The 70265-nt window shown below is 45.8% G+C and overlaps 1 protein-coding gene across 1 annotated transcript; it reads right to left on the reverse strand.

The window, feature by feature from the left end:
- Positions 1-705: 705 nt before the first annotated feature.
- LOC115086767 (fatty acid-binding protein 1, liver-like) lies at positions 706-12931 on the reverse strand. Its single transcript, XM_029593073.1, has 4 exons — positions 12777-12931; positions 10266-10438; positions 8147-8239; positions 706-846 (listed from the first exon to the last, which is right to left on the reverse strand). The coding sequence occupies exons 1-4, from the start codon at positions 12841-12843 to the stop codon at positions 796-798; spliced, it is 384 nt and encodes a 127-aa protein (XP_029448933.1). The 5' UTR covers positions 12844-12931; the 3' UTR covers positions 706-795.
- Between the last annotated feature and the right edge of the window lie 57334 nt (positions 12932-70265).

The following is a 70265-nucleotide window of genomic DNA, read 5'->3' on the forward strand; positions in this document are numbered from 1 at the left end:
AAGAATCCCAAATTCGTCATTGGTTATTTGTAAGGGGTATACTAAGGAGGCATTTTGTAGATTGTAATAATGACATAAAACATGTTGCTAGAATAAAATGCAGAACTGAGACTGTGATTGGTCAAGCTAAAATATTTTGCTGAATCATGTCCTTATATAAACAATATATATGTCTTGTATGTAATGAATTTGGGAATGCCTGCTAAGAGTTTTCTGAAATGTGACCTTCTCCATATAATATTATATTTAAAATAAATTTGTTAGCATTGTATTGTAACATATTTGTCTATTTTTGTGCAGCAAATTTGAGGGAAAAGATAAAAATCTCCACAGGGCTATTTTGGTCTTTAACTGTCATCATTTACTATGTTACTATGTGTGTTTTTGCTCAACAGTATACCTGAACTGACTAATTTTGGAAAAAGATTATGTTATCTCATACCATTTTTTCTACTTGCTTCAGTAAAATGTTATTTATTAAAACAACATGTTAAAGTGTGAAGACCTTTATCTGAGTGATCGTGACACTGATCCTTTTGGGTCTAGAAGCAATTGTTTCCCCCCTTATCTATAAGAACTACTTGGAGTATAGGGGATTTGCTTGATCTCAACAGTACTCAAAAATGTGTCCCTTTATTGATAGGATCCCCAAAAAAGAGATTATACAATATTCAAACATCTATTTGAATATAATTCAAGAATAACCCAGAAGAAAAGGGAAGATTTATTTTTTTACAAATTGTATTTTATTGCACAGATTTTACACAGTAAAAGTATAAGAGTGCATAAACAGGTCTAAACTCTCTTGCTGATCCTCTTGAAGACGATGTCTCCGATTGTCATTGTCTGAAAACAGGACAGTACATATTTTATCTTTCTGTTACTGTACATCTGCATTATATAACAAAAATTTGCTGAAAGCTCTAAACACTCATTATTTGCAGCTAATAGTTAATCTTATTCTTCTGTTACTTTTTTTAAGCCAATGTTCTACACTCCCTATTGGTCCCAGGACAAATTCTCACATGAAAGTAAAAATACTGAGTAGGTTTCACTCAAGTCCAAAAAATGTTAGCTTTTCATTTTTTTATCTAATCTAGTAGAGAAGGAAGGGACTTTGCATCTTCATCCTTTGTCCTCCATTATTTCCCTGCACTTACAGCTGAGGGACTAATTCTGTAAAACCACACATAATTTAGCCAACAAATATGTGCATAACTTACACTTATTTTCAAAGAGGACTTATGCCTGTGTGTCCGCTTTGAAAATTATCCTGGCAAAACTGTGCGCACATAGCTAGACCTCCAATTTGATGAAAGCAGTTTTGCTGAGAGAATTTACGCACTTATATTTTAACATTGATGTAGTTCATACTCCACACAGACTGCACCTCCTGGGATGCCTCTGCCTTCTGCACATAAAACTATGCATATTCAGTTTGCCTGTACTGTACATGCATTGTGTGTCTGCACAGTATGTGGATTCAGTTTGCCTGCACTATACCTGGCTTCTTGGTGTGCCTGTACTATTCATGCATTCAGTGAGCCTGTACTGTACATGCATTCAGTGTGTCTACACTGTAGGTCAATTCAGTGAGCATATAATTTATGTGCATTTCAGTAGTACAGTTTTCTAAACAGCCATTTCTGTGGGTAAAGCACCACTTTACTCTGAGATGTCCCTTTGAAAATTACCCTCTAATTGTCTCTAGAGTTGCACTGGTATCATGGCATGCTTACATGGTTTGTAAGATTGAAGTTATCCCTGAATGGGATACTCAGAGGCAGGTTTAAAAGCTGATTGTTGCAGCAATACTAAAGAAAATAGGAAATGAATTGTGCTTATTTGCATACACATTTCCTAGACTGAATTGGTTCTGTGACTGAATCTATGTTCTAGAAACAGAATGCATGTAACTAGGGATGTGAATCGTTTTTCAACGATTAAAATTATCGTCCGATAATGTTTATATCGTCTTAAATCGTTATAGAACACGATACAATAGAAATTCTAACGATTTATCGTTAAAAATCGTTAAATCGTGTTAGTGCGCACTAACTCGAGTTAGTGCGCACTAACTCCCCGTTAGTGCGCACTAACTCGATTTAGTGCGCACTAACTGAAAATGATACAAATAAACACTTTCCAGGTCACTGAAGGTCAGTTAGGAATGAATATGTGTTCCTATTGGCTGGCTGCCCTCTTATCTATTGATGTTACCAAGGTTACCACTGAGGTGATGGTTGGGGGGATGGGAAATGGAACTGGAAACGAACGAACACCAACAGAAAATGAAACAAAGTGTTCACACTTCCCAGGTCAGTAAAGGTCACTTAGGAATGAATATGTATGTATGTATTCCTATTGGCTGGCTGTGCTCTTATCTATTGATGTTACCAATATGGTTGGGGGGATGTGAAATGGAAACAGTTGGAAGCTTGACAAAAAAAGTAATGTAATGATCAGCACTCACGTGACTAGAACTTGTTTGTTTATTATTTTTGTTAGCAGGCACCTGAAATGCTAGTGCATGTTGAATTTGCCAATCACTGTGCATTTTAGAAAGGTGGTCCTGGCTGGAACTGTACACAGTTCAAATATATGTAATTGATTGTTGGTAAGTGTATTTTTTAAGTAGCCACACTGGCACCAGTATGTTTACTTTTCCTCCTACTTAACTCACTAGCTCAGCTTTGTAAGAAGGGCTTCTCTGCTTGTGTGTTGTTTTTGTTTGGTGTGAGGAGAGCAGAAAACATCAGATCTTTATTCAATCTACTACAGTCATCTCTTACAGTGCCCTATCCCTATTAATACCAGGAGTGTTGTGATCTTCCTGCACACAGTGCCCTAACCCTGATACCAGTCTGAGACAGCTCCCTCCCTGCATTACTAGTGAGAGGCTGGCTTCACAGACAGGGGGGAGCTGCCTGACCCTCACTCCTGACTTCCCCCATGTCCCAGCTAGTGAATGGTGTGTGGGTGAGGGGGGGGGGGAGGATGGTGAAGTCTGAGACAGCTCCCTCCCTGCATTACTAGTGAGAGGCTGGCTTCACAGACAGGGGGGAGCTGCCTGACCCTCACTCCTGACTTCCCCCATGTCCCAGCTAGTGAATGGTGTGTGGGTGAGGGGGGGGGGGGGGAGGATGGTGAAGTCTGAGACAGCTCCCTCCCTGCATTGCTAGTGAGAGGCTGGCTTCACAGACAGGGGGGAGCTGCCTGACCCTCACTCCTGACTTCCCCCATGTCCCAGCTAGTGAATGGTGTGTGGGTGAGGGGGGGGGGGGGGAGAATGGTGAAGTCTGAGACAGCTCCCTCCCTGCATTACTAGTGAGAGGCTGGCTTCACAGACAGGGGGGAGCTGCCTGACCCTCACTCCTGACTTCCCCCATGTCCCAGCTAGTGAATGGTGTGTGGGTGAGGGGGGGGGGGAGGATGGTGAAGTCTGAGACAGCTCCCTCCCTGCATTACTAGTGAGAGGCTGGCTTCACAGACAGGGGGGAGCTGCCTGACCCTCACTCCTGACTTCCCCCATGTCCCAGCTAGTGAATGGTGTGTGGGTGAGGGGGGGGGGGGAGGATGGTGAAGTCTGAGACAGCTCCCTCCCTGCATTACTAGTGAGAGGCTGGCTTCACAGACAGGGGGGAGCTGCCTGACCCTCACTCCTGACTTCCCCCATGTCCCAGCTAGTGAATGGTGTGTGGGTGAGGGGGGGGGGGGAGGATGGTGAAGTCTGAGACAGCTCCACTCCCTGCATTACTAGTGAGAGGCTGGCTTCACAGACAGGGGGGAGCTGCCTGACCCTCACTCCTGACTTCCCCCATGTCCCAGCTAGTGAATGGTGTGTAGGGTGAGGGGGGGGGGGAGGATGGTGAAGTCTGAGACAGCTCCCTCCCTGCATTACTAGTGAGAGGCTGGCTTCACAGACAGGGGGGAGCTGCCTGACCCTCAATCCTGACTTCCCCCAGTTCCCAGCTAGTGAATGGTGTGTGGGTGGGGGGGGGGGGGGGGAGGATGGTGATAGTCTGAGACAGCTCCCTCCCTGCATTACTAGTGAGAGGCTGGCTTCACAGACAGGGGGGAGCTGCCTGACCCTCACTCCTGACTTCCCCCTGTCCCAGCTAGGGGATGGTGTGTGGGGGGGGGGGGGGGGGAGGACTGGTGGGTAGTCTGAGACAGCTCCCTCCCTGCATTACTAGTGAGAGCTGGCTTCACAGACAGGGGGGAGCTGCCTGACCCTCACTCCTGACTTCCCCCATGTCCCAGCTAGTGAATGGTGTGTGGGTGAGGGGGGGGGGGGAGGATGGTGAAGTCTGAGACAGCTCCCTCCCTGCATTACTAGTGAGAGGCTGGCTTCACAGACAGGGGGGAGCTGCCTGACCCTCACTCCTGACTTCCCCCATGTCCCAGCTAGTGAATGGTGTGTGGGTGAGGGGGGGGGGGGGATGGTGAAGTCTGAGACAGCTCCCTCCCTGCATTACTAGTGAGAGGCTGGCTTCACAGACAGGGGGGGAGCTGCCTGACCCTCACTCCTGACTTCCCCCATGTCCCAGATAGTGAATGGTGTGTGGGTGAGGGGGGGGGGGAGGATGGTGAAGTCTGAGACAGCTCCCTCCCTGCATTACTAGTGAGAGGCTGGCTTCACAGACAGGGGGGAGCTGCCTGTCCCTCACTCCTGACTTCCCCCATGTCCCAGCTAGTGAATGGTGTGTGGGGGGGGGGGGGGGGTGGATGGTGAAGTCTGAGACAGCTCCCTCCCTGCATTACTAGTGAGAGGCTGGCTTCACAGACAGGGGGGAGCTGCCTGACCCTCACTCCTGACTTCCCCCATGTCCCAGCTAGTGAATGGTGTGTGGGTAAGGGGGGGGGGGAGGATGGTGAAGTCTGAGGACAGCTCCCTCCCTGCATTACTAGTGAGAGGCTGGCTTCACAGACAGGGGGGAGCTGCCTGACCCTCACTCCTCCGGGGTATTGTGATCTTCCTGCACACAGTGCCCTATCCCTGATACCAGGGGTGTTGTGATCTTCCTGCATGCAGTGCCCTATCCCTATTAATACCAGGAGTGTTGTGATCTTCCTGCATGCAGTGCCCTATCCCTGATATCGGGATGTGTGCAAGAAGATCACAACACCCCCGGTATCAGGAATAGGGCACTGTGTGCAGGAAGATCACAACACCCCCAGTATCAGGAATAGGGCACTGTGTGCAGGAAGATCACAACACCCCTGGTATTAGGGATAGGGCACTGTGTGCAGGAAGATCACAACACCCCTGGTATTAGGGATAGGGCACTGTGTGCAGGAAGATCACAACACCCCTGGTATTAGGGATAGGGCACTGTGTGCAGGAAGATCACAATACCCCTGGTATCAGGGTTAGGGCACAAGTTCTAGTCACATTGACTGATCACATTACTTGTTTTGTCAAGCTACCAACTGTTTCCATTTCCCATCCCCCATATACTGTCAGTAGGAAACTTGGTAACATGAATAAATAAGAGGGCAGCCAATAGGAGTACATATTCATTCCTAAACTGACCTTAACTGACCTGAAAAGTGTCAAATTGTATCATTTTCAGTTAGTGCGCACTAACTCCCAGTTAGTGCGCACTAACTCCCATTAGTGCGCACTAACTCGAGTTAGTGCGCACTAATCGGAAAAAACGATTTTTAACGATTTTTTAACTAAAAAATCGTGCCTAAGACGATTTTCTTGCCCTGCCACACGATTTCTATCGTTAAGACGATATGGAAAACGATTCACATCCCTACATGTAACTAGTATATGTGAAATTATATATATGTGAAACAGCTAGGAGGTTTGCAGTCCAGTCAGCACATGTACTGCATAATGAAATTATTAGTGCTCTGTTTGCAAAGTTTAGATTTACCCACTTAGTTAAAACACTTCATCTGGTTTGAGTTGTATCAGTCCTGCTTCACTAAAAGCCTGGCCAAGTTGCTTCTAGCAAGAGGAAACCAACATCTATAGTTGCAAATCTGGTTTGGGTAATTCAATGTATTTAATTTCAAATGATAGTAACTGCCCCTCTGCTAGAAAGCCTGGTCCTAGTAGGACACTTGGTGTGACTGCAAAACGCTTGGAATAAACACATACACATACCTGATTAACAGATAGTAATATTTGCATGCTTTCTACAATAATAATTCCAAATCTTGATCTTTCTAATGATTTCAATGTACTTAATGGGGTAATTTTGTAACATTGTGTATGTTAGCCTCAAAAATGTACACAAACATGCACTTATTTGGATAAGTCCGCTTTGAAATTTATCCCACCAGGTCTACCTACATACACATCAACTAAATGTATGCAGACATTTTTTTGGGGAAAAAGTATGCACACAATTTTTAAAATCCAGAAGAATGCATGAAAGTGCAAATCCCTCTCCAGCTCTGCTCCCAGGAACACCTCCACTCAGGCCAGGTAAACTTATGCATGGACATGAAATACACGATTACGTTTACTCACATATTGAGTGGGCAATTTAATAAAAGACCATTTCTGCACGGTTTTACCCAGAGAAGTCCTTTTGAAAATAATCCTCAGAATGTCCAGTGACATTGCTTGTCCAATATAATTAAACATGCCTCTGATATCCCTACATTAAATTGACTTCTATGGATGCTGCTCACTGGGCTGCTAAAATGTGGGCCTTTAGGGAAAATTTTGCCTTTTTGCCGATGATTCCAAAATCTGCAACCAGGTAGACACTCTGGAAGGTATGGAAAACATGAGGCAGGATCTAGTGAAGCTTGAAAAATTGTCTAGAGTTTGGCAACCAGGGCTGGAAGAAGCACTAGGCGAGTTAGGCCTGGGCCTAGGGCATTGACCATTAAGGGCCGCAACCGGCAGCAGCAAAGAGGAGTGGGGATTCAAATCTCCACTCCTCTTTGCCGCCACCGCTTGCAAGAGGTAGGAGCCGGGGCTGTGAGAGGGGGTGAGGGGGTGTCAGTGCTACCGAGGTGGCACTTTTTGCCTTGCGCCTACCCCCACCTCGTTGTACTGCCACCCCCATTAGGGAGTGTGAGCCATTTGGGGCCGATAGTGGCGGCGCTGTGATGGCAAAGAGGAGTGGAGATTTCCGAATGTCCACTCCTCTTTGGTGTCCTAGGCCTAGGTCTAGCTCGCCTAGTGGCTCTGCCGGCCCTGGTCTGAGGGGCCCATGGAGGCCCTGGTTGGACTTGGTTCAGCCCAGCCAGGTAGGCCCAGCATGTTGGTGGGGTTGGAGGTGGGATGGAGAAGCACGGTGAGACCCTATTTTATTTATTTATTTGTTTGTTTATTTATTTATTTTTGTTTCTTTCAGTTTTGCTAATAAACTGTACCAAGATAAATATTAAAACAAATTAAAAAAATCCCCAAAGCACCCCGCCTCCCCCAAAAAGAGAAAAAATGAATTGAAACAAAAAAAGAAATTGGTTTGCACATCCCTAATAGTGACATTTCAATAACTCCACGGAAAAAAATGCATAGGAAGCAGGCCTCTTTCAATTGAAAAGAGGCTCTGGAATGAGGAGACATGGGGTAAAGGTGAAAAAGGAGTAAACTCAGGACAAATCTAAGGAAACGTTTCTTTACAGAAAGAGTGGCAGACACATGGAATGGCCTCCCTATGGAGGTGGTGGAGCCCAGGAACATAGCAGAATTCAAGAAAACATGGGACAAACACAAAAGATCTCTGAGGAATAGGAAGGAACTATAAAAATGAGCAGGAAATGGGGATGGGCAGACTGAATGGGTTGCTGTATGGTCTTTAGGTGCAGTCATGCTTTGTGTTTCTATTTATTTTTATTTAGTTATATTTAGCTTTCATCTTTTCACTGGTAGCTCAAACGAGTTAAATTCGGATACAGTAGATATTTCTTTGTCTTCAGAGATCTTACAATCTATTTACTCAAGTTTTTCTCCCATTCTGTGTCTATCGGAAAAATGCAGGGTAAATAGGCCCCAAGTTTGTTCTTGAAGCTTATGGAAGGTGACGTGACTTGCCCAAAGTCACAAGGAGCATCAGTGGGATTTGAATCCCAGCTTCCTCAGCACATAGCCTGCAGCTTTAATCAGTAGGCTACTCCGCCAATTAAAGCTCTGTTGTATAATTTTTCTTATATAATATTAGATACTTACACTGATGAGAGTGTCCCCAGATAATTCAGTGACTGACTTGACTGTTTTTAGATTCACAACCAGCTTGTTGTCACCCTCCAAATGGACAACCGTCTAAAGGCAAGATGAGGACAAAAAGGGTAAACACTAGCATAATTGAAACTTACAGTAATTCTGAAACTGTAAAGGAATGAAGTTCACTGAAGTCTGAGTCTTTTCATTCTTAATTTTCATAAGGTTCCTTCTGATGTCTGTCTGGCGTTTTTGAGCTTTTGGTTGGGGGACAGTGAGCTGACCAAAACGCAGATGTCCTTTCAGTTAGAGAGATTGGGTAAAATCTGATTTCCTGGGGACTGTGGCTAAATGCATAGGGAATTCCTGATCCCCTGGGACTGTGTTTGGGATTCAAAGGAAGCCTTTAAACTGCCTCACTTTCTAGTTAGCAGAGGATATTTGCTTTGGTTTAATGAAAGTCTGGAATGTGCTGCACTAACCTGGGCACAGTGTTTTTCACCACTTGGACTGTCCCGATATTTCACTCAGAGCTGAGAGTAGTAGGCCCCAATGACCTCTATTGGTCAACAGGTAGATAGGAAATGCAACTCTCCAGCATGAGAAAGAGAACATTTGCTGGATCTGTCCCCAGTCTCTGGAACTCCTTGCTACTGGTGATCTTCTGACTTTCATGAATAAACTGAAAATCTGGCTTTTTGTAGAAGCTTTTGCCCCATAGCTGAGGCCCTTGTGTCTTGCCTTCCACAACTCAGCCCACCTGACTCACTATGCTAGAGCCTCACAACCTTAGTCTACCTCATTTTGTCCTACAGACATTGTACATTGTTTATATATATTGCCTCCCCATCTGCAGTCACCTACCTGTTAACTACTGCCTCTGATATTCTACCATGCCTCGCCTCCACCCCATCCTAATAAGATTGATTTGATTTTAATTTACTGCTGTATTTTACCCTATTCTTGTATGATTTGAGCTTTTACTACTGCTATACGTTATGCCTATTCTTTTATCCCTGTTTATTATCTTACATGTGCACCCCTTGTGCAATGAAATCCCTCTCACTTGTTTTGTTCAGTGGTCTCTGATGCTTCCACTGCCATCTGTAGACCCCTCTATTATGTAAAATGCTCTGAACCGACTCACTGGAAGAGTGAGAGTTAAATTAAATTATCAATGATGATGATGATTTAATATGTGGGGACCTCTAGTGGTCAGACTGGGTGGATCAATTGGTCCTTTTCTGCAGTCATTTCTATGTTTCTATGTTTTTGTCATTGTTTTATTACTGTAAAAGTGAAACTGCTTTATTTAATTCTGTTTTAATGCTCATACGTTTTTATGCTCTGTCAATAAATATTCTAGTTTAATTTTACCTTGTATAATATATTTTCTGTACTCTGGTCATCTTTAGGTATCATATCTGTCTAAGCTTTCAGAGTCAGTGGTAATTCTCTAAAAAAAAAAAAGAAGAAAAGGATCTGGGTTGGGTCCACAGGGTGACCTCAACCTTCCCCTTTTCCCAAAGGGGAAAGCGATGCAAGTTCAAAAAAGTTCAGGTTGATGACCTGGCAGAAAATCACCACTGGGCAGGGTGTTTAGGGTGTTGTGCATTTTACCATTTTTTCCTACTCAAGCAGCAGCCCCAGCACTTTTGTTGGGAAGGAGTGAGAAGGGTGATGGCAAAGCGGTCAGATATAATCAGCTGCAGAGCAGAACCCAGGACCTGTGGCACTGCTGCGAGAACTAGACAGGAGGAGTGTGCTAGGAGAAAGCAGGTGTGCAACAGGGCTAGAATTATAAAGCAAAATAAATTTGCATATACATTTTTTTTTAATGTATCTTGATGTTACGCTTCTTCCAAGACAGTGTAGATGTTAAGCAAATATACCATGGAATTGCTAAAGAATTTTTTACTCTTTGCCTCAGAAATTTTAACTCTTGCCACAGAGTCTACCCTTGAGCTGCCACAGGAAACTGCAGGGCTCTTCTTAAATGATAGTAGTTGTAGCAGTAGTAGTAGTAATCAACTTTGTTTTAGAGGAATTTCTTGGTGAAAAAGGACCACCATAAATATGACAGCTTTATTACCTGTCATCTGCAGGCTATTGTGATTGGATTTCCTACCTTGACCTTCTCTCCTGTCAGAGTCTCTATCTCTGCTTCCTCTCCAACAGTAAACTCATTAGTCAGAACTTTGCTCCCAGTTGTCACAGTAACCTTGAACGTTTTATTATTCTGCTCAATCTCGGCGATGCTTTTGGCGTCTTTTCCCTTCTGAATCAGATCATCAGGCAGACCTGGTGATTGCAAAAAGGCAGGTTTATAGGCTAGTCATATACTGCCGTGCTTGTCTGGCTACAGTAATTCTTTATCATCATGATTTCAGATGGTAAAAATCAATGCAATTGAAAGGAAGTTATGCAAGAAGGACTGAACTGAAATCTCATGCAGACAGGAAGTTTGAGTAGCAGTAGTGTGTTATGAAGTCACTGTAGGTAGGGTGTGATACTTTTTAAACACCAATAAAAGAGATAGCAATGCATGAGCTTTTGGAACCACCTGGGCTCCTTGCAAATTTCAAATGGTTTTACATCCTCAGGTTGATCCCAGAATTGTTCATCTTTGCATAGTTTCTCAAAACCTTCTTTCTTTCCTTATAGATTATGGATTATTTATAAAGCATCATTGATTTGCATAGCAAAAGAGAAAGCATAACGATGTATGATACAAGTCACCTCCAGAGCACTTATTGAAATATTTCAAGCAACTTTTGTCTCAAACTAGACTACAGATCATGTAAATCCTACAAGATATGAAATATTAGCTTATTGCTTAAGCTGTTTCCTCTAGTGAAATGGGCTCAGTATCTTTTCTGTTTGCTTGAGTTTATTTTCCTTGCCTACATTTTTATCCTAGATTCCTATAGGTAAGCTGGCCTTATAAAACCACCAACCACTATGGGCCTGATTTACTAAGGCTTTTCTCCTATTTTGCGTCTGTAGGAACAAAACCTTTGTAAATCAGGCCCCAGCCCTGTGGGTCTGTCCCTTCCTCCCTTGGGTCTTTTTGTTCATTGAAATTAGTGACATTGATAGCAGAGCACCCAATATCCCCGACTCACAGTTTTAAGGTGCCCTCAACAATGCCTCCAACACATATAATCCCTTCTTTTTTCATTTCCGATAGGCAAACAGGAAGGTGCAGTTTCAATTGATATCTCAGTGAGGTCAGAGCTCATCGTGATGTCATCGAGCAGCTGTCCTGCTATTGATTGATACTGAGCAGTGTTTCAGCTGCCGTACTATTGGTTCGTGCATGTGGCTACCAGATTACTACTTCTTGCTCAGTATCTTATAGGGTAACTAATCTTCAAAATATGCACATAATTGAAAATTCTCTTGATACGCATAGGTTACAAATCTTTTAAATAAATACAAATAAAAATGAGTAGCTCTTTGGAAATAGCCTCAGAGGACTTGTGTGTAAAAGTACGTGCAATTGACCCAATTCCACGCGTACTTTTATGCGCCCTCTCAAGCAGGGGGCAGAGCTGGAGCGGGAATAGGATTTATGCTCCTAAGCTGACAAGCAGAAGTTAGGCAATGCTACGTGCAGGTGCGATTTCTTGCTTGTAACTTGTGCGCATACTGGGGGACTATACAACCAACATTTCCAAAGCAATTTTAGGAGCATAAACTCGCTGTGAAAACTAGCGGTAACGTGTCTGCAAAATAGGTACCTGCAGACTTTACCATTTGCAGCGCTGTACAGGTACACCTAAGAGAGACAGTCCCTGCTCTGTGGAGCTTACAATCTAATCAAGACACATGGTGAAGATAAATAAGAGGAGTCAGGAAATGTGTTTTTTAGAGAAAACATGGTTAAAATCAACAGGACTAAGATCAGAGAAAGTCAGGGTTTAAGATTTGAAAGGAGCCTAAGGAGAGGGGGGGTTTAAGATGGAATGTGGACATCATTTACACTTACGGGGGAGAATTTTCAAATCTCATCTGCCCACGCAGATGCAAAGTCTGCAAGCTCTGCACAGATATTTGATGGAAAAGCGCACTTTCTCTTTAAAAATTATCCTGGCAAAAAGTATCTGCAGAGATTTGCATGCATCTGCTTTTTCTGCAGGTATTTTTTTTCACCATACAAAGTAATATACCTACACGTGAAAATCTAATCAAGAATAAATTCCTCTCCCCAGCAGACCGAATCATGCCCTGGGAGCGCCTGCTCTCTTTCAGTTCCAAAGTACAAGTGATGTTGATCTCCCCCCTCCTGTGTTCTTTTACCTGGGTAAGAAGAGGAAAATTTTAAAACAGCTAATTTACCCAGGCGACTAGGTATTTACTGGCTAAATGGCTTCTGAACATTTCCCTCATATTTATTTCCCAGAAATTCCCATAACAAACATTATGCAAATTTCTGTTCCAAAGAAGGAAACTGCGAATCACGAAATGTTCACACATCTTGTTTTTACCACTGTTAAAACTATAGGTAATGAGAGAACAAATGCATGTTGTGCTAATATTGATGCTAAGATTATGCCAGCGGCCCCGCCAGACCTGCCAGATGTTTGCCGCACAGTTTGTACTCTGCAGAATTCTGCTACAATGAGCTCAGGCTTACCTATGGCTTTCATGAAAGGCTCAAAGTTTGTCTGGGACTCGAGTTCATACTTTCCAGTGAAACCCATCTTGGAGACGCTCTCTGTGCAGCTAGCGGTGAGAGAAGGTGCCTGCGCTTCTCCTTGCGCTGGCTTTATGAGACCGCTTTACCTTGAAAGCTCAGCAGAGGGGTGTGTGATGCAATTCTTTTATGGACCTTTTCAAACATTAACGGAGCTCTTGAGCAATAGTCAGTCACAAATCACTGGTTCAGGTGTGTTTGGATCTTCCTGGCTTGCAACATAAGAAAGGCCGGTGAGCGAAGGAGATGCTTGTAAAATGAAGACCTTTACCTTATATGTGTGCGGCTGCTGTTTGCCATTCAAGTCAGATTTGCTTAACTAACTGGTCACACCATTTTTCTTGTCACCAGCACCCCAAATCCCCAGAACAGAACCTTTCTTTTCTCTAACAGCCTAGTTCCACTTTCCCTGTTATAATGTAACTTTTTGCTTTCTCTGTTAACTGGTTTCCCTCTAGTTTATTGTAAACCGGTACAATAAGACCTGGTCTTGAGCATCGGTATATTAAAAGAATTTAAATAAATAAAATAAAATAAATAAAGCGTTAAAATTATTTTTCATGTTCATAATATCATCATCCAGTGAACAGAGAGCAAGGATACTGTCATGAGTGGAACAATCTTTTCTCAAGAAAACATTGGTGAGAGGGTAAGAAAGTGATTTTTAAATAGAATAGACCTGGAACTCACCCAGAGAGTTAATATATAGATTCTGAAAATCCCATTGCAAAGTGATTTGTGGCTTGTAGGGGGACATTTAGGTCATCACACTGATATAAATGTGTACTGAACTTTGAGATAGAGGTCTTCAAAGCAATGTCTAGCTCAGTGGCGTAGCTACGGGTGGGCCTGGGTGGGCAGTGGCCCATCCACTTTCCATTCAGGCCCACCCAAATTTTTTTGCCAGATTTTTTTGCCACTGCAGCTTGCAGGCAGCATCGGCATGCAGCGGCGGCAGCACGCAAAGCTAAAAGAAAAAAAAGTCCGGCAATCGGCGGCGAGTTTACTTTTTTGAGCAGCCGTGACTCACGTGACCGCTCACTGCACCACCCGCCCAAGAGGAGTTTGTGCATGCGCACCGTGCCGGACGCACGTTTACGATGCAGACTGGTCACGGGTCAGGTGACCAAGGCACGTGTGGTGCGGGTGCGCGGCACGCTGGCTCCCTTCATTGTGCGGTGCACACTGCACAGCCACAGTTACCTCACACTTCCAAGAGAAAGGCTGGTAATCTTTATTAAATTGGTTGGACCGGGGGAAAAGAGTGAGGGGAGGGTTGGGGTCACCCGGGGGAGGAGGGGGAAAAGAGTGAGTGGAGGGAGGGAGGGAGGGGGAAAAGAGGCAGGAGAAGTGCTGGGGTCTGTGGGGAGGGGAATGAGTGTGAAGGGGCAAGCTCTTTCTTCCCTGCTGCTGTTGCCGCCGGGCTATCAGCACGTTGAAGCCCAGTGGGAATGGCAGCAGTGCTAAAAGAAGCTGGGGCACCCGTGGCTGGCCTTTTCTTCTTCCCGCGCCTGCAACTCCCCCCCCCCCGGAACCGGAAGTGATACGCCGTGCGCGGGAAGAAGAAAGAGCCGTGCCGCGTGATAAAGTAGCAGCGGCCACTGCAGCATCGGCTCCCGAGCAATTAAGCAGCCGGGGATCGAGAAAGGAGACAGCAGCATGAGCCTCCCGCGGCCGATGGAATTCTTCCTTCTTGGCCTGCGGGGGCTGGAGCCGGAGGAGGCTGCTGCAGCTACCATTTGTGCTGGGGGGGAGAGAGAGGAAGTGAGTGAGAGAAAGAGAGAGAAGCAGCCAGCCAGCCAGTGTGTAAGTGAGAGAATGTGTGTGTGATTGAGAGCCTGTGTTTGAGAGAATGTATTTGAGCGAGAGCATGTGTTGATTGAGAGAAACTGGTCAGAGAGCTGATGTATGTGTATATGTGAGATACAATGAAAGTGACTGCTCAAGGAGATGACTGATGTGTATGTGAGAGTGTGAGACAGTCAGGGATGTGATGTGACTGATGTGTGTGTGTGTGTGTGAGAGAGAAAAAGCATGGAAGTGAGAAATCTGGGTATGTGAGAAAGCATGGGAGTAAGAAGCCTGGTGTTGTGGGGGTGTATGTGAAAGAAAGCATGGGAGTGAGAAGCCTGATTATGTGAGAGAGAGCATGGGAGTGGGAAGCCTGTGTGTGTGTGCATGCATGAGAGAGAGACTGGTTGGTAAGGTGACGGTGTGACTGGTGTGTATGTGAATGTGAGAGAGAGAGAATGTGATTCAGGGAATGAGAAGCCTGTGCACATGGAGAGCGAGCATGGAAATGAGAGAGAGACTGGTGTGTGTGTGTGTGTAACAGAGAGAAAGTGATTATGGGAATGAGAAGCCTGTTCATGTGGAGAGAACAAGCATGCAGTGAGAGACTGGTGAGTGTGTGTGAGAAAGTGATTATGAGAGTGAGAAGCCCATATATGTAAGTGGAACACGGGAGTGGGAAGCCTGTGTGTGTGTATGGCATGAGAGAAACTGTTCAGGAAGGTGACTGGTGTGTGTGTGTCAAAGACTGGGAGATGATTGGTGTGTGAGAGATTGAAACTGGTCATGGGGGGCATGACTGGTATGGTGTGTGTGTGAGAGACATGGGCCCTAAGGAAGAAGACTATGAGTATAGAGCTTAGCCACTACTGCTGCTTCTGGTGTGTGCTACAGCCTGCATGGAAGAGGAGTAGGAGAGCTGCTGGAGGGGGTAAGTAAAGATGGCTTTTAAAGTTTATTTTTCTTGATTGACTGCCATTTTAATTATTTAATATTATGTGATATGTCTGCTTTTTAAAAAATATTTTATTGGTATTTGGAGAATTTTTAATAGTTTTTTATGAGTTTTTAATTGTTGGATGTTATTCTGTTCATAGTTGTTGTGAAACATTTATTCTGCTTATTAGTATAGTTTTACAATTATTTCTGTGTGGGGATCTATAGCTGCTTGCTAGTTCTGTTTTCCTAATAAGAGGTGTATTGGTTTTTAGGGCCTGATTTAATATTTGTAGTGTTGCCTTTTCATCGACAGGGTTGCTCCTGTTTGAGTGTATTCCATAATACAGGTGTAACTGTATAACAGCTGTAGCAGATTATTTAGAAATCTATTGTCAGGTGTGTGTGTGTGTGTGTGTGTGTGTGAGAGAGAGAGAGAAAGTATTTATCAATATGAATATGAATTCCATGGCTCAGACTTTTAATGCCCACCCATATTAACCTTGGGCCCAGCCAAAAATTCATTTCTGGCTACGCCACTGGTCTAGCTAGCTTAGCCTGTGCGATTCAGTAGCAGCAGAAGCACAGCCTACCACCTGCTAAACTTGGTAGGGAATCTCTGCACCTCTGATAGTCCAAGGGGTTGTCTGAGGGCTCCAGCATGAACACTGCATCTCTGCTGATCCACCTGTGCGTGTAGAGAGGGGCGGGAAAACCGGCACACTAAAACAACCCTAAAACCCACCCCGACCCTTTAAAATAAATCCCCCACCCTCCCGAACCCCCCCAAAATGCCTTAAATTACCTGGGGTCCAGAGGAAGGGTCCCCGTGTGATCTTTTACTCTCGGACCTCCGTGCATTGTAGAAATGGCGCCGGCGCTACCTTTGACCTGTCATATGACAGGTCAAAGGTAGCGCCGGTGCCATTTTGTTTTTTTGTCCCCCGACGTCAGGAGCATAGGAGATCGCTCCCGGGTAGGAGTAATGGACGGCCGGCACCATCTTTAAAAATGGCGCGGGCCATCCAATGCTCCTACCATGTGACAGGGGCTGGCCAATGGCACAGATACCCTGTCACATGGTAAGGGCAAAGGGCCATCAGCGCCATTTTGATTAGTGGCAGCTGACGGCCCGAGAGCGGGAGATGTCTCCCGGGACCCCCACTGGACCACCGGGTACTTGTAAAAAGTTTTGGGGGGGTTTGGGAGGGTGGGGAAGCTAAGGGAACAGTTTTAAAGGGTAGGGGTGGATTTAGGGATTGTTTTGGTGTGCCATTTTTCCCGCCCTCCCCCAAAACGATAAGAGAACCCCAGGAACAAAATCGTGGGGTTCTCTTATCGGGAGCCCCCCGATTTCTGACGATTTTGAAAATATCATCCGATATTTTCAATCGTCCGAAGCCCGATTCACATCCCTAGTTTGTGCACCTTCTTAATCTCTGAGTGGATAGCCCTCCACCCGGTTATCACAGTAGTCAGTATCTGCTCTTGCCTGGCGTGGAGTTTCACTATTTCGCTCCTCCTCATGACCAGCACTGGCCTGTTTGGCGGCAGAAGGTTTGGCAGGTGACAAATATCGTAGCAGGAGAGAGAGGATCCGGAAGGAGCAGGCAGAGAGGAAGGATTGTGAGGAGCAGGCTGTTCCGGCCAGATTCGTGCTTAGCTAGGCACCTTTCTCAGCACCTGAGCATCCAGATTCAATCCCAGCTGAGCACCTATCTCAGTGCACGAGCGGACAGTTTTGTGCTTAGCTAGGTGCCTTTCCAGGCACCCAAGCGTGCTGATTTGCACTCAGCTGAGCGCCAGTCTCGATGCGCAAGTACCCATGAAAATATTTGCCATGTTTTCTGCAGCACACACTTATTTGAAATATTAAAGATAGATTTCAGGGTCATACTTTCACTGCACAGGGAGACCTGTTCGCTCACTCGCTTTTATGCGCAAATTATCAGCACAGTTTTTCTATGCAGATGTGGCCGCTTATTACATAGGGCCTTACTGTTCTTAGGCACATGCATATCTTCATTTGTGCGCAGATTTCTGAGCACAAATAATTTGCATAATTTTTTTTTTTCTACATCATGCAATGGTGCCAGCTTTAGCTGCGCTTGGTGATCAAAACCCGCCCTAGTAAAGAGCGCCTGTTTTGCTGCTGGTCTTATTACGTTGGCCCCAGTATGAGGTAGTAAGTAGACATGAAATCATACCTCCATCTTGAGGGTAAGTCCTCCAGGCTATTGGACTAAAACATTGCACAATGTCAGGTCTTACAAGTGTTCCTTGCATCATTAGAAACAGGGTTGCTGAAAACAGTTGGAATCATTAAGGACTAGCTTTTTCATTATAAGGGAAATTTCATTCATTTTATCATTTCTTAAGAAATTTCTAAAGAAGACTGTTTAAAATGTATTTTTTGGACAAAAACTTTGACTCTGGGATATGATTTTTTTTTTTTTGTATATATAGAATTTTATTGTCAATCAAGCAACAATACAGTGTTTAAAGACCATATTGATATGACTCTATATCTATATAATGCCAATCTATTATTCACTGATACTGATTACTTCTGTAACCCTTGGTGGGGTGTTTAGTCTCAAGGGCACACAAACTAATTTATTTCTCTTCAGGGGCTGCTCTGGCTAGCCCTCCACCCATACTCAGCTTTCTTTCTCCTAAGGGTGAATTCTTTTTATGGGGGGAAGCTCTCTCTTATGGCCGAGGCAGTGGTGTGAGTGTCTCTCTCTATCTGTTTGGTGTTAGCTGCTGCACCCCAGGGTGTGAAATACTGGGACAAATCAGGCAGGACAAGGCACTGGGTGTTAAATTAAATATTTACTGATTGTGTAATAGTTAAATCAAAGTCCATTCCAATAAAGATGAAATTACAGCTGACTGATGTACAAAGGTGGCTATTCTCTTCTGGATAGGTGTCCTTTACCCTAGTGACGTTGATGTGCACAAAAGCTTTCCCAGTGGGCTAAACGTGAATCCTCAAACAATGGAAAATCCTACCTGAGTCCAACTGGTGCATGATTACCCATACTGTCCTGGTCCCATGGGGTGGAGATCTGAATGGGAACTCCCAGAATCTTGCTCCTTCTCCTTGATGTTAATACTGGTGACTTCTCTGGCAAGAAAAGTCTGAGACTGTGGGAACCAGACTATGCCAGTCCTGGAACCCTGTGGAAAGGGTGAGTCAAAAACCTCCCCACAAAACAAAATCCCAAAACTTGTTTTTTTTGAAAAAAAATCTCTCGGTGACTGCTGCTTTAATATCACTGGTGCTTGCCACATCTAGGGTGAAGATTAAGGCTCACGGGCCTTTAACCCTGTCCTTTGTGTCCAGGGGGAATCGTCTCCAAAGGGTGCAATATTTAAACAGCAGTCCCTTCTAGGAAAAGCCCGAATATATCTAGGCCATCAAAAATATTACTCAGAAGATCTGTTACTGGTGCTTGCCACTTCGAGGAGGTAGAAGAGCTCACAGGTCTTCAGGTGACTGGGATGAGAGCCCTTTTGCCTCAAAGGGAATCAGGCAAAAATCTATCTCACTGCTACTAAACACGATACCCTCTGGTAGAGTGTGCACAGAGAGGGCCCAAAAATATAAAGTTCCTGATGAGGTAGGGAGGCCTCACTGGTGTGTGAAAAAACTACATCCTCACTGCTCTGAATCTAAATCAAAATGACTCCAAGGACCACTGAAATGGCTGCACTAAATAGGAGCAGGCAACCAATCCACAGGCCTCTGGCTGAGAGGGGCTAAGAGGGATAGAAGGCTCATAGGTGGGTTCTATGCAGGAACTTAGGGACATCTAGTGGCTAATTGGTAGGGGTACCACACGTCTATATGAATAGAGAAAACTTGAGTGTGTCTTGTTTTTATATTTTGTTTATGCATTTACACAGACTTTAATTTAGACTCCTTTTTGTAGCTATGTGGTTAATAATGAAATCTTAACCATTTCTTTCACTAGGAATGTGCATTCATTTGAAACAAATGTGTAAAATGCAATGAATGAGGCCATTTTTGTTTTATTCATGACCCCATTAAATGAATGGAGGATGCCTGTGACTTCAGGTTTGGCAGCTTGCTGAACAGACACAGGGGTAGAAGGTCCTGCAACACTTCCCACAAACCGGTGATTTTTTTGTGATTATATAGGTAAACAGCAATATTTAACATATTTTTCAAGTCCTAGTACTGTGTGGTGGTAGTCCCGGTGTCTCCCTAAAGGATGGCTCAGAGAAGCTATGAGTCTTAAAGAGCCTTGAGGCACACATCAGAGACTGAAGACCAGAAAAGCGATAATGGCAACTGCTGAAGAGGAGTATTATGGCCCACAATGCATCTTCAAGGCCAATATTTGCCAGTGTCTGTAAAATAGATTCCACTGGAGCACCCATAGTCTGCCCAATCCTTTGATCTTCTGGAACTGGAACTTCATCAGCCCCTTCAAATTCAGCCCCACTAGTAGACTGTTTATCCCCCCCCGGAATTCAGAGCAGAAGGTAGCATGCGGCACTCAGGACTTAAGTATATTTCCGTATATTTCCACTTGTGCCCTCAGCAGCAAGGAATGCACCTGAGCACTAACAGTGTCATCCATTATTTTGCGATGTGCCGGTATCGCATGTGGTAGGGCCTTATTGCGGCGGTATTATTTAAATTAGGGGAAGGGGAGGAGTGTGGGCAGGGTTTGGGTGGAGTTATCTCCCAGCAGCACTGCAGGTGATAATGTTTTTCGCATTATCGAGGGCAGTACCTCAGGAAATAACTGCACCTTTTCCCGTGGTGCTATTGGGCTGATAGTGTGCAGTGCGGCTGCACCGCAGCAGGTGAAACCGCACTGCCGCGATGCAGCCAGCTGCTAACTATCACCCCCGCCCCTTTTTTTTCACAACTCATCATTCTGCTATAAATATAGCAAAATTATGAATCTGGGGTAAAATCTCAAAATAAAGGACTATTGACTATTCCCACAATACGGAGCACACATCTGACACAAATAAGAGATCGGATGTTTCCATAGTGGGTCCAATGCTCTGGAATTCTCTGCCTGAGACGTTGCATATTTTACCAGATAGAAAAAGATTTAAATGTGTGTTAAAAACATGGCTATTCAAAAACGCATATAAATTAACTTAAAAACATCAGAATATTCAGAGCCACAAAGACAAGAAGAACAAAAGATAATAATCGAATCATGAAGAGTAAATCAAATGAGAGATGTAAGATTCTCAAAGCAACCCACTGAATAAGATGTGAAAACTATCATTTCATTATAATTTTCCATACTACTTGCCTTATGTACTAGATCAATTATAAATATGTACTAGAAAATTTCACTTGAGAGATATTTGTTGCACGGGGATGCGTAGGGATGCATGGTGGTGCGCCCTTTGGGCCTTGGCGAACCGGGCGGAGCTCCATGGAAGCACCAAGGCTAGTGAGGCATGCCCCTTCTGGGCAGGCTGGAGGACTCTGGAGGCCCTGACCCTCCGCCGGACCTGCACGCTTCTGGAGGCCACCAACGCAATGGTGGTCTCTGAGTGGTCCTCTGACCACTCCAAGCCTTTTCAGACCTGTTGCTGGGTAACGGCAAGAAGCGGCAGGCCGGACAGAGTCGAGGGTGGATGAAGGCCAAAGGCACTGGAGTTTGGATCATAGATCCCCAACAAGACAAGGACATAGAACTTGGAAGACAAGATGAGGCCTTGGAATTTGGAACCAGGCGAGATGAGACCTTGGAATCTTGGAGCAGGTGAGAAGGCCTTGGAATCTGGAGCTCAGGAGCAGGGAAGAATCTGGGCAGTGCTCAATGACAGTCCTGCCAGAAGAAGGCTCCAGCCACCATGGAAATGGATACCGAATGGGATGGCTTTACTCCAGGGGCTGGTCAGCCAGAGCTGAGGTCCGAGGTGAGTGAGCTGAACTGTAGAGAGGACAGAAGGTACCTCGGGAACAGGAGAAGATGAAAGACCTCAAGCTGGTTCTTGGAACCCCAAGCCTGGAACATGGAACCTTTAGGACTGGAATGGAAAATCAGGACTGGAATGGAACATCCGAACAGAGACCAGGAACATACGAGAAGGGATCCCATGAGGAAGAGTAGAGATGTCTCACCCCTTAGGAGAAGGGGGCAGAACCTTGGACAGCGGTGTCCCTGCTGCTGAGGAGCACAGGAGGAAGCTGGGCCACAGGCAGGCCCCGATGTTGGAGACGGCCTCCCTGCCGCTGAAGAGGAGCAAGCCTGCAGCTCCTGCCGCAGAGAAGAGGAGACAGGCGCAGTCTCGGTCAGCCGCAGGAGCGGCCAAGATGGCAGCCTCCGAGCCACGAATGACAAAGGCTGGTTAGCGGCAGCTCCTGCCGCATTGGGAGGTCCGGGGCAGCTCCTGGGCGGGGGAAAGACCCTGGTTTCTGTGGCCTCTGGGCCACACACATGAAAACAGCAGTGGCACCTACCGCTTGAAGATGGCGATGGGGGCTGGCTGGAAAGGAAAGAGGCCTCCTGTGGCTCCAGTAGTGGGTGGAATTGCAACAGCACCCCCCTCAAGGGCCCCCCCCAATTCTGCTGGAAGGAGACTTGGAGGGTATCAGACAAAGTCCAAAGAGGCAGAACCTGGGCGAGGAACAATGAACAATGGAAAATACAAAGAAACATAGGAACAAACAAAGGAACACAGGAACAAACACAGGAACAAGGAAACAAATACAGGAACATGAGAACAAGCAAGAACAGGCAAGGATACACAGAAAAACTGGAAACAGGCAAGGAAACACAGGAAACATAGGAACAAGCAAGAAACACTAGAACAGGTAAGGAACATACGAGGAACACGGAAACAGGCAACAGAGGAACAAGGGCCTGCCGCTGAGTAATGGCAAGAAGCGGCAGGTCAGACAGAGGACGAGGGTGGATGAATACCACAGGCACTGGAGCTTGGATCGTAGATCCCCAACAAGACAAGGACATAGAACTTGGAAGACAAGACGAGGTCTTGGAATCCGGAACCAGGCGAGATGAGGCCTTGGAATCTTGGAGCAGGTGAGAAGGCCATGAAATCTGGTGCTCAGGAGCAGGGAAGAATCTGGGCAGTGCTCAATGACAGTCCTGCCAGAAGAAGGCTCCAGCCACCACGGAATTGGATACCAAATGGAACGGCTTTACTCCAGGGGCTGGTCAGCTGGAGCCGAGGTTCGGGGCAAGCGAGCTAAACCGTAGAGAGGACGGAAAGTACCTCGGGAACAGGAGAAGATGAAAGACCTCAAGCTGATTCTTGGAACCCCAAGCCTGGAACATGGAACCTTTAGGACTGGAACGGAACATCAGGACTAGAACGGTACATCAGGAACAGAGACCAGGAACATATGAGAAGGGATCCCATGAGGAAGAGTAGAGATGCCGGGCAAGAGCTGGAGACAAGGAGTCCTAGGTAGGACTAGCCCCTTGCCAAGGCAAGGACTGAATGATGACTGAGCCCTTTTATAGGGCTGACAAAGGAGGCTCCCAGGTGATGTTATCAGGTGGAGCCAGGAGAACCACACCTATGCTGTCCCTTTAAAAGGGGAAGAGAGGCGTGGCCTCACCCCTTAGGAGAAGGGGGCAGAACCTTGGACAGCGGCGTCCCCACCACTGAGGAGTGCAGGAGGAAGCTGGGCCGCAGCAGGCCCCAACATTGGAGAAGGCCTCCCTGTCGCTGAAGAGGAGCAAGTCCGCAGCTCCTGCCGCAGAGGAGATAGGCGCGGCCTCGGCCAGTCGCAGGAGCGGTCAAGATGGTGGCCTCCGAGCCGCGAACGAAGGCTAGTCAGCGGTGGCTCTTGACGTGTTGGGAGGTCCGGGGGCGGCTCCAGGCTGCGGGAAAGACCCCGGCTTCTGCGGCCTCCGGGCCTCACACATGGAAACAGCAGCGGCACCTGTCGCTTGAAGATGGCAATGGGGGCTGGCTGGAAAGGTAAGAGGCCTCCCATGGCTTTAGCCGTGGTAAGAATCGCAACAATATTAATACTTGTTAATGAATACCACCACTGAACCAATCTTTGGTTGTTTGTTGAGTTATAACTATTAATGTCACTTTGTAAACCGTTGTGATCTATACATGGAACGACGGTATATAAAATGTCAAAATTAAATAAATAAATAAAATTATTTGTTCTGAATACCTCACTAACATGTGGGGAATTGTATGTTGCTTGGAGGACATAGGCGCATGAGATGCCTATACCTGACTCTTTCTCTTGACCATTTTGGAAGCAAAAACAACCCCATTAAGGAATAGGAGAAGCAGATAAAAACTAATACTGAAGCCTAGGCAATCTGAACTTAGAGATCCGCCCTTTTAGCGCATGGCTATGGCTATGTGCTGGTGGTAGCACACTGCAAGGCATTTCCTTTTAAAGAAATAAGGGGTGCCACTTGATGATGTCAGGACCATATTGAGGAGCCTGGCAGCCAAGATGTTCAGGCAAGTCAGCGGGTTGCAGAGAGAAAGTCCTTCTTATGAATTTATTACATCATTTAAGGGATTGTGGTATCAACGGTGTGATTCTTAAGTGGTTCACCTCTTATTTAATGGACAGATCGCAAAGGGTGTGTTTGTCTACAGAACACTTTGAAGACTGGTGCCCCAGGACCTGGCACTTTTGGCCATTTTATTCAACATTTACTTGGCTCTGCTGTGTAAGTTGCTTGCTGGGTTTGTTTGGGATACTGTCTATTTGTTGATGATATACAATGTTTTATTACAGTGTTCTCATCCTGATCCGATAAATTTGAGCTTATTTCCATTTGCTTATCTGCTGTGAACTGCTGGTTAACTGCCAACATGTTAGCACTTAAAAAAACGGAAGTAATGGTTTACAGCATTTGGATAAGTTTGGGCTGTACCTGTTTCCATCACATTTCAAAATCATGTTATTTTTATTGTTTCACATGTTAAAAGTTTAGGGGGTTGGCTTGACTCTGCTTTGAATATGTCTATTCAACTTAAAGCAATTTTAAAATCTGGATAATATAAATTAAGACTCTTATGGTCTTTGAGGTCTTTCTTGGGACAAGACAAGGTTAGATCTGCCATGCAGGCTGTTTTGCTAACTTTGGACTGTTGCAACACTTTTCTGATTGGACTTCCTAAGTATGCAGTCTGTGCTCCGCAAGTCTGATGAAATTCAGCTGCTCGATTGATTGCTGGAGTAGGTCAAAAGGTTCACATCTCCCAACTGAAGAGATAATTCAGTACAAGATTGCTTTTCTTGTTCACAAAATATTCGTCTTGCTGTTTTAAGAAAGATTGTTTTTTGTTCCATATCCCATGTTATGGAACTCCTTGCCATTTCTTCTACAGACTATTGAATGTAGAAAGACTTTTAAAAAGCTCTTAAAAACACATCTATTTGGTCAGACTTTCAATGTTTGAAGATTATGTGAGGATTCTGAGGTTTAGGAGGCAACTTTAATTATTTTGTAGTAAGAACATAAGAACATGCCATACTAGGTCAGACCAAGTGTCCATCAAGCCCAGCATCCTGTTTCCAACAGAGGCCAATCCAGGCCATAAGAACCTGGCAAATACCCAAAAACTAAGTCTATTCCATGCTACTGTTGCTGGTAATAGCAGTGGCTATTTTCTAAGTAAACTTGATTAATAGCAGGTAATGGACTTCTCCTCCAAGAACTTATCCAATCCTTTTTTAAACACAGCTACACTAACTGCACTAACCACATCCTCTGGCAACAAATTCCAGAGTCTAACTGTGAGTTGAGTGAAAAAGAACTTTCTGCGACCAGTCTTAAATGTGCCACATGCTAACGTCAAGGAGTGCCCCCTAGTCTTTCTATTATCTGAAAGAGTAAATAACTGATACACATTAACCCATTCTAGACCTCTCATGATTTTAAACACCTCTATCATATCGCCCCTCAGTTGTCTCTTCTCCAAGCTGGAAAGTCCTAACCTCTTTAGTCTTTCCTAATAGGGGAGCTGTTCCATTCCCTTTATCATTTTGGTCACCCTTCTCTGTACCTTCTCCATTGCAACTATATCCTTTTTGATCCTCTTCGAGACCACAGTCTTTCCTGAAGGAATGGTCTGGGTGGTGGAGAGGATGATGCAAGCTGGGTCTAGGATATGTTGGATCGGTTCCTCATGATCTTCAGCAGAGAAGGAACGGGAGAGGGCATCAGCCCTAAGATTCTTGCTGGCTGGTCGGTAGCGGAGCTCAAAATGAAATTGAGTAAAAAAGAGAGCCCAACGAGCTTGGTAAGGGTTAAGGTGCTGGGCTTGTTGTAGGTGTACCAAATTGTTATGGTCCGTGTAAACTGAGATACAGTGTTGTTCCCCCTCCAGCCACTGGTGCCACTCCTCAAATGCGAGCTTGATAGCTAAAAGCTCCTTGTCACCAATGGAGTAGTTTCGTTCCGCCGGAAAGAACTTCTTAGAAAAGAAGGAGCAAGGGTATAGAGTTGTGCTGGCTGAGGACTGCTCCTACATCCTCAGAGGAGGCATCAACCTCCACCATGAATGGAAGTCTGGGGTCCGGGTGCTGGAGACAGGGCTTCTGTAAGAAAGATCTCTTGAGAGACCGGAAAGGGTCTCCTGCTTCAGTGGGCCAAGACTTGACATTTTCCCCCTTGCGGTAAGGGCTGTGAGAGGTGCGGCCAGCTTGGAGAAGTTTTGAATGAAACTGCGATAATAATTCGCAAAGCCGAGGAAGCGTTGAAGTGCTTGTAGCCCGCTGGGTTGAGGCCACTCCTGTATACACTTCAGTTTAGTAGGAGGCCTCAGGAAGGAGCGTGGCGGCGGGGACACCCTTGCTGAGTTGGAGACACCGAGGGTTTCGGCACTCGGCACCGGAGGCAGCCGTCTTACCCATGGAGGAGGAGAAAGGTAGAAAAGAGGTGAGGCAGAGCAATTGCAGCCATCTGCAACCGACGAACACAACACTTTGATCCTCTAATAGTATCTTGGAGAATTGTTGCTGCTAGTAGTAGTGTTTTGCCCCATTGCAGATCCTTTGGCTATTTATGCCACTTTTGGTGCCACATTGACACAGTCTTGATGTGATAGAGTACCTTCACTCTTCAGATGATATCTACCCTCAAGTTTCATTACAAATGGTTAGACAATCCCAATTTGGGAGTCAAAATACTGTTGTGGCACCTGGCCGCAGTAGCCCTCGGCCAGGCCCCCCTACCTCCGATGGTCCGCCAGCACGGAGGCCCTCCTGACACGGCAGGCCAAGCATGGTCCGCGGCGCGACTTCCCTGGCGTCTTTTCAGCCAGCATCGGGTAGAGCGCAGCAGGCTCCACCCCTTAAAGGGGCCGTGGCGCAAAAACCAGGCCGGCCCCGGAAGATGATGTCATCAGCCAGGGAGATTTAAACCTCTCCCTGAGTCCAGGAAGTCACCTTGCAACACGGTTCCTGTTGTGCTTGGCTGTCTATGCCTATTCTAGTATTTCTTGTCTCCTGGTTTGACCTCGGACTGTTCCTTCGATTTTGCCTGTCTGCTGCCCGCCTGTTCCTCGTTTCTGCACCTTGCTGCCTGCCCTGGACCTTATGCCTGGACTTCGTCTCTGCACCTTGCTGCCTGCCTTGGACCTTCTGCCTGGACTTTGTCTCTGCACCTTGCAGCCTGCCCCAGATCCTTGGATCGGACTGTTCATTCTGGGTATCCGACTCTAGTAGGAACGTCTGGAGTACCCGCTCCTCGGGGGCTCCCTGACGCTCTTAGGCTATCTGCTCCTTGGAGGGCCACTCGGCTTGTTCTGTGGAACCCTATTCAGTAGTGCCGTTGTCCATACCACCTTCCGGAGACGAGTTCATCGGGGCTGTTGCTCGGTGGTTGATCATCCTTAGCTCCAGACTAAGGGTCCACAACCATTACAGTTTGCAAGGCCATGGACCCAGTGGATTTAACCGGCCTCCAGGCTATTCCGGGCCTGGCTGAACAACTTACATATTATATATTAAACTTACATATTACATATTAAAGAATTTTTTGGTTCTAATGAGATGTCACAAGACAGAAATTCTTTATATAAACCTTCTCGATGTGTTCCACCTTCTCCCCCTAGCCCACTTCTACAAGCTTTTCAAACTTTGGTATTAAACAATCTAACATTATTGGATCAAGCACATGAATTTACATCATATAATTTAACTAAAGTTGAGTGGAGTGCTATGAAAGAATTGCGTGAAGACACTTCCATTAAGATAGTAGCAGCGGATAAAAGGGGGGGGGGGGGAATTGTAGTGCTAAATGAATTAGATTATCATAATGAAGTCATGAGACAGTTGGGGGATAATCATTTTTATGAGGAACTGAGCAGTAATCCCATTCCTGAGATTCATGAGTGGATTAATACAATATTACAGGGTGCATATAAGAATAAAGTAATTTCAAATAAAGAATTGAATTATTTGTCTGTACCTTATCCCTCTGGTCCTCACTTTTTTATTCTTCCCAAGATACATAAGTCTTTGACTTCTCCCCCTGGGAGACCTATAGTTTCGGGGATTGGTTCTGTTCTGGAACCTTTGGCTAAATATTTAGGTAAGATTTTGCAACCCCGGGCATTACTTATACCCTCATACATCAGGGATTCTATTGATTTTATAAATCAATTAGAGAGGTTACCCATGTTGGAAGAAGGTACTATTTTAGTGACTGCTGATATCACTGCACTTTACACCAATGTGCCTCAATCTGCTGTGCTTGATATTATTAAAGCTGAATTAGAACACATGGATTTTTCCAATATAAAGCTTCAATTTTTGATGGATATTGCAGAGATTGTGTTGACATGCAGTTGTGTTTCTTATAAGTCCCGTTTCTTTTTACAAACCTCAGGCATACCTATGGGTTCTCCCATTGCTCCAACTATTGCATGTTTATATGTTGCCTATTTTGAGAACCGGTTGGTATACTCTTCTACATGGTTTGAACAGATGGTTTGGTGGGGGAGATACATAGATGATATTTTTTTGATTTGGCAAGGGACAATGGAACACCTTAAATTATTTTTGCAGGAAATTAATGATGGAGATCCCCATTTAAAATTTACAGTAACTATGGACCCATATACAGTCTCATTTTTGGATGTAAAGGTTTATTTGCAAAATAATAAGATTGCCACTACAGTTTATAGGAAACCCACTGACAAAAACACATTACTACACTACCATAGTTTTCATCCCCGACAGTTAAAGAACAATATCCCTATAGGACAGTTTCTAAGATACAGACGCCTTTGTTCCTCAGTTGATGAATTTAAAAGACAAGCACAAGTTTTAAGTGAGAGATTCCAGGCTCGAGGTTACACCAAGTCTGTTATTAATAAGGCTTATAAATGAGCACTGTATGCCAACAGAAAAAACTTATTAATTAAATCATATAATGAGGTTCCCTCAAGAATGATATGCTCCATCCCTTACTCATCAAAATCATCTAATATTAAAGAATTAGTGAGGAAACATTGGCATGTGTTAGCCCCTTTAAAGATCTTTGATGAAACTCCTATTTTTGCGATTAAGAAACGTAAGAGCTTATGGGATAACTTGAATCAACATGTAGTGAAAATTGATGAAGGGTCGGTTCATGGTCAGCAGATTTGTGGCTCTTGTTCTATTTGTTGTCATGCTCTTATTTTGCAAATTTTCCAACATTCTAATTTGAAACATCCATATGTTCTTCCGGATTTATTCACTTGTGAGTCTACAGGAGTAGTTTACACTATTATATGCCCATGTTTGCTAATATACATTGGACAAACTGTGAGATCTATAAAAACACGTATTATAGAACATAAAAGCAGGATTAGATTATGTAAAGAAAATGCTCCTTTAGTGAAGCATTGGATGGAAAAACAACCTGGTTTGGATGACTTAAAGTTTTTTGTCATTAAAAAATTTAGATTGAATTTGGGTGGTGATTTATCCTCTACATTGAGACGTGTTGAGCAGAGATTCATTTATAATTGGAACACCATCTCGCCCAATGGACTTAATGGTCCTATTGAGTGGACAGCATTTATCGGATGAAACAGTGATTTTGGTTGGTTTTTATTACTGTTTTCAGGATATAAGGCTATAATAGTAGTTTTGTGAATACTGTATATAAGTTCTGATATATCTTGTATGTAGATTGTGATTAATAATGGTATAAATTTTGGGCATTTTGTGATTGGCTTGATTGGTTTATTCGATATAAAAGGGTATGGTTTAGCCTTTCATTGTGTTACAACCTGTTGGATAACTCGTCATTTCCAGGTTTGACGTAAGTATGTGACGTTCTCGGCGTTTGCTCAGGTATGTTGTGCCTCTCCTCTTGTTGATTTTTAATCTTTAAATATGTTTTTTGGTTGTAGTTTCTGCGACCGGATTAATCTGTATGAAACATGCATTATGAAGCAAATTTTTGAAGAAGTTTAAATGTATTTATCCATTGTGGACCTAGTTGGAGACCTAATATTTGGACGGTATTGCGAGTGAGTACACACTGGTTTTAAGGAGGTAATGTTTTGAGATACAATAGGATATATACATGTTAATGATATTCTAAGTGGAAGTTAGAATTTGAATTATTGTTTGTTCCAAGTAGAAATATTGGTGAGTAGAATTTCAGCGAAAATTAATCCCTGATGAAGCCTGACTTTTCGGATGAAACAAGGATTTCTTGTTTATGGTTGTGATTGAGTGGATGTGTTAGTTAGTATTTATTGTTTAGATAGGTATCTTAAAATATTGGTTTCAATAAAATTGTCTGCACAAAATTATTTGCACAAGTTTGTTGTGTGATATGATATAATATGATATGTTCTCTCGTTTTGTTGTCAGTATATACAGAGAACTTGTTTAGTTAATAACCCTCAGTGTGTATTATCAACAACTTATGCAGCAGCAGCAGCAGCAGTACCTAGAGGCTTTAACCGCCACCGTTGAACGCCTGGTAAACTGCCTAGATTCTGTCCATGGAACAGAGGCTGCCGCTCCTCCTCTGATAGTTCCAGTTACTCCTTCTTCGGTGACTCATATGCCTGCTCCACCTCGATTTGCAGGAGAAGCCAAACAGTGCCGAGGATTCTTGAACCACTGTTTCATCAGGTTCTCCTTGCAGGAACAACAGTTCCCAACGAACCATGTAAAGACATCCTTCATCATCTCATTATTAGATGGAAAAGCCCTGGCCTGGGCATCCTCACTCTGGGAATGCGGAGACTCCATTTTGGGTGACTTACCCTGTTTGTCCAGACCTTCCGCCAAGTATTTGACGAACCTGGTCGTTAGTCTACAGCTTCCTCGGAGCTCCTTAACCTTCGCCAAAGTACACGCACGTTGGTCGATTTCGCGGTGGAATTCCGCACTTTGGCGTCTGAGCTGGGATGGCGTATGGATTCCCTATGAGGTATATTCCTGGAGGGGTTATCTCCCCGCATTAAAGACAAATTAGCCGCTTGGGAAATCCCGGAAGATCTGGAGGCGCTCATTGATCTGGCAGGCCGTATCGATCAGCGATTACAATAGCATGCTAAGGAATCTAGACCAGCCCGGCATATGGTTCCTTTGGCCCCTACCTTCTCCCGTCCTGTGGTCACACCAACCGCTTCCGAGGCATCATCAGAAGGTAGGGAGGAACCTATGCAGTTAGGGTGGAGTCACCTGACAGCCGAGGAGAAACAGTGCCGAAGGAGGATGGGACTGTGTCTTTACTGTGGTAGCAAAGGACATCTATTGGCTCAATGCCCTGAACGTCCGGGAAACTATCGGACCTAGGCGTCATCGAGGAGCTGACCCTAGGGAGCAATCTTGCTTTTCACTGTATTGTTCCGGTCACGCTGCAATTCTGTCAAGGATCCTTTATGACCTTGGCCCTCATTGATTCAGGGGCTGGAGGAAACTTCATCCTAGCATAACTGGTCCATCACCTACAATTACCAGTGATTCCTCGCAAGTCACCCTTATTCATCTCCTCCATCCAGGGGGAGGCTCTTCCAGGCCGAGTCACCTCCTGTACGGCCCCGATAACCCTCCATACGGGGATCCTCCATATGGAGGAGATATCCTTCTTCATTTTGGGTCTTCCTTGGTTACAAAAACACTCACCTATCATTGACTGGAGGACTCTCCAGATCACGGCTTGGAGTTCGGAATGTTTTATGACTTGTCTACATCAGAGACCACAACCCAAGGTGCAACTTGCCGCCACTAAGCTTCATTTGCCTCCACAGTATGCCGACTTCTCGGATGTCTTTTCCAAAGAGGAGGCGGAGATCCTCCCGGCACATCGTTCGTTTGACTGTGCCATCGATCTGCTACCTAATACCAGTCCACCTAGGGGGCGAGTTTATCCACTATCAGGACTGGAATCACAAGCCATGTCTCAATACATAAAAGAGAATCTTGATCGGGGGTTCATCCGCCCCTCTACTTCTCCAGCTGGTGCAGGGTTCTCCGAAGAAGGACGGGTCATTGAGGCCATGCATTGATTACAGGGGACTCAATGCAATCACCCGCAAGGATCGCTACCCTCTTCCCCTGATTCCGGAACTATTAGACTGCCTTCATGGAGCAAGAGTATTTTCTAAACTAGATTTGTGTAGCACCTACAACCTGGTCCGAATAAAGCCTGGAGATGAATGGAAGACCGCGTTTAATACACGTGACGGTCATTACAAATATCTTGTGATGCTATTCGGACTGTGTAATGCGCCTGCAGTATTTCAAAACTTAATGAATGAAGTATTTCGGGACATGCTGCATAAAGGAGTAATCATTTATCTTGACGATGTTCTAATCTATTCCAAGAGCTTGGCTGCCCATCGCGCAGATGTCCGACGGGTTCTCCAACGTCTAAGGGAAAACCGGTTACTTGTAAAGCTGGAGAAATGCCTTTTTGAGAAGCAATCCTTACCCTTCCTGGGCTTCATCGTCTCCACCACCGGCTTCCGAATGGACCCGGATAAATTAGCTAGCATCCGGGAGTGGCCGCAACCAGTGGGACTTCGTGCATTACAATGTTTTCTTGGCTTTGCCAATTTTTACAGGAATTTCATCCCACAATATTCTCATATTGTGGCACCAATCACAGCCCTGACCAAGAAGGGAGCTGATCCCAGGAATTGGCCCAGTGAGGCTGTACAGGCTTTCGAGAGACTCAAGACAGCATTCCTGCAAAAACCCTGTCTCCACCACACCGATCCAACTCGGCCATTCATTGTGGAAGTGGACGCCTCTGACGTCGCTGTAGGGGCTGTTCTTAGCCAACACTTCGACCAAGGAACACTACTCCCGTGCTCCTATTTCTCCGGCATATTTTTTCAGGCTGAAAAGAACTACGGAATTGGTGATAAGGAATTGTTGGCTATAAAGATGGCTTTCGAGGAATGGAGGCAGTGGCTGGAAGGGGCGCAACACACGATTATGGTCTATACAGGCCATAAAAACTTGGAATACTTCAGCAAGGTGCAGCGTTTGAACCCACGCCAAGCCCGCTGGTCTCTGTTCTTCAGCCGCTTTGATTTTGTGCTGCGCTACCGTCCGGCAACTAAAAATGCTCGAGCAGATGCCCTTTCCAGATTATATGAAACTGAAGACACTCAAGAAACTCTTAACTACATTTTAGACCCAGCTAAGGTGGTACTTGCCACCACGGATACTGCGCCACCAGGGAAGACGGTGGTCCCCCTTCGCCTTCATCCCAAGGTACTATCCTGGCACATGATTCCCTCACAGCTGGTCATCCAGGAAGGGCATGTACCTTGGAACTATTATCTCGCTACTATTGGTGGCCCCATATGACTCGGGATGTTCGTGCCTACGTCAGCTCTTGCCCAAATTGTGCCTAACAGAAACCGTTACCTGGTCGGCCATGGGGCATTCTCCAACCTCTTCCACCGCCGCAAGAACCATGGACCCATATATCCACAGATTTTGTAGTGGACCTCCCTCCTTCTTCCGGGAATCAGGTAATATGGGTTGTGGTTGATCGGTTCTCAAAAATGGCACACTTTGTCCCATTGCCAAATTACCATCCGCACCTGAGTTAGCGGGTCTCTTCTCTCTACATATATTTCGCCTACATGGTCTCCCACTCCACATAACATCGGACAGAGGCCTGCAATTCACTGCAAAATATTGGGTGCACTGTGCAAAAAATTTGGAGTACAGTTGGACTTTACCACAGCCTTTCATCCCCAAGGGAATGAGCAGGCAGAACAGATCAACAGAGGATTGAAGATATTCCTTTGCCTGTTTGTGAACGAACGCCAAGATGATTGGTCCACGCTCTTTCCTTGGGCCAAATTTTCGCATAATTCCCACGTGCATTCGGCTACTGGGAGTTCTTCTTTCCAGATTGTCTACAGCAAGCAGCCGTGGCCCCCACTTCCTTTACCACTTCTGTAGCCTCCCCGGCGGCCCAGCTTTCAGCCCAACAGCTGCATGAGTTATGGGAGGATACTAATGCTAAACTACTACAGGCTGCTGAATCTGCCAAATGGATGGCGGACAAACATCGTCAACCGCCTCCACTGTTCAACACGGGAGACCGAGTTTGTCTCAGTACGCGTCACATACGCCTGAGAGTTCCGTCTATGAGACTCGCCCCCAGGTATATTGGACCTTTTTTTATTAGTAAATGCCTGGGACCGGTAACCTACCACTTACAGCTTCCCACCAGCCTTCGAGTACATAACTCCTTCCATGTTTTATTGTTGAAACTGTTGATTTTTCTTTGTTCCATGCTGCTCCGCCTCCACCTCCTGATGTAGAATTGGACGATGACCCTATCTATCAAGTACGGGAGATTCTTGATGTCCATCGTAACCACAGAAGGTGGGAGTATCTAATTGTGTGGGAAGGCTTTGGTCCAGAGGAGAATTCATGGGAGCCATCATCTAATATCCTGGATAAAACTTTGCTTCAGCACTTCCATCTTACACATCCTGGTAAACCTTGTCCTTCCAAGAGGGGGCGTAACAAATACACTGCATTGCTTCCCCCATTGACTTTAATGGGAAACAAATGAATGCGTAAAAGAAACTCGTGACTTTGTTTTAGAGTATAAGGAATCACTGGACTAATGATAGTCTAATAGATTTACAGATCCTTTGGATTACAAGGATGAGTAGACCATCCTCTCTTTAGTGAAAAATCCGAGAAAGAGAATCCTGGTTACTATAATAGTACCTGCCGAGGGATTCAGAGTTATCCACAGAACACTCCTTATTTGATTGTAGTGCCTACAATAGAGAGAGATATGGTTATTTACAATAGACACTCCTCAATATACGGCAATATGTGCCAAAGGTTGTGAGAGAAACATTTACAGTATATACAGAAATGCAGACTCAGGAACCTTTTATCATAATCCACTGGACTAATACCAATGGCAACAGGTTTGTCTTCAGAGTGGTGTTTTAAACCCATCTCTGCCAGTACCTTCAGGTAAGGATGAATTTTCTCCTGTCCTTTTGCCAAGATCGGTTTCAGTCTCAGCATTACCAGTGCCTCTGGTGTCCATCAAGGGAATAATCATATACTCCATTCCTTCCAGCAAAAGCATCAATTGGGAGAGTTCTGAATTTTCTTGGCCACTGTTCCAGCCATTCAAACCTCTAGCATATGTTTGGATCCTTTATCATTCCAGATGGCATGAGGAACCTCCACACTTGCTACTGCTCTTAAAGCTGCATTCATGTTTCACATGCTGTGACTTTCTAAAGCACATTCATGTGGCGACATCACTGTTCCCTCCTAGTTCAAAAATCTTCTTGGCTGTAACGCGTGCATCCCTCCTTTTGGCATGCTTTCTCAGCTTATCCTATGGTGGCGGATCCTCCGCCATCTTACATGACAGATGCCATTTAGGAACTGGTGCCAGAAAACTTCTGTAACACCCTCTCCGGTTTAAGGGCCAGGAGGGCAGGGGCACAAGAGGGTCCAGAGGCCAATCCTTTAACTTTCTCATACTCTGACACAGTCCAAGGGCCCCGGGAAAGAGTTCTTTATCCAGTGGGGGAGAAATAAATCCTCCTATGCTCAAGATGGCCGGATTGCTTCTCAATTTGTTGTCCTGGGTGGGGGGAAGGTAACAAGTATCTTTAAACTTAATAGAATGCGAGTACCACAAAAGACTCTAGAGAGGCTCAGGCTGAGTGTCCAAAAAATAAATCTTTACTGTCAAAGTTCTTATATAGCAAATTGGCACTGTTCACATCAGTTCATGGTTTGAAAAAGTGAAATTTACAGTTCTCCAATTTCTTTGTGCAAGTATCTTTCAATATTGGGCAAGGAAACTCTCATCCTCCATGATTCAGATAAGTAAGATCTCCAGCTAGGTAGGGTATATTTAGTTTGGATGGAAAACCCCTTTAAAAAATACTGATGGCAAACAGGATTTATAGTCTTTGCACAGTCTCCCCAAAGTGTCTGTCTCCCAGGGTCCGATTAGGTGTCCTCAGAACAGAATTATGTCTTATAGTTCTCTTCAGTTGTCACAAAGAGATTTTTCTTAGGAATACATTTCTACTGATGTTCCCTTTTCACAAAAATGGCAAAAATACCAGGAATTCTCCTGCAGCAGGTCACTTCTGATCCAGCCCTCTCTGTGAGGGCTGCAGAGCACTGGAGTCTTCCCTGCCTCCTGATCTGTTGTGCGCCCCATCTGCGTCCGGCCTGTGCACGGGCCTGCTCCCTGAGAGCAAACTGATGGGCCCTGGCTGAGGCAGGAGCAGGCAGCAACTTTAGGAAGGCTGGAGCATCAGGCTGCAGGTGGGCTTTCCTGCACACCCAGTTGATGTACGACCCTGATATCTTGTGCAATATTCTATCAGCCATAAGAGAGATTCTGGAGGGTTGGCAACTAGACTAGAGAGGCCGTAGTCTAAACGCATGTTTCTTTGTGACAGACAATGATTGAAATATGGTAAAGGCAATAAAAGATGGGGATTTTCAGGGTATCCTTTGTTTTGTACACTCACTGCACCTGGCAATGAAAGATGCTATAGGGCTGGGGTTCAAGAAGCACAGGAATGTATTCCTGAATGAACTCATAGAGAGGATCTGATATGGAAGTGGGAAAACTGAATCCAGTGATCCACCAGGGGAGCGTTTTCATGGCAATTTTTTATATTTTTCCCACTCCGTAACAGATTTAAAATTTTTTGTTTTCGATGTGGTGTCTCCTCCGATGCGGGGGGGAGGGGGGGGCAGCTATTCAGAAATCCTTATTAGGAAAGAACAAAAATGGATTTACTTGTTAGACACCGTTACACCTAAGGGATTAAATTGTGAACTTGAGTGGAGTTTTTTCACTTGAAGCATCACTGCTGCAATCTGATTGGCTGTCCTTTCCCTGCCTCTTTCTGATCGGTGAATTATTTTTCGCGCCAAAAATCACCTCAGCGTTTAAATCCCTGCTATACTGTATCCCTGTGTGCTCCCTGTAAGTTGCTATCACCGGCTGGATTGGTATGTTTCTGATATGTTCTTACAATTAATTGTTACACTTGCTCCCCTTTTTCTGTCATTGTTTACCTCCTTTATCCATCTGATTGGTGGGTCCTTCGTGTAGAAACCCACTTTAATGTATAAGCTAAAATTTTCTTTTGCTAATTTTTCACCTTGTAAGCTAGTATAATTACTGAAGGGATATTTGTTTAACGTTTGGCTGCCCTGTATTTGTCTGGTCCACACGAACTGATGTTTGTACTTGTATTTACAAAATGGTATTTTGAAAGGGCTATCCCTCCCAATGCCTGAGAAAGGAACTAAACACGGGCAGGAAACATTGGTTAGAGTAAAAAATATTTACAGAGTTACCTGATATATTAGACAGTAAAAAAACCCAATGTGCCGAGTTACTGGAAGTGTACGGTAAGTAAAAGGGAGAAGGCAAGGACAGGGAGGGAGAGGAGGTGGGTAGGAGGGAAATGCAAATAATCTAGAGGTGCCTGTTGGGATAGCCAGTACTTTAGCAGAGGGTGAGGGGAGGGTGAGAGTGAGCAGGGAGAGCAGGGACAAAGTGGAGAGAGCAGGGACAAAGTGCTGTTAATCTGGGAATGCCTGGTAGAAAAGCTATGCCTTTAGCATTTTCCTGAATTTAAATGGGCATGGCTCCAGGCGGAGGTTGGAAGGTATTTATTATTTATTTATTTTTGGAATTTTATATACCGACATTCATGTGGAAGATTACATATCATATCGGTTTACAGAGAAACACAAAAAATTGCAAAGAGCATTACAAAGAACAGGGTTACATGGAACTGGGAGAATGGAATAAGCTGGTTAAAGTATTGGAATTTGTTAAGCCCCATAAGGAATGGGATAGCTCTTAAACAATATCCAAATCGAACGAATAACATAAAACTTTTGAACAAAATCCAATCCACTGAAAACATAGTAAAATTATACAATATCCAATCCAATAGTATCCAGTCCTATGAGAATATATGATAATATAAAGAATTCCAGAGAGCATGGTCCCTGGTTGCTGTGAGTCTGGCCTTCTTGAGGGGTGGGACTTGCAGAGTGCATTTGAGGTTTGCTCTGGTTGATTGCAGATTGAATGAGTAGGAATGGTTCACTGAGCCAGGAGGAGTTATTTTTGTAGATAGATTTGTGTATGATAGTGAGTGTTTTGAAGAAGATGCATGAAGGGATAGGAAGCCAATGGATGGGGGTTATATGGTCAGTTTTGTGTGTATTACTGATTATTCTTGCCGTAGCATTTTGCAGCATCTGTAGAGGTTTGATAGTGGAGTAGGGGAGGCCTACGTATAGGGAGTTGCAGTAGTCGAGCTTAGATGATATGGTGGCTTGGATGACAGTTTTGAGGTCATGTGAGTGTAGAAGGGGGTTGAGCTTTTTTATGATATTGAGTTTGTGGAAACCTCCTTTAAGGACGGAGCTAATATGCTTTTTGAGGTTCAAGTGTGGGTCGATTAGGACACCAAGGTTTTGTACGGAGGGCTGTGAGGTGAGGGAGATGGCAATGGTATCGTTGGGGGGAATGAGCTTGAAGGTTTGTTGGTTGTGAATGAGGAGGATCTCAGTTTTAGATGAGTTGAGGGCAAGTTGCAGGGAGGTGAGGTGAGAGTTTATGGATGAAAGGCAGAAACCCAGAAGCAGAGGGTTGCGGATAAAGACTCATGGAGTGGGATGATGATTTGGACATCATCTGCATAAATGAAGAACTTGAGACCAAGATCTGAAAGATGGTGACAAAGGGGTAAGAGGTAGATGTTAAAGAGGGTGGAAGAGAGGGAGGAGCCTTGAGGCACTCCTTGAGCGAGGGTAAGGTGAGTGCATTCAGAATTGCCTAGTTTGACCGAGAAACGTCTGTTGGATAGGTAAGATCTGAACCAGAGGAGGGCAATGCCGGAGATGCCAATATCGGTTAGGCGAGATATGAGAAGTTTGTGGCTTATCGTGTCAAAAGCCGCAGAGATGTCGAGGAAGGCAATGAGATAATTTTGACTTTGGTCAAGGCCAGAGAAGAGGAAGTCTGTGAGGGAAAGGAGGAGGGTTTCTGTGCTGAGATTTTTGCGGAATCCGAATTGGGAGGCATGAAGGATATTATAATTTTATTATATATAATTAATTATATTTATTAATATAATAAATTTTATTCTTCTTACTTCTAAGCTGTAAAGCCTCCAAGTTTATAGTCCTTGTTTAATGTAACTTACTGCTCTCTTCTGATTATATTGTACTGTTCCATTTCTGTTACAAGTTTCTCTATCCCCCGTTCGATGTAAACCGATCTGATATGGTATTTAACCATGAAGTTCGGTATAGAAAAAAATGCTAAATAAATAAATAAATAAATATTGTTATCTTTGAGGTAGTCCATTAGCTGGGTGTTGACTACCTTTTCCAGGATTTTAGCGATGAGGATTTTAGCGATGAGGGGGAGGTTAGAGATAGGGCAGTAGTTGGCAGGGTCATTGGGTCAAGAGTGGGCTTCTTGGAGAGGGGTTTAACTCCTGCATGTTTAAGGGAATCAGGGACTGAGCCGGTGGATAGAGAGCAGTTGATATCTGCTATGGGTTTTGCAATGATGTTAGGGACAGAGAGGAGAGATTTAGTGGGGATGGTGTTGGATGGGTGGGATGCAGGCTTAATCCTTTTGAGGATGGACTCGATCTCCTTAGAGGAGGTTTTGTCGATTGCGTCGAGTGAGTTTTTAAGGGGGTGGGGGTGATTGCTGGATAATGGGGTGGTAGGCATGAGAGTGGTTGCCGGGGGGAACCTGAGGAGTAAATTGGCGATTTTGTTATGGAAGAAGTGGGCTAGTTCTTTGCATTTTGCGCTGGCTTCTTCTTCGGTGATGGTATGTGTGGGAGGTTTGGTGAGAGCTGCAACATAAGAGAAGAGGGCTTTGGGGTTGAAGGCGTATTGGTGTATCTTGGATGCGTAGTAGTTGCGTTTAGTTTGTTGAATGGCAAGACGGTATATGTGCAAGTATGATTTGTAGGCAGAGGAGTGCTGTGCAGTAGGATGTCTGTGCCAGCCTCTCTCTTTCATTCAGAGGTTGTGTTTCATTTGGTGCAGTTCTGTTGTGTACCAAGGTTTGTTGTTGGAGGGTGTAGAGTGTTGATGGTGGGTAATGAATGGGCATAGGTTGTTGGCGATGTCAAGGGTAAGGTTATCCCAGGAGTTGAGTGCAGCTTCGGGTGAAGAGCAGTCAAGTTTGTTTAGGGAATCAGCGAGAGCTGTGGTTAGTTCTTCAGAGGAGCAAGTTTTGCGGTAGGAGAAGGTGTTATTTTGCGGGTGGTGATAGTACTAACGGAGAGCCAAGTCTCGATAAAATAGTGGTCAGACCACGGAATAGGGGTACATGAAGGGGGTGATGAGACCTAGATAGAAGAATTGATGAGAAGGGGTCAAGGGTGTTCCCCATTTTGTGTGTTGGGGCGGAAGTGATTTGAGTGAAGCCTAGAGCCTGTAGGGCTGCTAGGAAGGTTTCACAGGGGGGTGAGAGGGGTGTGGAATCTACGTGAAAATTGAAATCTCCCAGTAGTATGGCAGGTTTTTCATTATTAATGCTGTTGGATATAAATTCAATGAGAGGAGAGGGATTATGTTCGAGGCGGCCTGGGGGGGGAATATACAAGGCAGATTTGGAGGTCAGGGGATTTAAATAGGTCAACTTCCAGCTTTGGTGGGAGGCAGATGTTCATGGGCTTAAGTTTGAGGTATTTTTTGGTGGATTTTTTTGGGAAGGGACTGGGCATTGAATAGTATGATGGATAGGGTGGTGAGGCCAAGGAATTGGGTTAAAGGGGAGGCAAGGATAGGGAGGAGGGATTTGCGCTGGGTTTGGGGGTTTGCATGAGGGTAGGGATAACAGAGTAAAGGTGGTCTGTGCACTGGGGGATGTTTACAGGGGATGGGGAGGCATGGCGGAGGCTAAGTGAGTTGGCGAACTGTAAGGGTAAATGGAAATGAGAGTAGTAGAAGGAAAGGATTGGGATGGTAGAGTGTGACAGGGGGCTATGAAAAGGCTATAAAAGATGAAGTAAGCAGCAAGCAATTCAGTGAAGAACAGATTCAGTGCAATATCAGTAGCAATGGCAGTAGCAAAGGCAATGGTGATGGCAATGCAATATCAGTAGCAATGGCAGTAGCAATGGCAGTGCAATATCAGTAAATATCAGTAGCAATGCAATATCAGTGAATATCAAGTAGCAATGGCAGTACAATATCAGTAAATACCAGTAGCAATAGACGATAGAAAATTAACAAAGCTATGACTCACGACGATTGATTCACAGTGGATCAGTAAAAGAAAGTCACGGAGGAGTGGTATAAAGCTTTGGCCGGTGGTATAATGGAGATTAAATGCAGTGGTTGTGCTGCTTTGGGGCCTTTTTCTCTTAATAAAGATATACTGGCAGAGCAGGCTGCCTGTATTGTAACAAGAGGCGGGCACCTGAGGAATTTACAATGCTAGGAGTGATCACAACTTTTTACCCTAGGACCATAGACCATACTTTTGGTTAGTGCATCTAGAACAAATATGGGGACTAGTGAGAAGAAAACCTTGCTTGCGTGCTGTTTCTTTCAATTTTCTGCTTGCATCATATTGAAGAAGTGAGCATTGAGTTCCTCTCCATGATGAGCACTGCAGCTGGGTTTGCCAGAATATGATTTATGTCTGAGAAGCAGATAGTATTTCATGCTGCTAGTACTGGGCACTTTGTGTATTTTACCATGAGTTTAATGGGACTTGTAAGATGCTTATCTAGCCTTAATAAAGTCATCAAATTGTTAACCGCCCAATGGACTTTTTCTGACCCTATTTTCAGGGAGTGGCATTCAGTGGCGTGGGTGATTCATGAAGACTGATGTATTTTCAAGTGAGCCTTGCTCTACTTGCTTGAATGAGAGCCTTTTAGAGATGGGAGATCTGCTGCCCACAGAAGTGACTCAAATGATTAAGCAGGTTTAGACTCAATGCCTGACTTTCCGGGATTGCTGACATATAACTAAGGATACTCCTGGGGAGGAGAGATTTCCAATCATTAACCTTTTCTGATATCTCCTGCTTTAAGGTTCCACCCTTCCTTCTCTGTGCACCTCTTTTCTATACACTTACTTCCTTTCTCAAGGAAAATCAAAAGTATGCATGCAAATCTTTTTGCCATCCTGACTCTGCTCCCCTGAATGCCTACTTGAACTGTGGAAAAAAGTGCGCATGAAATCTGGTTTCATGCTCAGTCATACACAGGCTCTCATGCTCAATTACATAAACACACCCATACACAGTCTCATATTCAATCATATATACATACAGTCTCTAATGCTCAATCATATACATACACACATGCACGCTGTCTCTCATGATCAGTCATATACTGTATATACACACACGCTTTCTTTCATGCTCAATCATATATATATAAACATAGAGTTTCATGTTCAATCATATATACACAGTCTTTCATGCTGTCATATACACACACATGCACTGTCTCTCATGCTCATAAGAATATTAGATATACCATACTGAGTCAGACCAAAGGTCCATCAAGCCCAGCATCCTGTGTCCAACAGTGGCCAATCCAAGTCACAAGAATCTGGCAAGATCCAAACATTAAATAAATCTCAAGTTACTATTCCTTATTGATTAATAGCAGTTTATGGATTTTTCCTCTAGGAACTTAATCTAAGCCTTTTTTAAACCCAATTACACTAACTGCCAAAATGGTGTGGGGTCAGCTCAGTATCAGAAAACCTATGAGGAGAGACTGAAGGATATGAATATGTATACCCTGGAAGAGAGGAGGCGCATGGGTGATATGATACAGACCTTCAGATACCTAAACGATTTTAATGATGTGCAAATGTCAAACCTTTTCCGTTTGGAAAAAATCAGTAGAACTAGGGATCACAAAATGAAACTCCAAGGAGGATGTTTCAGAACCAATGTCAGAAAATATTTCTTCACGGAGAGGATGGTGGATGCCTGGAATGCCTTTCCAGAGGAGGTGGTGAAAACCAAACTAGTGAAAGAATTCAAAAGGGCATGGGATGAATACTGTGGAACCCTAAAGGCTAAAGGATGAACATGATGAAAAGAGTGCATGGAGGAACTTGTTGGTGCAGCGGTTATTACCTTTAACCAATAAGTGGTTACTATCCCTAACTAATTAAGCTAGATATTTCACCTAGATGCAGTTCCAACACTGCTCTCTACATTAATGGAGGGGGGAAGGGAAACAGAACCAAAAGGTTACTAAGGGCCAAGAGTAACAGATAAGTATGAAAAAAAAAAGTGCAAAAGCTTGCTGGGCAGACTGGATGGGCTGTTGGTCTTCTTCTACCATCATTTCTGTTTCTAAGTTGACACTGTTCATGCAACTCCATCATTGCTCTCTGCTTCAACGGCAGAGGGAAAAGTGGAATTTGATTCATTCATCATCCGAGAGCCCTGACTTTTACAGTCTGGGGAAGCAAGTATGGGGGTAACTTGCTGATGCAGCTTACTACCCTTATAACTAATAAAACTGACACTTTGATGCAACTCAAACATATGCTCTCAGCTTCAACAGCGAGGCATGACAGGGAATTGAATTCAACAGCAATCAACAAGGGCTAGTGTGAGAAACTGATAAGCACAGGGGTAACGGAGAATTGGATTCAAGCAGCAACCAACCAGGGCCCTGATGTTTATGGTCTGGGAAACAGATAAGCATGGGGGTAACCTGCATGGCACAGCACAAACTACCATTTTGTAGTTTTGGTCCTTTTCTGCCGTTGTTTCTATGTTTCTGTGTCACATCCTCTGACAATGAATTCCAGAGCTTAACTGTGCACTACATAAAATGGATTTTACTTCGTTTGTTTTAAATGAGCTAGTTGCTAAATTCATGGAGTGCTCTCTAGTTCTTCTATTATCTGAGAGAGTAAATAACCGATTTACATTAACCTGTTCAAGTCCTTTCATGATTTTGTAAACCTCTATCATATTCCCCTCTCAGTCATCTCTTTTCCAAACTAAACTGTTACGCTTGGGCTCCGGTCAGGAGTCGTGAACACCACCCAGCAGGGTGGCTCCAGGTGGAGAGAGACAGGAATGGCTAGAAACAGTGTCTGGTTCCAGGCTGGGTCAGGGCAGGCAGCAAGTAGCAGTGTCTCGGTTCAGGCTGGGTCAGGGCAGGCAGCAAGTAGCAGTGTCTGGGTTCAGGCTGGGTCAGGGCAGGCGGCAAGTAGCAGTGTCTGGGTCTAGGCTGGGTCAGGACAGGCGGCAAGTAGCAGTGTCTGGGTTCAGGCTAGGTCAGGGCAAGGCAGGTCAGAAGGCCCGTAGGCCACACACACACAGAAGGCCCGTAGGCCACACACAGTAAGCAAGGCAAGGCAGAGAAGGCCCGTAGGCCACACACACACAGAAGGCCCGTAGGCCACACACCGTAAGCAGGGCAAGGCAGGTCAGAAGGCCCGTAGGCCACACACACACACACAGAAGGCCCGTAGGCCACACACCGAAAGCAGAGCAGGCAGGTCAGAAGGCCCGTAGGCCACACATACACACGGAAGGCCCGTAGGCCACACACCGTAGTCAGGGCAAGGCAGGTCAGAAGGCCCGTAGGCCACACACACACACACAGAAGGCCCGTAGGCCACACACCGAAAGCAGAGCAGGCAGGTCAGAAGGCCCATAGGCCACACATACACACGGAAGGCCCGTAGGCCACACACCGTAGTCAGGGCAAGGCAGGTCAGAAGGCCCGTAGGCCACACACACACACACAGAAGGCCCGTAGGCCACACACCGTAAGCAGAGCAGGCAGGTCAGAAGGCCCGTAGGCCACACATACACAGAAGGCCCGTAGGCCACACACCGTAAGCAGAGCAGGCAGGTCAGAAGGCCCGTAGGCCAGGTAAGAAAAGCGAGGAAGAAGGCCCGAAGGCCGCGCAGGGCAAGGAAAGGCCCGAAGGCCGCGCAGGGCTAGAGCAGGGAGCCCAGGTGAGCTCGATGCCGAAGCACCGAGGGAACTGTCAGGCAGGGTTATAAGGGCCAACCCAGAACATAGAGTGGACAGGGGAGATGGCCTGGGCCTGTCAGGAGAGCCAGCACTAGAGGGACCCCTGGTGGTGAGGTGGTTGCACTGCAGCCAAAACTGTAACAGTACCCCCTCCGCAAGGCCTCCCCCTCCTCCTGGGTCCCATCTTAGCAGGGGGTACTCAAAAATGAAATCAGACCCCTCCGAGGGCAGCAACAGCTGGAGCAATTCAACAGGCTCAGATGGCTGAGTCAGAAAGTCTGTTAGTGGTACCGGTTTGAGCCCCTCCGGGGGTGGCAGCAGGACCGGTTTAGCAGGCTCGTCTCGGGGTAGTGCAGCAGGCTCGGGCCCCTCTCGGGATGAAACAGCAGGCTGGAACACCTCTCCGGGCGTTGTAGCAGGTTCGGACCCCTCTCGGGGCGATGAAGCAGGCTCGGACCCTTCTCGGGGCGATGAAGCAGGCTCGGACCCCTCTCGGGGGCGATGAAGCAGGCTCGAACACCTCTCGGGGCGTTGTAGCAGGCTGGAACACCTCTCCGGGCGTTGTAGCAGGTTCGGTACCCCTCTCGGGGCGATGAAGCAGGCTCGAACACCTCTCCGGGCGTTGTAGCAGGTTCGGACCCCTCTCGGGGCAATGAAGCAGGCTCGAACACCTCTCCGGGCGATGAAGCAGGCTCGGACCCCTCTCGGGGTGATGAAGCAGGCTCGAACACCTCTCCGGGCATTGTAGCAGGTTCAAACCCCTCTCGGGGCGATGAAGCAGGCTCGAACACCTCTCCGGGTGTTGTAGCAGGTTCGGACCCCTCTCGGGGCGATGAAGCAGGCTTGGCCCCCTCTTGGGGTGATGCAGCAGGCTTGGATCCCTCTTGGGGCGATGCAGCAGTCTTGGCCCCCTCTTGGGGCGATGCAGCAGGCTTGGATCCCTCTTGGGGCGATGCAGCAGGCTCGGCCCCCTCTTGGGGCGATGCAGCAGGCTTGGATCCTCCTCGGGGCGATGCAGCAGGCTTGGCCCCCTCTTGGGGTGATGCAGCAGGCTCGGCCCCCTCTTGGGGTGATGCAGCAGGCTCGGACCCCTCTTGGGACGATGCAGCAGGCTTGGATCCCTCTTGGGGCGATGTAGCAGGCTCGGCCCCCTCTTGGGGTGATGTAGCAGACTCGGCCCCCTCTTGGGGCGATGCAGCAGGCTTGGATCCCTCTTGGGGCGATGCAGCAGGCTTGGCCCCCTCTTGGGGCGATGCAGCAGGCTTGGATCCCTCTTGGGGCGATGCAGCAGGCTTGGCCCCCTCTTGGGGCGATGCAGCAGGCTCGGCCCCCTCTTGGGGTGACGCAGCAGGCTTGGCCCCCTCTTGGGGTGATGAAACAGGCTCAGATGGCAGAGCAGCAAGGTTAGAAGCAGTGCACATAGAAGACACAGGTTGCACTGCTGTGGGCTTGATACCTCGAGCCAAACTGAGGCTCCTTATTTTGTTTCTGGAGGAGCAGTTTAGAGAAGGCACAGGCAGTTCTAGGACGTCTAGGGAAAGTGCTCGTTAGTGTCTCAACAGCAGCTGTGGGAAGCAGAGCCCTGCTAGAGTTAATCAACTCTCTCCGTTTGAGAGAAACCTGTTCCTGAGGCTCTAGCACTGGTGTCACAGAAGCCTTCTTGGCCAGGTAAGTCCTGGGTTTTTCTATCCACAAACTGCCAGCTAAAATGTCTGTTTTAGTGGAGCCAGAAGCAGAATACCGGTTAGGAGAGCTGATTGTTTTTTCTAATGGAACAGCTGATCCTAAAGCAGAACAACGGGGGCAGGGTTTGCCTGGTGGTAACAGACACGGAAGACAGGAGCATTTCCACCACCCTGGTTTAGGATTTAAACAATTTAAACATTCCTGATAGACTGAGACGTTCCTCTTATGACAACCACTGCATACCCAGTGTTCTTGGTCTGAGAGTTGACAGGCAAGACAGTTCTTGTAACTGGGATAATTCAAAGTCTGGCAACAAGCACAGACATAAAAACTTGGAGGCTGAGGCATAATGTGAGTAGAAGGAAAAAGAAAAAATTGGCTCACCGGTAGTACCAAGATGAAATTTCACCTGGAAATTTGGTGGCTTCGGCATACTGTTACGCTTGGGCTCCGGTCAGGAGTCGTGAACACCACCCAGCAGAGTGGCTCCAGGTGGAGAGAGACAGGAATGGCTAGAAACAGTGTCTGGTTCCAGGCTGGGTCAGGGCAGGCAGCAAGTAGCAGTGTCTCGGTTCAGGCTGGGTCAGGGCAGGCGGCAAGTAGCAGCGTCTGGGTTCAGGCTGGGTCAGGGCAGGCGGCAAGTAGCAGTGTCTGGGTCTAGGCTGGGTCAGGGCAGGCGGCAAGTAGCAGTGTCTGGGTTCAGGCTAGGTCAGGGCAAGGCAGGTCAGAAGGCCCGTAGGCCACACACACACAGAAGGCCCGTAGGCCACACACAGTAAGCAAGGCAAGGCAGAGAAGGCCCGTAGGCCACACACACACAGAAGGCCCGTAGGCCACACACCGTAAGCAGGGCAAGGCAGGTCAGAAGGCCCGTAGGCCACACACACACACACAGAAGGCCCGTAGGCCACACACCGAAAGCAGAGCAGGCAGGTCAGAAGGCCCGTAGGCCACACATACACACGGAAGGCCCGTAGGCCACACACTGTAGTCAGGGCAAGGCAGGTCAGAAGGCCCGTAGGCCACACACACACACACAGAAGGCCCGTAGGCCACACACCGAAAGCAGAGCAGGCAGGTCAGAAGGCCCGTAGGCCACACATACACACGGAAGGCCCGTAGGCCACACACCGTAGTCAGGGCAAGGCAGGTCAGAAGGCCCGTAGGCCACACACACACACACAGAAGGCCCGTAGGCCACACACCGTAAGCAGAGCAGGCAGGTCAGAAGGCCCGTAGGCCACACATACACAGAAGGCCCGTAGGCCACACACCGTAAGCAGAGCAGGCAGGTCAGAAGGCCCGTAGGCCAGGTAAGAAAAGCGAGGAAGAAGGCCCGAAGGCCGCGCAAGGCAAGGAAAGGCCCGAAGGCCGCGCAGGGCTAGAGCAGGGAGCCCAGGTGAGCTCGATGCCGAAGCACCGAGGGAACTGTCAGGCAGGGTTATAAGGGCCAACCCAGAACATAGAGTGGACAGGGGAGATGGCCTGGGCCTGTCAGGAGAGCCAGCACTAGAGGGACCCCTGGTGGTGAGGCGGTTGCACTGCAGCCAAAACTGTAACATAAACAGCCCTAACCTCTTTAGGCTTTCCATATAGGGGAGCCGTTACATGCCCCTTATCATTTTGGTCACCCTTCTCTGCACTTTCTCCAGTACAACTATTTATTTTTGAGATGTAGAGACCAGAATTGAAAGTATTATTCAAGGTGTAGTCTCACCTTATATTTTAATACACACTGTTTCTCATGCTCAGTTACATGCACACACATGCTGTCTCATACTCAATCATATATACACACAGTCTCTAAAGCTCAATCATATACATACATACACACACACACACAGTCTCTCATGCTTAGTCATACATACTGTCTCTTATGCTCAGTTACACACACACAGTCATATATACACACATACTGGTTAATTGGTTAACCACACGTAACATATCTAACACATAACCACTGTCGGTGATATAATTACAATCTCGAGACTATTATTGAGAACGTTCAACTCTCTAATTTACTGATAAGGATAATACTCTATATCTATTCACAGGATTATTTAAAATTATTATTCGGAGGCTCAACTTGAGTCGATACTCGTTTCTTTCCAGATTTTACTATTTCTGAATATGAACCATAACGTGCCCCACGTTGCTTATTTTAAAAAAAAAAAGTTGGTATAAATTATATAAGTTTTGAATTAATTCTTGTTGTTCCTTAACTGTTTGAAATCAGTTGCTTCCAAAATGTATTAAGTTGTTTTATCTGTAAACCGGAGTGAAGGCAGCTAGCTAAACTTCGGTATATAAAAGCATTTAAATAAAAATAAATAAATAAATACTGTCTCATGGTCAATCATATAGAAACACACACGCTGTCTCTCATGCTCAAATAATATATATACACACACACACACACACACTCACACACCATCTCATTCTCAGTCATACACACACACACACACACTTGTGGTTTTAAACATGGGGCCCTGCTGCTTCTGCTTATGATTGTGAGGAGGGGGAGGGGATGGAGAGGCCGATGTTTTTTGCAACTATGCAGACCACGCTCCTTCTGACTGCTGAGGTGAGAAAGGGGGTTGGGAGGCCAATGCTGCTTCTTTTGGCTTCGCGGCAGGGGTGGGGGTGGAGGTGAAGGGGAGGGGAGTGGAAGGCTGAAGCTGTTTCTTTCAGCCTCACGGCCTTGCTTCTCTTGACTGCTGGGGTGGGTGGTCAGTGCTGCTGCTGCTAGTGTGGCTCCGCGGCTGCACTTCTACTGACTGCTAGGACAGGGGTTGTGGAAGGTTTAAGGCTGTTTGTGTAATTCCACTGCGGGCGTGGGAGGAGACTGACGTTTCTTCTGTCAACCGGACCAGAGTTCTGCGGGAGGGACTCCTAAGCTTCCTCTGAGCTGGGTGGCAGCTCAAAGGGTGATTTTTTTATTTCGATTTGGACTTGCCACTCCCTTTCAGGGACAGCCCTGATGGTAAACAGAACTCCAGAATCAGGCACAGAAGTTCTTGCTGAATAGCTGTGTATCATGCGGCAGCTCTTCAGCTAAATTGTGAGAGAGACGGCGCTCCCAGTTGATGGCGTCTGTGGCCGAGGCCATATCGGCCATGGGCTAGCTACGGCTCTGCATGTATGCCATACAGTTTTAAGTAAGTTTAAATTAAGCACACAGAAGCCCTTCCAGAAAGGCTGCATATTATGACTGATCACTTCAATAGGAAAGACCAGGGACATGAGAATATTTTTAAAAGACTAAAGTGAACTTTCATTCAGGAAAACTTCAATACAGACCTCAGGGAGACTTCCTTATCTCACTACTCTGTTATTTTAAATGTCCTGCTGTATGGGCAGGTTGATCTCTTTTCATTTAGAGAGCCAGTAGGAAGGCCGAATAACAAACTACACATGCAAAAAGTCCCAGAAAACAGATAAAAGGGGTCTCCGTGAGTCTGTAAATGGAAGAGTGTGTAAGCATGGAGATAACACAAGCTGATGATAAACAGAATGGATGGAGGGGAGGGAGGTCTCACATATCGCAGTTAAGCATTTTTCCAGTCCAACCTATCGCTGCGCACTGCAAACAGTGACGCTGATCTCAAAGACTATGCATGTCAGAGATTTGCTGTACATTCCTTCTGAAGGCATTGTCTGTAAAAGAGGATGCAGTTTGAGCTCTCTCTGAGTTCCTAGATAACTTTTCCCAAACACCATTTTGACTGCTGCTCATTTTAGACTGTCACTGTGTCAGCCATTCATTAGAGGAAAGCAGCCAGGCAGCACTACATCATAAGCTCTGTATCAGAGCAGATTTGTGTTGCTTGCTGTTCTTTTTTTCCCTTATGAAGGCAGACTGCAGAGTTGTTTACAGATATGCTACTGATTTTGTCTCTGCCTGGGCAGTGCACAGTGGGCAGTGTGGGCTGTGGGCACAAGGTGAGCACTGAGGGCAGGGCAGAGACTGAAGCATACCAGGCTGTGTTGTGAAGCCTGTCACTAAGCTCAGCAGTGTCAGAGAACTAGTGCATACAGTGTGACACTCAGGTAGCATTGTCTCTGTGTTCCCTGCACACACACATTAGCATGGCACAGTCAGCAGGCAATATGGTACTACTGAGAAATATTAAATCATTTTAATATCCACATCCTCAGTGACAGAATCAATCATGTCAGGGATAGGGAAAAGCAGAGCAGGTAAAGGAAATGTTTCTAAAATTGACCAGGTGGGAAGTGCCAGCAACAACAAAAAAAGTAGTCCTGCACCTAAGTTGAAACTGGATTTCTTCAGGACTAATTAGACAGCAGAAGCCAGCTCTATCCAGAAGAAACTGACATATGAAGATGTGCATGAGCCACTGTAGAGTGCAAATGACATTGATCATGTTTCACTCCACTCTGTTTTTGAAAAGAGGGAAAAGGTGGTAGACTGCAAGCAGAGAATAGCAGCAAGATGAAAGAGGTAGGAGAACAGGAATGCCCATATACAGCAACACACTCTTTTTTCCTTACTAGAGATGATGCAGTAAAGGCAATATTTTCCTTCACTAATTCAGATGAAGAGTCTAGACTTGTCTGAATCAGAAGATATTGAAGGTATACTAGAAGAGGAAATTTTGGGAGGCGTATAAGTAGTGTCTTAACATCAAACAGTTCATTGATGGGGGAGATAGAGCAAAATAAGGATAGTGATAAAGAGCAGGCAGCACAGGTAGAAAGCGCGACTGATGCCCCTGGCATTGCTCCTCAAAGTCCACCCTCTATCTCAGCTCCAGTGCCAGCATCCTTCGCTAAGGATGTAGAGAAGGGATCCATGACCCGGACACACTTCAAAATTTGGGAGGACCCACACTTTGCAAAGTGTAATCACTGTGCAAAGGATGTCAGTCGAGGAAAGAAAATGGGGCACCTGACAAACACTGGTATGGACTATGTTTCCTGCAGAAGCAGCACCCACTAGTACTGGCATCTGGGGAGTGTGGAAGTACTACTAGTAGCCTGGGGACCCCTTCTTCCAGTCAGGGGAAAGAGGGAGTGTTCCCCAAGTTGATCCCATGTCCTCGACCCCTTCCAGCAGTCAGGTGGAAGGCCAGCAGCCCCCTGCCAAGCATCAGAAATGACAACCTACCATGGAGGAAATGGGGTGGTGTTCTATAGCAATGTCCCAAGGAAGGAGACAAGCAGCAGCAAAAGTTATAATGAGGAGCAATGCTGAAATGAATGCCCTTGGTAGCCAGCCTGTGTAGCTAGTAGAGAATGAGGGCTTTATGTGTTACATGAAACTGGCATTCCCAAATTACAAAGTCCCCTCCAGGACCAACTTTAGTAGGATGGTCAGCCCCAGCCTGTACAAACAGTGCTGTAGTCGCATCCAAACATTACTGGTTAAGGCAGAGGGGAGTAGCGTGCATGACACTAATGACATCTGGACCTCCATGAATGCTATGCATTCTTATCTCTCCCTGACTGCTTACTGGTGGGATCTGGCAGAGGCAGGGGCAAGCAGCAGTTCTAGCAGGGATGTAGCATCAGGGTGCAGGTCAGCTTTGCTACACACTCAGTCAATAGATGAATCCCATACATCAGGAAATATTCTGTCAGCCACAAGAGAGATGCCGGAGGGTTGGCAGCTACTCAGGAGAGCTAAGGGTTCAAATGCAGGTTTCTTTGTCACAGACAATGGTACAAATATTGTTAAGGCAATACACAATGGGGGCTTAGAGGGAATCCAATGTTTTGTACACTCTCTGCACCTGGTAGTGAAGGATGCCCTGGGGCTGGGGTCTAAGAACCATCAGAATGAATACTTGGCAGAGCTTTTAGAGAAGTGCAGGAAAGTTGCGGGGCACTTCCACAGAAGTGTAAATGCAGGGCAGCTCCGAGAGACGCAAGAGGAAATCAGGATGCCTCTCATGTGCCTCATTGTTGATATTGGTACCCACTGGAACTCTAAGTAGCTAATATTGGAGAGGTAAGTGGAGCAGCAGGCACCAATTCATAATCTGACTCAGGAAATAGAAATAGGTATGAATTGCCTCCCCCCCACCCCAGGGCATCATGATTGGGCAGTCATGAGGCAGCTGGTAGATATATCCTGAAGTCCTTCAAGAATGTCACAGAGGACATGAATTCCTGAGGTGCTACTTCGGGTGATGTAATCCCAATAGTAAATTGGGAAAAGTTAGAGGGCTACCAGGTAGAGATGTGCATCGGGTACCCGATCGTTTCTGCTTTGGGGTTCGTGTGGCCGCAGGAAAATCTCGTATTCCTGCGGATCGGCATTTTTTTTCTTGAAAAATCGTTTTTCGGCTTAGTGCGCACTAACAAATGCTAACAAAAAGTAACAAAAACTAACGTTTTCCCGATCCATGTCTATTTAGGAAATATTATATGAATTTCCTAATCGTCAAAAAACGATTGCACATCCCTACTACCAGGAGGACATCAGAATGAAAGCAGAGGTGTTGCAGTTGTTGACTGCTTGTAGCATCAAGTACATGAGAGATTGATACCTCTCATGGAAAAAATGCATACAATGTGGCTTGATCCCTGGGTGAAAAGGAGTGCTCTTGCATTTTGAGCACATAAATCCTCAGTCTGGCCAGACTTAGCCAAAGTGGTGCACCAATATCTACCTTGCCCACTGACAGTGTTCCCAGTGAACGTGTCTTTTCAATTACAGGAGACACTGTGAACCCTCATCGCTCAAGGTTGGTGCCACAGTTAATGGAATTGCTGGTATTTCTAAAATTCAGTCTCCCTTTGCTTGGTGTTCCAGATTTTTCATGTCGAGGGATATTTTAAAGGCATTATTTAAGGGTGATTCACAGAAAGGAGCATTTGCTGAGCCAAAAATCAAGCGGCAAAATATAAAATCAGTTGAGGGTTTTATTCACTATAATATGAGATTTAATCACAGTTAAAATACTTAAGCTAGTAAATGACTTGTTCACATATGCTTCCAACTGATTTTGTCTGAAGCCCATTGCGGGCAAGAGGCAATGGATTACCTCTTTTAGCACACATTAATGTCTGAAACTAGCTTTTTTAAGTAGTGAAATGAACAATATAAATATACTGTATTTATTTTCTTGATCATTTTTTTTTTCAAGATTATAATGTATACTCTTTATTTCTACATCTCATTTTTTGGATAATAAATGCTACCAGCACCTGTCATTACTCACATATACCACCCCAGGGCTCTGACTGTTATCTCTCTTCTTGCTTGCCATATCTCTAGTACCAACATAGGGAACTTTCTGCTTCATGTCTAGCTGCCATACTTATAGTACCACCATGGGGATCTTGCTGGCACACACCTACCTGCCATGCCCCTTATACCACCATGGTGGTCTTGGTGCTTCTGCTCCATCTACCTGCTATGCCTGCCATGCTCATGATGAAGAAATCCGTCTAGGTTGCCAGGTCGGAGATAGCATAGAGCAGGCAGATTGGTATCAGGCTGAAGTCAATGGCAGACAGCAGTCAAGAGGATCCAGGTGGCAGTCAAGAGTATCCAGGCCAAGGTCAATACTGGATATCCATCCAAAGGGAAGGAGGGATGGATAGGCAAGGCAGTAGAATGAGGAGAAAAACAAGCGGGTAACCAGGAGACAAAGGACTGAAGAACTGAAGACACTGGAACTGAAGAACAAAGACAAGGATGCTGGAATAGAAGACAAGAATCACATGAACTGAAGACAAAGAACGCTGAAGCAACTTGCACTAGGGGTGTGCATTCGGATTGACCGCATTAGTAAAACGCAACTCATATTTTTTTTTTACTTAAAAAATTGATTCGACATAAACGATCGGATTTCCCACATATCGAACATAGATATGTTCGATATGTGGGAAATCGCGATTGTTGAGCCAAAATAAAAATATAAACCCCCTCACCCTCCTTAATCCCCCCCCCCCCCGACTTACCACAACTCCCTGGTGATGGAGCGAGGAGTGAGGACGCCATTTCTGCAATCCTTGGCGAGAAGCATGTGACGTCGGCGGCACGTCGAGTGACGCCGGCGTCACGTGATTCCCGACTCGTTCGCGCCGGACGGCTCGTTCGGCCCAAAAAGAACTTTTGGCCAGCTTGGGGGGTCAGGAGGCCCCCCCAAGCTGGCCAAAAGTTCTTTTTGGGCCGAACGAGCCGTCCGGCGCGAACGAGCCGGGAATCACGTGGCGCCGCGTCACTCAGACGCGGCGTCACGTGATTCCCGGCAAGTTCGCGCCGGACGGCTCGTTCGGCCCAAAAAGAACTTTTGGCCAGCTTGGGGGGGTCAGGAGGCCCCCCCAAGCTGGCCAAAAGTTCTTTTTGGGCCGAACGAGCCGTCCGGCGCGAACGAGCCGGGAATCACGTGATGCCGCGTCACTCGACGTGCCACCGACGTCACATGCTTCTCGCCAAGGATTGCAGAAATGACGTCCTCACTCCTCGCTCGATCACCAGGGAGTTGTGGTAAGTCTGGGGGGGGGATTAAGGAGGGTGAGGGGGTTTAAATTTTTTTTTTGCACATATGTACATATACCCAACTCATTGGATTTTTTTTATGTCCATATTGGCCGCAAGTGGGACCCCCTTTCGGACATAAAAAATATGAACATAAAATTTTGCTCTGCACATCCCTAACTTGCACTACTAAACAGTAGGGAGACCTGTTGCTGAGGCATAGGTGGAGTGTCAGCCAAGCCCTTATATAGGCCTGAGGGGATGATGTCATCAGGACGCGCCTCCAGTTCTTTCCTGTCTTGGCCCTTTAAATTAGATGATGTCAGGTGTGCATGTGCCCTTGGAGGCGCGGGGCCAAGAAGTGTTGGTGGCATCCTGCTGCGGGAGCCATTGGTGGTGTCCTGCTGTGCCGGTGTTTGGCGATGTGCGGACTGCCGAACACAACACATTTTCACTTGGAAAGCCCATTTCACCAGAAAATCCAAATTTCACCCAGCACCTTGGGGGTCTTTGTGCCATTTAGCCTTGCTTCCATGTGCAGATCTTACTCCTTAGAGTTCTCTTTGTCACTGCGCCTTACTGTTGTATCCCAGTCTTTACACCTTGCCAGTTTTGGTAGGGCTACTTTGCTCCTCTTATGTTGCTTTGGAGTCTTGAAGCCATTCGTGCTGCTTAGCCCCTTTATCAGTACCTACCTTGGGACTTTTTTCTTCCACCTTTTCTGCTTCATTCCCCCAACTTGCTGTCTTAAGAAGCTGATGCTACTTTTGTTGCTTGTTTGCCACTTGAGATGCCATCAAGGGTTCATGTCAATGTTGCTGGTGCCCTCTTTTGGAGCCTTGGAGTGTTCTTCCCACTATTGCTACTTTTTGGCTCTTCTCACATGGGCCGATTCAGTATGGTGCGGTTGACGCAGTATTTTGACCCCTTATACAGTAAGGGGTAATAGCTGCTCATTTTACTTTCAGAAATTAACGCCTGCCCAAAGGCAGAAGCTAATTTCGGCCGGCACAGGGAAAGTGTACAGAACAGCAGAAAAAACTGCTTTTCTGTACACCCTCTGACTTAATATCATAGTGATATTAAGTTGGAGGCCCCAAAATAAAAAAAAATAAAAAATCTGCCCGCGGCCCATGGGTTGGAAGACGGACGCTTAATCTTGCCGGCATCCATTTTCCGAACTGCTGGCTGTCAGCGGGTTCGACAACCGACACCGGTAAAATTAAGCGTCGGCTGTCAAACCTGCTGACAGCCACCGCTTCTGTCAGTAAAGAGGTGCTAGGGATGCACTAGTGTCCCTAGTGCCTCCTTTTTACCACGGTCTCTAATTTGCATACCTTTGCTTCCTGAATCGCGTGCCCAGAAGAGTAGCTTGGGCGCATGGTTTACTGTATCGGCCCGACAGTGATTTGGATAATTCCTGCCAATGCTGCTACCCTTTTGCCCCTTTATGGAGTCTTGGGCTATTCATGCCACTTTTTGTGCCATTATCCAGTATCCAGTCTTTCTAGGTACACTGGAGTTCTTTCCCCCTTCTGTTGATTTCTTCCCATAAGTTTTAAGACAATTGATTAGAAAATCCCAATTTTGCAGCCCAATATAGGCTGTAATGTTTTCCCCACTGACCTTAATGGCAACTGAAAAATGAATCAAACAAATAAAACACATTATTTTTTTCATTTTGAAACAAAAAAAAAAATTGGGGTCCCCATGAAATGAATTTTAAAATGAAATGAATTTTTTTCTTTCTGCACTTCTCTACGTATAACTTTTATAAGTGCATAAAATTGTACTTATCCTGTTTTTTGTGCTTAAATTGCACTTTGAAATTCAACCCAGGGATACAACATGAAAGCGTACGTGCAAAACCAGATTTCATGCGTAATTTTTTCCACAGTTCAAGCAGGTATTCAGGGGAGCAGAGTCAGGATGGCAAAAAGATTTGCATGCATACCTTTGATTTTCCTTGAGATTAGGTATAAATTTATGCATGCATATTGTAAGGAGAAGAGCAACAGACTCCTATCCCGGAGGGACAGTAAGCGGGTCCAAACTAAACAGTTGTCAGAATATCCCAAGGGGAACCAGCAGGGGGCCTATTTCAGACCGTACGAAAGTGCCCGGGAGAGGGGCACCAGCCCGCTCTCCCACCGAAAGAGACAAAGTAACTGTGCCCTGCATCCCGCAGGGAGCACAGAAGAGAAGGAACCAGCAGGGGGCCTATTTCAGACCGTACGAAAGTGCCCGGGAGAGGGGCACCAGCCCGCTCTCCCACCGAAAGAGACAAAGTAACTGTGCCCTGCATCCCGCAGGGAGCACAGAGGAGAAGGAACCAGCAGGGGGCCTATTTCAGACCGTACGAAAGTGCCCGGGAGAGGGGCACCACCCGCTCTCCCACCGAAAGAGACAAAGTAACTGTGCCCTGCATCCCGCAGGGAGCACAGAAGAGAAGGAACCAGCAGGGGGCCTATTTCAGACCGTACGAAAGTGCCCGGGAGAGGGGCACCAGCCCGCTCTCCCACCGAAAGAGACAAATAACTGTGCCCTGCATCCCGCAGGGAGCACAGAAGAGAAGGAACCAGCAGGGGGCCTATTTCAGACCGTACAGAAAAATGCCCGGGAGAGGGGCACCAGCCCACTCTCCCACCGAAATAGTCAAATAACTGTGCCCTGCATCCCGCAGGGAACACAGAAGAAAGACCTGAACAAAATCACAAAAATGTGACGCAGCTGACCAAAGAGGTACACTCCCCGCGCAGAGGCTAGGGAGAAAGACGAGGGGGGGTCAGCCAGCAGGGCCTATTTCAGACCGTACAGAAAAAATGCCCGGGAGAGGGGCACCAGCCCACTCTCCCACCGAAATAGTAACCAGCAGGGGGCGTTGAGCCTACCTGGAAGGACTACAATACCCAGAGTTCCAGAGCAGCAGTGGAAGGCTCGTGACCAGGAGGAGGCTGAAGTGGCTGCCGAAGGTGATCTGGGGGAATTAGATTCAGCTGAGCTCATGTTGTGGGAGGAAGAGGGTGTGTCCCCGGGTGAGGAAGAAAACGAAGAGAGCAGTTTCTCTGAGGAGGAGATGGACTGGGAGATACCCACAGAGGATTTATCTGTGTCCTGCATGGAGACAGAGTAAATGAGGAAGAATTATAAAGCTGGACTGAGAAAAGACTAAAAACCTGCAGGGAAGCAGGGTGTCTCACCTGGTTTCCCCACAGGCCTTAACTAAGGACAATGCTGTTTGTCTAGGGTGGTAGAGGTGTCATTGCTGAAAGCACAACTATAGGGGCGAAGGGGTGAGTTGTGCGGGATCCCCAAACTGGGCTGTCAAGGCTGGGATGGAAGCCTGACTGCAGACATTTAGTGTTTTCATTGAAGAGGTATTAGTTCAATTTCTGCACAACCCTAGGAAAGGGGGAATTGACTGGATTTTTAATAAACTGTTCTATGTTTTTTTGTTTGAATCCTTGCTCGGAGGGGGAGGGGAAGAACTGCTAGTTTCCCTACCTGTTGGAGCTTTGGAAAAGGGCCTGGCTAGGGGGACTAGCCAGAGCCAATATTGGAACCCTGCTCAAAAGATTTGCTCATAACTGTTTTGAAGAGTTGCCAGAGTGTCTGAGATTGCAGCAGAGACCAGAGGTTTCAGTAGTGCTATGGTGCCTGGATGGTTGGAGGAGATCTGAGAGAAGGAATTACACCCAGCTGGTGAGATATCTGGAGGAGCCCACGACAATATTCATGCACATACCAAGTGAAATTGTACATTTTCACAGCTTTGAAAATATGGGCTAAAGTCTGCATGTAAACAGTATCCACAGAATCTAGCCTTGTAAGGGCAGTTTTAAATGCACCCTCTTAAAGTATGACTCTTTGTGCACAAATATGACCTTATGCACTTAAAACTAAATTTAAATGTGGAGAGTAACAAAACCAATGGAAATCAAACATAGATGAGAAAAAAAAAGGAATGAAATGAAATGACCCAATGAAACTTTTGCCTATGCACGCCCCAAGTAGTAGGTAACAAATTATAAAAAGATAACACACCCTTCTTGAAGTAAAACAATATTTTTGGAGGTATATATCACCTAAAATATTTAGGATGTGCAGAAAATTCAAGGTTAAGCTCAAATCAGATTTCAGCTTGATTTGTTTGCAGTTGATTTGTTCACAGTTCAACAGATTTGATGAGCATTTGCTGATTCAAGAAAATCCACAATGAGTTTGGCCACTGTGGATCTCACAAATCGGGCAAATCTGCTTGAACTTTGATACAGATTTGCTAATTCCAGGAATCTGCATCTAACATTTCTGAAAATAGCTGAATTTATTTGATGAAACTGCAAACTTCCTTGTGAGTCTGGGAACGTTTTGTTTATTTTAAAAGTTCACACAGACCTAATCTAATGTTTCCTTTTTTCATTCAGAAACTATAAAAAGTACCTCTTGTGGGCTATCTTTGTAATTTGTTCTATGGCATTTTGGTTAGGGGCAAAAGTAACTGGGCATTACTTATTTGTCCTCCTACTGCTATAGCATTTCATCAAAATTCAGACCATCTTAAGGCTTGAAAAGAGTAAGAAGTAAGCCTTTCTTGTTATGTGGCAGGAAGGACATGCCCTTTAATTTCAAACCAGTCAGTCTCATGCCACATAAGGGCATTTGGTGGGTAATAAGGAAGTGCATTCATTTAAAATGAATGCACAAAATGCAACAAATAAGGCCAATTTGTTTCATCTGGGGTACCAAAATGAATCGGGACCCCACCCTGATTGAAAGGAATCTTATTCATTGCATTCTTTAATACATCGGACCTACGCCTAGACCCAAGGCCAGAGCCTCACCTATGGTGCAGGCCAAGGCCCAAAGCAGGAGTCTCTGCCTAAGCCCGAGCGAACATCGGGTTCTTGGCCTAAACCCAGGCCAACGCTGGGGCCTCAGCAGAGACCCCAGAAAAATGAAAACGAACTTACCTGATCCATTGGGTATCCGATGATGGCCTGGGCCTCGGCCAGGGCTCAGACACTGGGGCTTCAATCCAGACCCAGGCCCAACACTGTGGCCTGACCAGGATGCTGGGTCCTGACACCAGGGCCTCAACTGGACTCAGGCTCAACATTGCGGCTTGGCCCAGAGGCCAGGTTCCAAAGCCTGGGCCTTGGGCTAGGCCCAGGTCAAAGCCTCGGCCTTCCATAGGACATGGCCATGATAAGTCGCTGTGACCTCAGCCTATGCAAGGCCAACACCCATTCGCAGGCCCAGTTCTGATCCTGCTGCCTAGCCTGGATTACAGGTCCAGATGCTGGGACCTCAGTTTGGTCCCAGGTCCAACACCAGGGCCTGGCCCAGAGGCTGGGTCCCAATGCCTGGGCCTTGACCCAGGGCCAGGCCCAGACCTCGGAGCCCAGACCTTCTGTGTCTTCTTTCTTTGTCTCTTTTAACATACAACTGACGCCGTTCGTTGGGGTTAAGCAGTAGTTAAATGACTCCAGTACATTCACCCAGCAGATGGTGACATTTTGATGTACGGCCTGGTCCCAGGCTCCAGTTTAGGATGAAGCCTCGGCCTTGCATAGGCTGAGGCTGTGGTTTTGTTGACCTACCTCTGCCTTGGCCTATCCAAGGCCGAGTCTTCAACCTGGGCCTAGGCATCACCAGCGGATCCCCACCGGACCAGGTAAGTGGAGGCCAGGGGGGACCTGGCCCCAGCATTTTTCCAGATGGGTGGAAGTGATAGGTGGTGGGCCCAGGAGGTCCCATTTTCATTTTTTCTTTGGTTTTGTTTTTTTCTATGTTTGATTCATATTTTTCACACAAAAGAAATGAATCAAATATTCCATGAACCATAATTCATGTGAAAAAATCTTCCTGAAAATGAAATGAAAAATGAAAACAAATTTTTTTATCCCTGCATACCCCTAATGGGTATACATTGAGAAACTGGAAAACTTTCTAGGAAGGTGGTGCTCATGCTATTGACCTTTTTGTTCCCCTCCCTCCTTCCATTCAGTTCTGGAGGAAGCTATCATGATTAACCCAGCTCAGTCATGCATATAGGGACTATTTATAGTAAAAGCAGAAATTACTTTTTTTTTTTTTTTTACCTAATTCATATACTAATTAACAGGCCGTACCAAAGACCAGACCTGTCAACACTCTCACAATTGGCATGAGTCTCTTGCGTCAAGAATCCATCTCCTGGTATCCCGTGCATGAGTGAGAAAACTCCACCATGGAGTACCAGGCGATGGGAAACCCGATGAGAGGCATACCAACCACTCCTTATTGCCTTGTCATGAACAACTGAAAATAGAGCAGGCAACAGGGACTTGGAGTATATGTTGTGCTGCTGGCCCTGTGTCCCCCCTCCTTATTCACATGTACTTTCCATGCAAATCAGACTGTTAGGTTCACTAGTCACGGGAGCCATCTGTGACCGGCAGCACTCACCTCTTTGTGATCGGGAAGTCGCCAGACAATTTCTTTATGGCAGGACACTGCCAGTTTGCCAACATCCTCACTCCACCATAGGCTTCCTCTAGGTGCATGTGTACACTCTATGCCACCTCTTGGAGTGCCCGTGGCAGGAAGCCGAGCTGCCATCATCTCCCGATGACATCACGTGCTGGGTCCTTGAGGCCCAGCCGTGCACACTAGCATTGCCTCAGCAACGGGTCTCCTACACTACTAGTGTAGTGTGTGTTGCTGCTCCATTGTTACTGGTTCCTGCATGCCCAGCCTTGCCTCTTCTCTCCAGTCCATCTTTGCTCGCTTCTCCAGCCTTACTCGCCTTCTTTCTTGCCACCTGCCTCTGATCCTTACCTGAACACTGACCATTCTTCCTTGCTGCTTGCCTCTGACCCTAGCCTGGCCCTGGATCGACACCTAAGCCATTGCCACAGAGACTCTTGCCTAAGACCTGCTGGCCCCCAGAACCCAAAGGCTCAACCCAGGGGACAAGGCGTTTGTATAGGTGAAGCTTCTAGTCGTCTCTCTCCTGCATATCTCCGCGAGCTGATAGTGAGGGCTTATGGGGCCTACCCCATAGGCTGAGCCAATCTCACCACAGCAACAAGGGTCCACAGATCTTACACAGAGGCAGAGACCAGCAGAACTGCAGATATTCTGAGTTCCTACAGCCCATGCTGCTGCTGACTGGGGTCCACCATTTTTTGAAAAGAAGAGCGTGGAGGAGCAGCGCTAAGGCGAGCTCTGTACAGACTTTAAAGAACAGATGAAAGAACGGTTGACAAGGAATTACAATGTGCAGCGTTTGAGTGGCTTCCCCTGATGAAGAGCATTCAAAACTGGGCCTTGTTGGGGCAAGTGCCACCATGGAGGAACTTTGAGAATTTCAAGCGTTGAGATAAGTGTTGTCTTATGCTCTAGTTTAATATATTGGCGACCTGGCATTCTCTGTTCGACATACAGTGTTTTCACACTCAAATTTTTAAAAATCATTTCTGCAAAAACAATATAAAAATTATAAAAATAAAAAATCTTTGAAAATTAAATCAAATTAAAATAGTGGAAGGTGGATGGTGGTGCTCATGATTAAACAAGAAAATGCAAGCAAGGCACTAAATGTTAAGTGTTCTTGGTGGTTTATGAAGCATCACCATACATCTAAAAAATTTTTATATATAAAAATCATGTTAGGAATTAATTGTCTCTGGGTGTGAGTTCACACAGGTGAATTTTAATAAACATAATTAAATTTAACTAAAAAAATATAAGAGTTAGTTGGGCTATGTGTGGGTTTTGAGTGGTGTAGAATTAGATTTACCCCCACTGTTGTGGATTAACTTTGGCTGACTGGGGAGAGGCAGAGCTGGTTGAGGTGGGATGGAGGAAAGGTAGCAGTAGGTTGGAGAGAAAAGGAAAGGAGGGAGTTGGTAGAAGAGAGAGGCTGGTAGACTATTCCAGGTCTTGCCATCTTTCTCTTTGGTTCTTACAAGATCCATACTTAATCCAACATCCAGGTCCCCTCCTGTGTCTTACCACCAAGTTTTGTAATAATTCACACAGCTACCAAAACTAGTGAGGCTGCTGTCTGAAACATCCAAACATCCCATGCTTGTTGATGCAAAAACATTCTCAGGGCCCAAATACCTTTGCAGGATCATTCCTGGATCCTGGACTGACCTTGTGGGAGTTTTCCTAAGGCAGGTTCTGTTGGTTTAGGGGTGCTTGGCGTTTGGTGCTTCACCAGGGCAAGGTGGGGTTTCCTTTCTTTCACTCCAGGAAAACCAAAATACAGATGGGACTGTAAACAAGACAGGTGTTATTTATAGGTATGTACAAGTTTTAGACTATATGACTATAGATTTCTACAAGATATCAAACAGCACATTTAGCTACTTTTTGGTGGGGAGGGAGGATTATTAGTCCTCATATAGGAAAGAAAGCACTACTTACATTACCTTTGATCTATTATCATTACCCTTCCCATTTTTCCCTTCGTAATGTACATCAGATCTCGCCAATGTGAAGGAATGCAACTGGGCCAGTGGGTACAGAAGTCATAAGGGGGGATCCAATGTGTCTACACTGCTGCTGATTTCTTCTCTGCTCCACCTCCACTCTGCTGTTTGGCCCATATCCCATCGGGAAAATTTCTGCTCTTATTCTGGGTTCCACTCCCTCCTTGGAGACCAAATTCTACCTCCCAATTTGCTGCTGAATCCATGCCCTCCCAGGGTATTGAAATTCGCCTCTTGGGGTACTGAACTATGCTTCCTGATCTGCTGCTGGGTCTGTTCCCTCCTGAGGTACCAAGCTCTGCCTCCCAATCTGCCATTGGCTCTGTGCCCTCTGCCTTTTGTTCTGCTACCGGGTTCACACCATCCTGGGGATCAAACCACATCCTGATCTACTACTAGGTTCATGCCCTCTAGGGAATCAAACTCCATCTCCCAATAAGCTGCTAGGTCTGCATCCTACTGGAGGACTAAATGGAGGACCTCTTTTCGATCAGCTGCAGAGTCAGTGATCTTGTGAGCGTTCAAAGACTGCCTCCTGAACAGCCACTGGGTCCATGTCCTCCTGGGGAGCTAAACTCTGCCTCCCAATCAGCTGCTGGGTTTACTGTTTGAACTGAATCTCTGCTGCTGCATGGTCAATGTTCTGAGGCTTCTTTTCTCAGTGGGAAGGGTTTCCATTGCTAATGTTTATAGCCCAGCCTGGCTCATGGCTTGCCTATTGCACTGTTGTTCTAGCTCAGCTAAGTATATGGCCTGCTAATTAGCTTTTTCTCAGCTAGGAGGAATCCCTCCTGTCTCAACCACAAGGCTAAGACCCAGGCAGGGCATGGAAAGAAAAAGCAAATTTGCTTACCGTAAATGGTATGAGTTAGCTATAACCTGTGGTGATGTCATCAGGTGGCACTGAATGGAACTGTCTCTCCAAGCTAGAAGAGCTTTTAGCTCTACTGAGAATGTGTGGGAGTTCCCATGTGGCCATTGCCCCAGTTTCTCCTTGGTCTGTTCCAAAGCTAGGGCAGGGATAGTTTGCTGCCCAGGGAGGAAGGTAGGCAACTCATGGTTAATTCATCCTGCTATCTATGGAAAACACTGTTTACAGTAAGCAAGCTTGCTTTTTTTCCATCGATAAGCAGGGCTGAATTAGTCATGATCTGTTGGGAGTCCCAAGCCGAGGATTGTAGCATTTTTTTTTTTTTTGCAACCTAGACTCTATCATGGAAAGCAGACTATTTCTGTATCATGTTAGCATCCCAATGTCTCCAGGAAAAGTTAGTTACAATTCCTAAGTCACGGTTAACTTCTCCAAAAATAACATGGCTTGCATTATTTGAGGAAATCCATATTTTATTTACATAAAATTAAGTATGAATGAGATGCTTTGCATGCATTTGAAATGTTTATGTATGCAAAGCAAATCATTTAAATACTTCATTTTTGGCAGAAATATTTGGCAAAAATATCACTACAGTAAGGGGCGGATTTTCAGACTCCGCGAATAGGCCTACTTTTGTTTGCGCTCCAGGCGCAAACAAAAGTACGCTGGATTTTAGTAGATACGCGCGGAGCCGCGCGTATCTGCTAAAAACCTGGATCGGCGCGCGCAAGGCTATCGATTTTGTATAGCCGGCGCGCGCCGAGCCGCGCAGCCTACCCCCGTTCCCTCCAAGGCCACTCCGAAATCGGAGCGGCCTTGGAGGGAATCCTCTAACGCCCTCCCCTCACCTTCTCCTCCCTTCCTCTACCTAACCCACCCCCCCGGCCCTGTCTACACCCCCCCCTTACCTTTCTCCGGGGATTTACGCCTCCCGGAGGGAGAAGTAAATCCCCGCGCGCGAGCGGGCCTCCTGCGCGCCGGGACGTGACCTGGGGGCGGGTACGGAGGGCGCAGCCATGCCCCCGGACCGCCCCGGGCCGTAGCCACGCCCCCGTACCCGCCCCCAAAACGCTGCCGACACGCCCCCGAAACGCCGCGATGACCGGGCCCACCCCCGACACGCCCCCGACACCCCCCCCTCGGAGAACCCCGGGACTTACGCGAGTCCCGGGGCTCTGCGCGCGCCGGTAGGCCTATGTAAAATAGGCTCACCGGCGCGCAGGGCCCTGCTCGCCTAAATCCACCCGGTTTTGGGCGGATTTAGGCAAGCAGGGCTCTGAAAATCCGCCCCTAAGTGTATATAGTGTGATAAACCCCTAAATTTATACATAAGGCAATGGAAGGTAAAGTGACTTGCCCAAGGTCACAAGGAGCAGCAGTGGGATCTGAACCCTTCTGGAATTCTGCTCCCAGTGGATTGTGTCATCCTTTCCTTTGTTAAAATGAGCTCCCTAAAGTGTTTTGAAATTTGCAGTTTGCGGTCTTGAATTCTCTTCTCAAGATGTCTCCTATCATGTCACCCCAACTACAGTGTTGGTTGTACGATTGTCTGCAACCTCTAATCTTTTCTAATTTATAGGGGAATGTGAATGTAATTACTTACAGAACAGTTAGATTATGTATATCTGAGATCAAGGGGCACTGTTCATTTGTAAAATCAAACATTTAATTTTATGAACTTTGTACCCTCATTTAAAGAAGTCCCTTGATGTCTTTTATAAACCAGAATAAATCCATTAGCCTTATTTATCTTATCTTCAGATTATTTGTTGTCTATATTACATAATCAGCCGGTATTAGTAAAAGGCTATCTGGTAAAGATTCACCTCGGGCAATAGTATTGCATAAGGTGCCAGTTACTATATTATTGTAATTAACATTGCCCGGTGCTATGATCTTCTCCATGTCACACTCCTGACCTTTGTATCCCTTTCTAGGCCAGGCAATTTCTTTTGCTGTTGATTACTGGTAATCTTCAGGGTAAAGGCAAAGTCTTCTATGGTGCTGAGACAGCTCAAGAGAACATTTTGAAAAAAACATGCATTTTAAACTCTTTAAGGTTAATATTCAAAGGTTGGTCTGGGTACATTTTGGAGTTACGTGGACAAAATCCAAGATTTGCACTCTTCAAGCTAAATTTTCCTCCTGCACAAAATCTACCTGGGAAAAAATAGGCACTGGGCATTCCCAGATGTGTTTCCAGGCAGTGCACTGATAGTCAATGCTACCCAAAGTTAGCTGGGTAAGTATTAAAGAGAGCATTGAGTCAAACATGATAAGTTCTGCAGGAAACAAAATGTAATGTTGAATCTTTATGGATAGAAATTCTAGGTGGAAAGTAGAATAAAAAAGTAGTGGGGATGTTTTGCCATCCACCTGGCCAGAATGAACAAATAGACAATGAAATATTAAAAGAAATTAGGGAAGCTAACAAAATAAGCAGCACAGTAGTAATGGGTCATTTTAATTAACCCAGTATTGATTGGGTGAATGTCAATTCAGGAAATGCTAGAAAGGTAAAGTTCCTAGGTGAAATAAATGACTGTGTAAGAACATACTGGGTCAGACCAAGGGTCCATAAAGTCCAGCATCCAGTTTCCAACAGTGGCCAATCCAGGCTATAAGTACCTGGCAAGTACCCAAAATCTAAGTCTAACCCATGCTACTGATGCTAGTAATGTTGTGCTGGTGGTGGACCCTTGGCCCAAGGTGGGGTTGATGCTACCTGTAGGGCAACTCTCACGGGTCACCACCATTGGGAGGTGGAGCAGAATAGGAGACAGAGGCCAACTGGAGCTTCGTCAATACCAGATCAGTTCCCCGCAGGTTGAGCCCTTGGGTGCCGGGGCCGGCTGGTCTTAAGCGGGCCTCCATCAGACGACTCCCAGTGGATGTTATAGCAGGTAGCCAGGGACCAGCAGAGGTATCGGAGGGATCGAAGCAGGTCTGGACGAGGCACGGATCCAGAGACCCGGGCACCAAGAACGGGTGGCGCCCTGGTGGTAGAAGGCCGGAGCCTAAGAGAGCCAAGTCCAGGGAGATACCGAAGGCATAGTCGGGAGCAGGCTGGATTCGGGGCAGGTGGCACTGCTAATCAAGGTGCAGTGGAGCGAGAGCCAAGGACAGGAATCAGTCCTGAGTGTAGTTCCAACGAAGTAAGGGTCAAAGCCAGTAATCAGTTCTGAGCGTAGTTCCAACAAAGCAAAAGTCAAAGCCAGAAGTCAGTCCTGAGCGTGGTACAACGAAGCAAGGGTCAAAGCCAGTAGTCATTCCGAGCAAGGCTAGGGAGTAACTAGGAACGGAATCAGGAATGAGGACCAGGAACCAGGAACGAAGTCAGGAACTAGGACGAGCAACGAGCACACGACAATTGTGGAGACCTGTTACCAAGGCAAGGAACGAGTGGCGGGCCCTGCCTTAAGCAGCAGGGCCTGATGATGCATCATCCAGGGCTGTGGGTTAATTTCTCACCGCGGCCCCTTTAAATGCCGGCAAGGCGCATGCACACACGCCTAGGAGAGGCAGGATGCTGGACGGCAGCATCTCCCCGTGGCACACGTGGGGAAACCTGCCAGGGAGGTCCCCAGAGGAGCCAGGAACAGCCAAGGAGGCAACAGGGGTGCGGCAGTGCAGACTGCTGCCTACTGCCGCCAGTGAGGATGGGCCGGGTCCTGGAGCCGGGAACTGGAAGTAAGTAGCCCCGGTTGTGGGCCTGCCATGGGCGGGACACGCAACATCATAGGGGAGCTGTTCCATCCCCTTTATCATTTTGATCGCCGTTCATGGAGTACCTAGTACAAGACCCAACAAGAGGGGAAACTATTTTAGACCTAGTCCTTAATGGAACACAGAATTTGGTGCAAGAGGTATCAATGTTAGAGCCACTTGGCAATAGTGATCACAACATGATCAAATTTGAATTAATAACTGGAGAGAAGACACTAAAGAAATCTACTGTGATGGCATTTGACTTTTAGAAGGGTGACTATAAAATGAGGAAAATGATTACGAAAACTTAAAGAAGCAGCTGTAAAACTTAAGAGTTTAAATCGGGCATGGACATTGTTTAAAAATACCATCTTAGAAGCCCAACCATATGTCTTCCAGATATTAGAAAAGATGGAAGAATCCATTACATCTGGAAGTTTTCTTGGCTGATAAAGAAACAGGTTGAGATATAATGTTGCTGCAATAAAAAGTAATCTAGCTAAATGTAATTATTTAGATATACATTTTCCTACATTTGTGTAATATTTGATTTAGATTCTCCCATTTAAAGGACTATAATTTGTAGTTTTGAAGAACAATGCCTATAAATTGTTGCTTGATTTGTTATTTTGTCAAACACAAATTGTGCCTTGATTTTTTGCATATTTTTATAATTTGTAAAAACTCTAAAACTATAAATTAAGAAAAAAAAGAAAAGATGGAAGAAAGGCTAAATGACTACCAGCATGGTTAAAATGTGAGGTGAGAGAGGCTATAATAGCTAAAAGAATATCTTTCAAGAAATGGAAAAGGGGTCCAAATGAAGAAAACAGCATAAGTACTGGCAAGCTAGATGCAAAGCAATGATAAGAAAGCAAAGAGAGAGAATTTGAAAATAGGCTTGCTATGAAAGCAAAAACTCACAATAAAAACTTTTCTAGGTAATTTCGACGTAAAAAGCCCATAAGGGTGTCAATTGGACCATTAGATGATCAAGGGGTATAAAAGGCATTTAGAGATGACAAAGCCATAGCAGAGAGACTAAATTAATTCTTTGCTTCAATCTTCCCTGAGGAAGATGTAAGAGAGATACCCATGCAAGAATTATATTCAGAGGAGATGATCCGGCAGAACTGAAACAAACCTCAGTGTACCTGGAAGTCGTAATAGGGCAAATTGACAAAATGAAGAGTAGCAAATCACCTGCACCAGATGGTATACATCCCATAATGCTGAAAGAATTGAAAAATGTCCTATTATGGATTGGAAACTGGTTAAAAGATAGAAAACAGAGAATAGGGCTAAATGGTAAATTTTTCCAGTGGAGAAATGTGAATAGTGGAGTGCCCCAGGGATCTGTTCTCAGACCACTGCTTTCTAATATATTTATAAATGATTTGGAAATGGGAACAATGAGTAAGAGATTGGGCATGCAAATGGAAAATGAAATTTAATATGGGCAAGTACAAAGTGATGCACATAGGAAAGAGTAACCCAAATTATAGCTAACAATGCAAGGTTCAACTTTAGGAGTCACCATTCAGGAAAATAATTTTATTTGTTTATTTGACAGTTCTTATATTCCATATACATCCTTCATTCGCAGTGAATTACATTAAAACATACACAATTTTTAAAAACAAAACAAAATATGAACATACAGAGCTAAAAAGACAAAAATTGAAAAATACAATTAGTATCTGGGAAGCTAACCAAATTGGTAGTGTGGTAATAATGGAAGACTTCAATTACCCCAATATTGACTGGGTAAATGTATCATCAGTACATGCTAGAGATATAAAGTTCCTGGATGGAATAAATGACATTTTAATGGACCAGTTGGTTCAGGAACCGAAAAGAGAGAAATTTTAGATCTAATTCTCAGTGGAGCACAGGATTTGGTGAGAGAGGTAATGATGGTGGGGCCGCTTGGCAATAGTGATCATAATATGATCAAATTTGAATTAATGACTGGAAGAGGGACAGTAAGCAAATCCAGGGCTCTC

The sequence above is a fragment of the Rhinatrema bivittatum genome, chromosome 1 (genome assembly GCF_901001135.1).
Source record: "Rhinatrema bivittatum chromosome 1, aRhiBiv1.1, whole genome shotgun sequence".
Classification (NCBI taxonomy): Eukaryota; Metazoa; Chordata; class Amphibia; order Gymnophiona; family Rhinatrematidae; genus Rhinatrema; species Rhinatrema bivittatum.

Coding starts and splice junctions, on each gene's coding strand:
- LOC115086767 (XM_029593073.1), bottom strand. CDS start 12,843: ATGGGTTTCACTGGAAAGTATGAACTCGAGTCCCAGACAAACTTTGAG. Junction 10,439..12,776: donor GCCTTTCATGAAAGCCATAG/GTAAGCCTGAGC, acceptor TGCAATCACCAG/GTCTGCCTGATGATCTGATT. Junction 847..8,146: donor CTGGGGACACTCTCATCAGT/GTAAGTATCTAA, acceptor TCCTGTTTTCAG/ACAATGACAATCGGAGACAT.